Source organism: Chrysochloris asiatica, unplaced genomic scaffold (assembly GCF_000296735.1).
Source record: "Chrysochloris asiatica unplaced genomic scaffold, ChrAsi1.0 scaffold00008, whole genome shotgun sequence".
In the NCBI taxonomy this organism is placed as follows: Eukaryota; Metazoa; Chordata; class Mammalia; order Afrosoricida; family Chrysochloridae; genus Chrysochloris; species Chrysochloris asiatica.
The window spans coordinates 30,522,786-30,586,261 of record NW_006408526.1 but is presented as its reverse complement, the minus strand read 5'-3'; the positions used below and the strand labels follow the sequence as shown (position 1 = coordinate 30,586,261).

General features: G+C 43.6%; 1 protein-coding gene across 1 annotated transcript; it reads right to left on the bottom strand.

Annotated features, from left to right (window-relative positions):
• Positions 1-8,359: 8,359 nt before the first annotated feature.
• Positions 8,360-44,616, bottom strand: TMPRSS4 (transmembrane protease, serine 4). The gene is made up of 13 exons (XM_006833984.1): positions 44,584-44,616; positions 33,962-33,995; positions 25,148-25,261; positions 20,925-21,077; positions 19,240-19,369; positions 16,392-16,493; positions 15,429-15,469; positions 12,961-13,120; positions 11,757-11,923; positions 10,894-10,992; positions 10,535-10,677; positions 8,801-8,950; positions 8,360-8,371 (listed from the first exon to the last, which is right to left on the bottom strand). The coding sequence occupies exons 1-13, from the start codon at positions 44,614-44,616 to the stop codon at positions 8,360-8,362; spliced, it is 1,338 nt and encodes a 445-aa protein (XP_006834047.1).
• Between the last annotated feature and the right edge of the window lie 18,860 nt (positions 44,617-63,476).

Sequence of the window (63,476 nt, the reverse complement as noted above, 5' to 3'; positions counted from 1 at the left end):
CAGGCCTTTTTTTCTAGTTGTAAACAGTTCAGGGCTGGCTGTGGCCGTTTGGTTTTAATTGGAAACTGTCTCTTTAAATTTCGAGGAGATCTGTGCACATGCATGGTAGAACCCTCTGAGGGTGGGGCTGGGGTGTCCACTAGCTCAGGCACCCCTATAGTCACCAGAATGAAGGTGCGCGGACAGCAAGGGACCAATGAACAGCTACCAAAAGAAAAGAATGTCCACACCTTTATCTCTGCAGTTCTGCCAGGTGTCTGTGGCCGCTCAGATCCTTCCCCCACGTGGTCTCACCCAAGATGGTGGCTCCAGGAGCAAATGAGTGTCCCAAACTAGAAAGCAATGGATTTCTTGCTTCTGCCACAAATTCCCCCAGCTGTAAGCCTTCTAAATAATCCTTTATATGTGGTTCAGAGTTTGTTCTCGATCTTCTTTTTTTTTTTTTAAATGCTTTATTTTGAATTATGTGATAGTTTACATGGGAGGACATCAGCTTCCCATTGATCCTGTCGTATATCATTTCCTTGCCATGGTTACAATTCCTTCCATGCATCATCCATCAACCAAAGGGTACACCCTGGCAAGCCTGCCCCCCGGTTGTCCACATACTGCCCCTCTCCCTCTCTGGGTCTAAAGTCTCCAACCATTCCCTCTTCCCATGTCATCGTCTCTGCCTCCATCCCTGGCATCACTGCTTCTCTGGGTAGGATTCTGTTCTCCACTATTCTACTTTGATGGTCTCAGGGACCTCTGCTCCTAGACTGCAAGGTTAATCACTCCCCTCCCTTTGCCCCAAAATGTCTAACTTTACAATTCCAGCCCTTACAGTCAGTCCTGATAACAATTATTCGCTATTGTACCACAAGAGACCTATTCACATCTCCTTTCATCAGCGCTGACTAGGCAGAATGGATGTATATCTTCTTGTCTTTCACGATGTTAGGGAAGTTTTATTCCAACAACTCTTGGACAATATACTTTATGTTTATTTATTTATTTATTTATTTTTGTCTCTCTGTTCTAAAATTCCCATCACACCTAATTATTTCTCTTTATAGTGTCCCACATAAAATCTTAAGCTTTTTTTTTTTTTGGATTTTTTTCCTAATTGTACCTCTAGCAGATAATTTTTGAGATATTTTTCTTCAAGTTCAGTAATTCAGCTTCCATTGATTCAATTCTATTTCTTTGCCCTTTCAGTGTATTATCTATTTCTTAAGTCTGAGTGTTAATCTTTTGGCTTTGCAATTTCTGACTTTGTATGGTCTGTTTTTTCAATGATTTTCTCAATTTGTTTCACAATTTTTTTCTATAGTTGCTCTGCTTTCCTTGATTTGTTCTGTAGTTTCCTTAATCTTTCTCTCAATCCATTGAAGTTGCCTAGTTAGCATTCTTTTAAATTCCTTACAGGTAGTTCTGATACCATTTCTGGTGTTTTATTTTCTGACTTTGTATTTTGGCGACTTGTTTCAGGCACTCTATCTTCCTTCTTTCTGTAAGCTGAAATAGTCTGTTTTCTCTGAGGCATTGAGGTATTGCATTTATAGTTGATGATAGTATATTGGTGTATTCTCAGGTTCTCACTACCTGTCTCCTGGTGGATATGGTAGAGACAGGAAGTTTGAACATAGTTAGTTCTTTGTTCACTGTGTAATGTAGTTCAGGGTGGATTCATATGCTTCCAGAAGCAGGGGTTCTGTGCTAGGCACCCAACTCCACTGAAAGCAGAGATTTCCCAGAAGGGGGTATCATTGGCTGCTGGGTTGGTGAGGGCAGGGACTAGTTGCAGCCTGGTCTACCAGGAGTATATAAAACAAGGGAGAACTGCACATCCTTATTGCTAATGGTTGGCTGTGTCCTATGCCCACAGGCTACTGTATCATCATCCTCTCATGAGAGCTCAAGATAGCCGGCCAAGTTGCTCTACCCAAGCCCACAGTGGGCCTGTTTTTATTCTCTCTCACTGCTCCTGATCAGCTTCTTCTTCCAGTCAACAATCACTCTACATCTCTGTCCTGTCCTCTGATGCTCAGGGTTCCAGGACCACCATCTGTATCTGTTTCACTCAGTCTCCTATGTCTTTGTAGCAGGAGAACAGCTCAGTGTGTCTACTTACTCCACCATCTTGACCTGAACCCCACACAGGGCATTGTCTCTTTCATTTTCTATTCTCTTTTTCTGGGATTCAAACTGGAAATGTAAGACCTTATCATTCTAGTCTCCATGGTTCATAGTTTGTCATATTTTCTTATTTCTTTCTCTGCAATCTGAACAACTTCTTCATTCTATCTTCCAGGTCATTAATTTTCTCTTTACATGTAGCTTAAGTGATGTTTACCCCATCCATTTATTTTTTCATTTTAATAATTATAATTTTTATTTCCAAGAATTCTATTTGGCTTTTTGAAAATATACCTGGAAATTTTTCTTGGATTAAAAAAAAAATCCATTTAAAGTTAATAAAAAGATTCTACATTAAAAGATTTTTCATATATTTGGTATGTATTGGAAGACTTATACTGTGGTAGTTTACAGCATGAACTCTGGAGTCAGAGTTCAATTTGCTAATTTATAACCTCAGGAAAGGTAGGTATTTTATCTCTTTGTGTCTCTTTTTTCTCCCATAAAATGAGGATAATATCAATACCTGTATCATAGTTTTGCTGGAGATTAAGTGAATCAATGATACAGTACTCAGAACAGTGTTTGGCACATAGAAATACTCTATGTTGTTGTTAAGTGCCATTGAGTTGGTTTTGAATCCTAGTGACCCTGTATAGGATTTCAGAGGAGCAACTTGTGGGTTTGAGCCACCAACCTTGTGGTTAGCAGTCAAGTACTTAACCTACAGCACCATGCCAAGACTCCAAAACCACTGACAAGGAGTGGATTCTGACCCTTTAAAGAGTTTCCGAGACTGTAAATCTTTATGGGAGTAGAAAACCTCATTTTTCTCCTTCAGAGTGACTGGTGGGTTTGAACTGCCCACTTTGTAGTTAGCAGTTCAGTGCTTATCCTACAGCACCACCAGATCTAAACAATTAATATGAGAAAAATGAAGAAGAATAAAGTATTAGGATTGGAAAAAGACTCATACATGATCTGTGATATGCTGGTGACACAACCTTGCTTGCTGAAAGTGAAGAAGATGTGAAGTATTTATTAATGAAGATCAAAGATTACAAACAGACTTCACTATGGGTTACACCGCAAATAAAGAAAACAAAAATCCTAACCACTGGACCAAAAAACAACATTATAATAAATGGAGAAAAGATTCAAGTTGTCAAGGATTTCCTTTACTTGAATACACAATCATTATCCATGGAAGCAACAGTTATAAAATCAAACAACATATTGCATTGGTCAAATCTGCTGCAAAGTTCTCCTTAAAATGTTAAAAAGCAAAGATGTCAGTTTGAAGACAAAGGCATGCCTGATATAAGCCATGGTATTTTTAATGACTTCATATGCATGCAAAGACTGGACAATGAATAAGGAAGACTGAAGAAGAATTGATGCCTTTGAATTATATGTTGGTGAAGAAAAACATACTGTGGCCTGCCAGAAGAATGAACAAATCTGTCTTGGAAGAAGAACAGCCAGAATACTTCTTAGAAGAGAGGATGGTGAGACTTCATCTTATGTACTTTAGGCATGTTATCAGGAGGGACTAATCCCTGGAGGACATCTGCTTGGTAAAGTAGAGAATCAACCAAAAGATGAAAATCCTCAAAGAGATGGATTGACACAGTGGCTGCAACCATGGGCTCAAACATAACAATGACTGTGAGGATGGAATAGGATCAGCCAATGTTTAGTTCTGTTACACATGGAGTGTGCTGCTATAAGTCAGAATCAACTCGATAGTACCTAACAGCAACTAGCAATTATAATTATCTGATAATTCCAATGCCTAAAGTTCTTGGAATTCTCAACTTGTTATTTCTGATGATTCCAAATAATAAAAAAAAAATTTTTTTTCAATATCCCTGTTGATCTTATATTTGGAGGATTTTTGTCTGGGAATCCTGAGGAATCAAAATTGAGTACATTTTCTTTCATAGGACATGCCACCTGTGACCACATTTACCCTCTTCATTTGTCAGTGTTTCGTTTGAGAGTCCAAGGTTCATTTCCTCTGCCCCACCTGCACTGGGTTGATTTCAGTCTTCTTAAGCTCTTTGTTCCTAGTTGTTGTTGTTAGTTTTATTCAGTTGGTTCAAACTCATGTTGACCCTATGCAAAATGAAACACTACCTGGTCCTGTGCCGTCCTTATAATCGTTTTCCCTAGGGTGGCATAAATGTAGGAATATTGGAAATTGTCAGAAATGAAATGGAACGCATAAAGATCAATATCCTAGGTATTAGTGAGCTGAAATTGGCCATTTTGAATCTGATGATCGTATGGTTTACATGCCAGGAATGACTGATTAAAGAGGAATAGTGTCATTCATCATCAAAAAGAACATTTCAAGATCTATCTTGAAGTACAATGCTGTCTGTAATAGGATAATATCAATACGCCTACAAGGAAGATCAGTTAATACCACTATTATTCAAATTTACACACCAACCACTACAGCCCATGATGATGAAATTGAAGAATTCTACCAACTTCTTCAGTGTGAAATTGATCATACATGGAGTCAATAATTACTGGTAATTGGAATGTGAAGGTTTGAAACAAGCAGCAAGGGTCAGTAGTTGGAAAATATGGCATTGGTGATAGAAATGTTGCTGGAAATCACATGATAGAATTCACACATGGACTTTACCAGATAGAATGTACAGAAATCAAAATGACTACATCTGCAGGAAGAGATGATGGAAAAGCTCAATATCATCAACTAAAACCAGGCCCGGGCCAACTGTGGAACAGATCATTAATTGCACATATGCAAGTTTAGGTTGAAGTCAAAGAAAATTAAAGCAAATCCATGAGAGCCAAAATATAACTTTAAACATATTCCACCTGAACTTAGAGACCATTTCAAGAACAGATTTCAAACATTAAACACTAATGACAGAAGAGTTGTGGAATGACATCACGAATATCACACAGGAAGAAAGCAAAAGGTCATTAAGAAGCCAAGAAAGAAGGAAAAGACCAAAATGGATATCAGAAGAGACTCTGAAACTTACTCTCTAGCATAGAGATGCTAAAGCAAATGGAAGAAATGAGGAGGTAAAAGAGTTAAGTAGAAAATTTCAAATGGCAGCTAGAGAAGACAAAGTCAAGTGATATAATGAAATGTGTAAAGATCTGGAAGCAGAAAACCACAAGAAGAAAACTCTTAGCATTTTTCTGAAGAAAATGCTCAAGCCTTGACTTGCAGTATTGAAGAATTCTATGGGCAAATATTGAATGATGCAGAAAACATCAAAAAGATGTTTTCAACCATTTCAAGAGGTAGCTTATGATCAAAAGCCAGTGGTACTGAAAGAGAAGTCCAAGGTGCACTGAAGACATTGGCAAAGAACAAGGCTTTGTGAATTGACAGAATACAAATTACAATCTTTCAACATACTGAAGCAGCACTGGAGGCACTCACTTGTCAATGCTGAGAAAATTTGAAGTTCTGGTCAACTTATTGCATATTTGTGCTAATTTCAAAGAGAGGGAACCCAATCATTGAACGATATCATCAATATAATACACAATAAAATTTTGCTGAAGATAATTCTAAAACTGCAAAAGTATATTGACAGGGAATTGCCAGAAGCTCAAGCCAGATTTAGAAGAGGATGTGGAATGAGGGATATCATTTCTGAAGTCAGATGGATCTTGGCTAAAAGCAGAGAATACCAGAAAGATGTTTATCTGTGCTTTATTGACTATGTAAAGGTTTTCCACTGTGTGGGTCATGACAAGCTATGGATAATATTATTATTCTGTAACACTTAATTATACTCATGAGAAATCTCTACCAAGAGGCCATTGTTCAAATAGATCGAGGGAACACTGAATGGTTTAAAATCAGGAAAGATGTATGTCAGGGTTGTATTCTTTTACCACACTTATTCAATTTGTATGCAGAGCACATAATCTAACAAACTAAATTATATGAACAAGAGCATGCCATCAGGATTGGAGGAAGAGTCATCAACAACCTGCAATATGCAGATGACATAATCTTACTTGCTGAATGTGAAGAGGATTTAAAATACTGATGAAGATCAAAGATCACAACCTACAGTATGGGTTGCATTTCAATGTAAAGAAAACAAAATCCTCACAATTGGACTAGTAAGTAACATTTTGATAAATGAAGAAAAAAGATTGAAGTTGTAATAGACTTTATTTTGCTTGGGTCAACTGTCAACACTAATGGAAGCAGCAATCAAGAAATCAAACAACGTACTGCATTAGGCAAAGGTGCTGTACAAAACCTCTTTAAAGTTCTCAAGAGCAAAGATCTCAGTTTGAGGACTAAGGTGTGCCTGGCCCAAGCCATCGTATTTTCAATATCCTCATACTCATGTGAAAGTTGGACAATGAATAAGGAAGACTGTAGAAGAATTGATGCATTGAGTTATGGTGTTGGAGTAGAATATTAAAAGTATCATGGACTGCCAGAAGAGCAAACAGATCTGTTTTGAAAGAAATATAACCAGACTGCTCCTTAGAAGCCAGGATGGCTAGACTTCATACTCATTCTTTGGATATATTATCAGGAGGGATCAGTCCGTGAAGAAGGACATCATGCTTGGTAAAGTGGAGGATCAGCAAAAAAGAGGAAGACCCCAAGCAGATGGATTGGCACAGTGGCACAATGATTGTGAGGTTGGTGCCTGACTGGGCAGTGTTTAGTTTTGTTGTGTATAGCTCTGCTATGAGTTGGAGCTGACTCGATGGCACCTGAAAATAACATGGCAGCCCCCAATTTTAGCTAGCGTATTGGTACTAGATCTCTGCCTTAATTTCAGTCTATGGTTCTGATGGTTTAATTTTAATATATATATAATTTTTTTTTGCCTCTGAAAATTTATATTATTTCCTAAAAACCTAGTAAGGCATTGACAAATATATCTTATCTAGGGTCTAACTCAAATCTGAGAAGGTCCTCAGAATATTAGGCTTCCATATGGCTGCCAGCAGATGTCAACAGGGTTGAACTCTGACCTTTTTGAGTGCAGGAATGTATTCATGCTTATATTCCCAGAACTCTGTTGGGGTTCTGCTAGGTGATAATACATTTTTTTTTGCCTGACAAACCTCATGAAGTGCTCTCTAGGTGGAAGAAGTGATGAGTCAGAGGTGCAATATCTCTTTCCAACCACTGGGGAGATGTAAAATTAATGTCACCCTAGACCCAGTTGCTGTTGAGTTCATTCTAACTCAGAGAGATCTTATAAAACAGAGTAGATTGCCCTATATGGCTTCCAAGCCTGTAAGTTTTTAAGGAAGCTGACTGCTGTATCTTTCTCCTTAAAGCACCTGGTGAACTAGAACCACTTACTTTTTGGCTAGCAGCAGAGAGCTTAAACATGAAGCCACCAGTGTTCCACCCTAGAATGACCAAATAATTTCCCTCCCAAATCACGTTATCTCTGACTCACGGCTGGTATCATAGGCAAGGAAGGAGAGCTGGAGGGAGTCAGGAGAAAGCTCTGTGTGGGAATGAGACTCCTTCACTCGGGCTTCCCCAGTCTACAGCTCACAGTTACCCCCACTCATCAACTCTGCTCTCCATGTTCCTTCTCCCCCCAGCTTCAATGTGAGGAGCAGCTGCCTTCCCAGGACCTTCTTCTACTCAGTCTTGGTTCAGTAGTTCTATTCTGTTCTTATTAAGTAGCCCAACCATTTCATGCCAAAGATGTCATGTTTAATAATAGCCGCCATAAAAGTAACAATAATAACAACAGTAAGTAATAGTAGTCATGCCACCAGCAGAATAGTATCTTTTTTTGTACATTACCATTGGTTTCTTAGGCTGGTGGCCTTGGGCATTGGTGGAGGAGGAGAGGGATGGTGGCTCAAACCTTTTCTCTCTAGCAATCTGGGTGCTCACAAGAGAGTCTACCTCAATTCAGCATAGTAGGCAAGTTCTTTCTCAGTTTAGCCATACCTTCTGAGATCTTGATGGGCTCATTTTGTGGGCTGTGACTTTCCCTGGGCTGCTGGGAGGATCAGGGGTGACTGAGCTGAGGCTGCTGACTTCCTTTCAGTGTCTGTGGGCAAGAGAATGTCTTACAGGAATGAAGACCCTTTGGTGCTCAGAGAAATGCTGGGGGTGTGGTTGGAGAAGAATGCCCAAGGGGGCTCTTGCTCTGTGTCTGACTTCTGTGGGATCCCCAGGTAGGCAGGGCAAGGGCAGGAAGGAGACAGCTCCCAGCACTGCAGAGAAACAGCGTTATAGCTCAGCCTGGAATGAAAAAGACCGACAAAGAGAAAGTCAGATGATCTGAGACTGGAGAGTCTTGGAAATGGGGTGACATGGCTAAATTAGTCTTCTTTTTCGGCATTTGTTTGCTCTTTTCTGTACTCTCTAAGGACTTGGAAGTCTCGCCTTTCTACTGTATACCTTCTCAGGACCTGCTCTCCACAACAAATCTGATACATTGTCAGCTCAATGAGTTCCATACTCTAAGGTATTTGCAGTTAACAGAAATCTCTAACTTAGGGAATTTTAGACTGAAAGGTAAAATCTTGGGCTGTCGCTTGCTGGGAGGGAACATTATATGTGTGCATAAGGTTGTTTCAGAGTCATTTCAATGGAACCATAAGGATGGTTTGGTACCTCAGGGTAGAGGGGTAGAAGGAGGACACAGTGGGTCAAGCAAGTCATGCTCACCTTCCGGACGTTATAGATCCAGTTGAGATAGGACGTGACCTTGGTGTACACTCCTGGAGTGCTTGGGCCCCCACAGCCATGACCCCAGCTCACGATGCCCACCACTTGCCACTGGTCGGACTGGTACATCAGAGGCCCACCACTGTCACCCTGTGAGAGGCCAGAACAAGGACTGCTGGGAGGACAAGTAGAGAACCGGGCTTCTCCTTCCCCATCTCCCTGACCTGGCCCATCTATGCTGTACATGTCCCAGGAGCAGAACTTTTGCTCATGCTGTTCTGGTAGACTGAAGTACCCTTCCCTTTTGGTCCTGTCTCTGGTCAAGTAAGTTGTGGAAATGCTGTTTGCCCTATCTTGGAGATTCACAGTTGTTGTTGTTGTTATGTGCCGTGGAGTTGGTTCCGACTCATAGCGACCCTGTACAGGGTTTCCGAGGCTACAAATCCTTATGGGAGCAGAAAGCCTCATCTTTCTCCCACAGAACAGCTGGTAGTTTCGAACTGCTAACCCTCAGGTTAGCACCTGATTTGTAACTGCTACGCTACCAGAGAGATTCACAGTAGATAACAGCAAATTGAAGACTCTATGAGGTCCTAAGTAGTTCCGGTAACGCCGTGGCTAAGAGCTTGGCTGCTAACTGAAAGATTAGTGGTTCAAATTCACCAGCTACTCCCTGGTAGAAAGCTGTGGCAATCTACTTCTGTACAGGTTTACAGCCTTGGAAAGCCTATGGGCAGCTCTATTTTGCCCATCTTACAGGACAACAATGAGTTAAAATGGACTTGATGGCAATGACTTTTTTCCTTGGGGGCTGAAGGCTAAGGTGTCCTGCAGTAAGGAATCCTGAGTATCTTCAATTTTAGACTTAAAGGTAAGCATTTCCCAAATATATTTAACCACTTGTTGAATGGCTACTTTGTGTTAGGCACTGTTCTAGGCAATTGAGATTCAATCAACATAAAAACCAAAGATCTCTAAACTCAGGGAGCTTAGAATCAAACGAGGAGAGAAAGGCAATAAATAAGCAAATAACTAAACAGGTAAGAACATGTCAGATGTATGTCCTTCTTATTGAATCCCATTGTCCTTGGGTTGGGGTTACCTCACTCAAAACCCAATAATGTTGGGACCAACTGTTTATACTCCATTGCTTCTACCCACACACCCAATGTGAACTCCAAGGCAGACACTATTCCCCAAACCCAGCCCGGTGGCCTATATGAGCTGAGTAACAGAGGCCTCTTGACCGAAGAAATGGGAATGTGGGCAGGAGTAGGGTTAGAGGTTTAAGATGAATGGAAAGTACTTAGAAGAACCTGGAGGAGGGGAGTGAGGATGTACAAAGGGGATGGGCTGAAGGACATTACACCAGAGCTTGGTGAGCATGAGATGGGTTTTCTCTAGTGTTATTCAGCAGCTTATGGACAGTCACAGAGAAAGTAGACATGGAATTCTTTCCCTCAATGGAATCATAGTGATGGGAAGCAGGTGAATAGGGTGAATAATGTCCCTTAAAAATCCCCTCTGCTTTTCCTTATCATCTATTCACCTACCCATCCATCCATCTATTCTTATATCCTTAACTCCCTTGCTTCCTTTTCTTCCATTATTACACATTGAGTGCCCAACTACATGCAAGACTTGATGTGTGATATTCAACCTTAAGGTTTTGTTGTCTCTCTAGGACTTATAACCCTAATTGTAGAGTTCCCCAATGTCCCTGGGAGGACCCACCTGGCAAGTGTCCACGCCGCCTTCCAGGATGCCTGCACACATCATCTTCTCAGTAACGTCCCCCTGGTATGCATCCTCAGCATTGCACCGTGTGCTGTCAATGACCTGAACCGATGCCTGCAGCAGTGCATCAGACATCTTTCCTGGGATATTGAGAACACACTCACATTCCCATTCCTGTTTTCTACCCCAGACCAGGTTATTTCTCTGGTTGCTAAAGTACTTCAATTGGCTCTTGGACCTTCAGGGTGAGGTTTTGTTTTGTTTTTTGAAGGAAGGTTCTCTTTTACAACACCTCCAGAAGTTGCTCTCTCATCCAAGGGCATCTTCTGCTCCGTGGTTCTAAGCCCAAGACTTACCTCCATCTTGCTCTGTAAAGCCCCATCCAATAACCCAGAGTGGGGTGGCTGGACTGAGATCCTCATCAGGGAAGGGTAGGCAGATGGGCCTGACTGTATCTGCCAGGAGTAGAAGGGAAGAGGGAGAGGCAGGGTTTGGAAGAGTCTAGTAACTAAGCCTTCTGGAAAAGATGTACTCCAGGGTCTCTATAACATTCGTCCCATGGAATGTTAATAGAAGTGTCATGAAAAAAAAAAAAAAGAGTTCTGTAGTTAAATAAGTTTTTCAAATGTGGGCTAAATACAATAAAACAGATTATTTTTAAAACACTTTTCACTTTACTATATCAATGTGCCCATGACTCTCCAAGGGGAAAGCTATAGTATGAAAGTGCTTCCCAAATTTATTTGATAATGGAACCCTCTTTCCCCCAAGCATCCAGCGTTCATAATTGGAAATGCTGATCTAAATGCTAATCAAAATAAGTATGAGTCATCTACCAGAATTGTTAAAAGATTCTGTGATCTCCTTCAGAAATAATGAGCTCCTTACCCCTGGAGAGAACAAATAGGAGCACAATGAAATATTATGCAGACTCTTGGGTACTGGTTAAAGGTAGGGGATGGACTAGATGATCTCTTGCAACTCAAGATTGGATGAATCTATATACCTCTCATTCAAGGTGCTCCAAATGGAAAAAAAACAAACCCTCAAAGAAGCTCTCGGAGGCCTATGGCAGTCAGTGAGCTTAAGTTAATATGTTAGCTGGAAACAGATGGGCAAACTGAAGTCTTGAGAAGCAGAAGTGGGCCACGTGGCAAGCTAGTGGCAGAGCGGAATTAAAAACTGACCTCAGGACTCTGTTTCCAGGTACCGTTCTTACCTGAGAATGTAAGAGGGAACTGCAACTTCACGAGGGCAATGTCCTTCTCTTTGGGATATGTGGTGTTGAGCTCAATGACGAAGATTTCAGCTACAGGTAAGGCTGGAAAGGTGCTCAGTTTGTCCGAGCCAACCCTCACCTTCCAACTGGACAAATCAAGGTGCTTCCTGGAACCAGAGAATAGCTGAGTTCAGGTCTGCACCAAGCATGCCAAAGGCTGGGCCCCCAAGCTCCTGCAGATTACAGCGCTGAGTGTCCCTGACTTAGGGGACATTATGAGGTGTGCAGGACGTGATAGGGAAAGTCTGAGGAAAACCCACCACAAGCCAAGTTTGAAAGGGAATTTGATCCTTCTTTCCCAGTGAAACCCACCCCAGGAAACTTTCAGCTACAAAACTGGGACTGTTTCAATGCCCAATTTATAGGTCCTCTGGCACTCTCTCCTCTCTTCCTTTTTATGGTTTGTATTATTCAAGTGGTACTTGTAGTCCGTTACATAACATTCCTGTTTTTCTCTTGACAGTGGATGCACCTTTGTGTGCAAGAGTGATTTTTTTTTTTTTTTTTTCAGGAAAGGGTTCATAGTTTTTGTTGGCTTATCAAACAAAGTTAAGAAACAGTGACCTGCACTGTGAGCTTCTAGAAGATGGTGATTAATCTAATGAACTTGGGCATCAAATATGGTGTTTGTTGCCTGATAACTACTCTGTGTATGTTGAGTGAATGAATGAAAATGAAGAAGGTCTAGGAAGTATAGGGAATTACCCAGAAGTATAGGAAATTCTCTCTTGGCTGGTCTGTAGGGAATTTGTAATTTTTTGTGTAAGTTTCTAGGTATAAGAAGGAAGTGATGGTGACTTGAGATGCTGGAACCACTTCTTAGAAGTCTGACTAAAAGTCTTGGAGACTCCAGGGAGATGGGAATAACTTTTGTGTGTGTTGTGCCAGGGGCAGTGAAAGGGGATAAGACACTGGGTTTCCCAAGAGGCAAAGCTCTGTCAAACTTGGTGACCAGCACTCTGTTCTCAGATCATCAGTTCCTAACAGAGTATATCATGTCTAGTGCTTTATTGGGGTGGCTTAACTTAGCACAAGGCTTCCAGGGGGACAGTGAGAGGGAACGAGGCCATCAGATAACATCTCAGGAGACAAGGACCCAGCTACTCCAACCGTTCCATGGTTTGATTCCCCAAGGTTCTCTTACCTGAAGCAGTGAGCTGCTGTGAGGATCCAGTGAGAGTCCAGGATGCTACCTCCACAGATGTGATGTCTATTGTGCTGGATGCTGACCTGCCAAGGCCAAGAATACACAGAGGCCTTCTCCCCGCCCAGCACCCGAGGAGCCTTCAGGCTTTCCCCACAGGCTGGTCTCCATAGGAAGGAGGAAGAAAGCAGGAAGTTAGACTCTTCAGAGACAGGATTGCTTCCCCTTAGAGCCTGAAGCTTATCCTGAGCAAGACCCTTGTGTGGAATCCAAGAGTGTTGAATTATTCTTGGGGGAAACATGATCTCAGACCATAGTTTCTCCTCAAATCTCCCTCTCCTTTTTCTGACTTTGAATGTGTTTAGTCCAGCTTGTGAATGCCGGTGTGTCTATTGTGCTGGGAATTGATGACCTTCAAACAGAATTATGGGAATCCATCCAGGTGGAGTGTCCCTAGCTGCTCCCGCTGAGTAATAGTCAACAAACGCCCACAAGCTTCTTTGAGACCTGGAAGTGGGGAGAAAGCCTCTGAAACCGGATCTTTTCATCCCTTGGCATTATCTTTTTCAAAGTCCTTTCCCTGTGCTGAATGAGCTTCCCAATCTGACATCTTGTCTTCTCCTTGTCCTGGCTTGCCCATCCCACCCTTGACTATTTGTAAAAACTTACAACCCTATCTCCCCACCCCTGTTTTTTGCCACTTTCTAGTAGTCATCTCTATAGTAGATGCTTAAGGGGGAAAGGCCACCAATTCTGTCCTTGTGAGCCTGGCACTGAACTGCGTAGGGGTTTTTCAAACCATCTAATTTCAAGTACTGCTTTCTACATGTCCCATCACTCTCTCACTAAAGCCTCTAAGTAAGGTTGCTGGTAGGGTTGAGTTTAAACTTCTTCTTCTGGCAGCCTCTTACAGTCCTTATAAAAAACCTCTGTTTATTTAAGTCGAACTACTTGCCGCTTTTTAAAGAGTCGTTCTGTTTTTGCTCAAGAAGAGACTGACATTCCCACCCTGAAATGCTGTCTTTTCTCCTATTTCTCTAAATCACTAATCAATTCATCAGATTTGCATGGAGTACCTACTGGTCTCAGGGACAGTGTGAGGGTCTGGTGAACAAGATAGAAAGACAGACATGGTCCCTTCCCTTCTGAAACTCACAGATCCATTCGTCAATGTTTAGCCGAATTACTTCCAGACCAGCCAACCATTCATTCTTCTCTTGGAATGCCCATAGCCTGCCCTTTTCATTGTTGCCATTCTTAGGTCCTGTCTTAGGAGCCTGTCAGTGAGACTGAAGGATCCTCAACAGAGGGTCTGTGACTTTTATTTCTTGGTGCCTTTGGTGCTGCTCAGTGAAGGTCAGATGATGTGACCACTCATTCACTGACTGGTTATCATGTGTCAGATTCCATCCACTAGGTAATATCAGGACCATGGTGATGGATAAGAATCTTAACATCCAATGAGGAAGCATGCTTACTGCTACACTGCAAAAGCAATGGTGATGGACTTAGACTTGTCCAGTTTTGTCCACCCCTCTTGGTCTGGCTCAGCTCTACTTCTCTCCTAAGACTGATAGGATGAATCTGGGCCATGGTGTTGGTGCTGGTTTCCTCTTTGGATCTCCTCCATTAGAGCTGAAAGGGTTTCCCAAGCTTCTGATTGGTCAGTGAACTAATATGAACCTCTTTGGAAAAGGAACTAAAGAGAGTTTTAGGTGAACTACACTGTGGGTTAATGCACTGGATTGCACAGTTGGTTTGAACCACAGGGTTTTTGGTTCAAGCTCACCAGTTGCTCCTTGGAAACCTTAGACAGGGTCGCAACTGACTCAACGGCACTTAACAACAACAACAACAACTCAAAGTCACACTGGAAGTCAATGGAGCTGATACCTAGGTCTTTGACCCTGCCCAGCACTTTTTACAGCATGACAACTGTGATTATCTCTCAGCTTAGTCGCTGCCTTGTGTTGCCTCCAAGCTTCTTAGAGACAGTGACCAATTCTTTTAACTTGTCTGGTGTTTTTATTTCCAATAGGACCTGGTTGTGTTTGACACATTTTTAACTCTTCAGTGACTTTTTGCTAAATTGGATGTGCATCATCTGACCTTGGATGACTGAACCGATTGTGACAAAAGAGGTCTATATGAGCCCTGATCAGGATTGATGAGGGGGTGGAGGTCAGTCCTGCTTTTTCCAGGAAACCAACTTTCTCTCCAAGAAGACCTGGATACTAGATCTTCTTCCAGGTGTCTGCTTAGGTTGGGTGCTAATGGCAAGAAGGAGTTCTTAGTATTAACTACTTGAAGAATCGTCAACGTACAAGTTTGAGACCCAAAGCAGTGAGAGTGGACCAAAACAGAGTGAGACTTGGATTGTGAGAGACTCAAGAATGAGGGTGGAGCCCTTTCTCCTTGTTCATTGCTGCCTTAGAACCCAAATCCTCAGAGATGGGGGCTGTACTCACCAAGACATTGCAAAGAAACCAGGGAGCCCGAAATACAGGATCTGGAAGAGAATCATAGGGCCCCTATTGTTTCTGCTTCTCCTTTGACTGGGAGGCAAGGACTTGGGCCTTCTGCCACTATTGCAGCCACGTGGGAAATCTGGAACCTGCATAGTAGGGGCTATATAGAAACTGAATTAGCCCTCAGTTCAAAGCAATTCAATTCGATTGAACTTAACAATTCCACTGCTCTGAGTTCAGTCTGTGAAAGAGCCTAACTGAGGCTTCTGGCCACCTGAGATGGAAGAACAAAAAGCCTGAAGTTGAGTCTGCTACACTGAGGGCATTCCAATAGGAAAAATAATGGGATTTCAATCATTCTGCGATCATTCTGCGATCATCCCTGTCCTTTTCAAGATTTACTCTGATGAATAAGCAGCCCTTAGCAACATTCCTGAATACTAAGAAGCCAGCATCTTCCACTCTGCTGCTGCAGTGTGGCAGATTCTGTTTAGATGCTGGGCTCTAGGCTGGGTGGTGAGGCGTCTGAGCAGGCCATTGAGAAGGCCATGGAATCTCTTTCCCTAGAGAGCTGGGAATGTGGAAAGGCCTTATTCTGGCCTGGTAAGTGGCAAGGAAGGACACAATGGCCTTTGGAAAGTTGCCTGTTGGTGTAATTAGGAGAAAACATTTGGTTTTACTATTCAGACTGATGGAAGGTCACCTCATCCATCTTCCTGTCTTCAGGTAGGACAGCACACTTCGTTCAGCCTTATTGGACAGTTGTCTATCAGAAAAACTCTCAGAAATGTGATTCTATAGCTCCTGGTACTTAATGATCTGCCTGACTAGGAGTTCTTCCTATTGTCGGGCTTATTTTCCTCTTCCTGCCAGTGTGCTGAAGGGTGAGTTGGGCTGCAGCCCTAATAGCAGCTCTAAGCATTAGTCTTTTATAGGCCAGAAAGTATAGCCCCTCAAACTTACCCGCTTGAGTTCTGCACATGAAGCTCTTGGCTGTTTTCTATGATTTCAACGACATCCAGATCCTGGTCTGGACCAATCTCCACGGCTCTGAAGGTGGGTTTGCTGCTCAATTTGGGAAGAAGAGACAGTTGTGAATAGCTTCCATTCCTAGGAGAATGTGGGTGGTAAAGAACTTCTGGGGGGGTATGGCAAGGAAGTGGAGGTGGTCTTGGTCAGTGAGGGTGGCCCCTGGTTTGTTTTGTGATAAGGGGCACTGCCGTGGCATCTCAGGACTCAGCTCTAGGCACAAAGCTGGCACAGCCTTGCTTTCTTGGATAAGCAAGCTTGTCCAGAGCTCTGCAGAAATGTTAGGGATCTCTCATCCTAACTCCCAGCTCTGTCCCTATTTCAAATGACACTCAAACTTTCTCAATAGTCTCCCCTTGTTCACGGAGGAGGAGAGGGGTCAAGAAGGCCAAGGGACCCAGGCTATCTCATTCCTCACCTTGGAGGGAACTGAAAGGTTGTAGACATTCAGTTGTACAACAAGGCATTTGGCTTGAATTTGGAAGTGGGGGTACTTTTTTTTTAATAGCCCTCTAGCAAATGTGTTAGGACTGAACCAGTTTTCAGATAAACCCAGACAAACATTTCTCTTACTGGCCCAGCCTCTCAATTTCTCTGTACTAATCCATGTTTGCTTTCTTTCGAACCTTGAGTTTACATCTTTCCTCCTCCAGGAAGCCTTCCTGGATTCATGCCATCTCTCTTATTGTTCCTTTATTGAGTCTGCTTCTTCCAAATCTTTCCCTTCCTTCCCCACCACTTAAGCAATTCAAGCTCTGCACTTGAGACTGCAGACAATTGGTGCCACCAGATCACTGGCATGGTTTCACATTCCTAGCCAAATGCTGGTACTATCTGCAGGGTGGGGGATGGGAGTGCTCAGACAGTGGACCAGGAGGACTGGAGTCAGCAGTGCTGACTCTCAAGACCTATGGTTTTGTCCTGGTTCTGACACAAGTTTGATGTGTGACCTTCGGCCAGTCACATTCCTTCTCTGGGTATCTCTAAAGAGATTATAGGTGGATCTGATGATCTTTAGGGTCTCTTATACCATCAGCCATCTATGGTCTTGTGGTCCTCAGACAAGAAGGTCCTCTAATCCAGATGGAGGAGAGAAATTAGAAAAATCGGGGACAATGGTAGAAATGGACATTCCCAGGAAGGGTAACCACAGTTCATCAATTAAATTCTGGTGAATAATTCTAATGAACTTTGATTTGGTTGCGCCTAAGAATCAGGTGACTTGATACCTTAGTGAGTTTGGGAAGGACAGCAATTCCAGGAGCCTGTCACCTTAAGAACTCCTGGAGAGACCCTGGTAATCAAGACTCAGCCTGCTGTTTTGGGTACAGCTGACACTGCAGTTGGCTGGACTGCAGAGGGAGGAGGGGCTGCTGCAGGGAGGAGAAGGGGAGAAAAGCAGGTGTGGGGCATGCCTTCTCAGCTATCTTAGAAAATAGGTGGCAGGGTGTCCTCTCAAGAGGGTCCTGGGAGTTGCACCCCATGGTGGGTAGGAAGCAGCAGAAGACGAATAACCAAAGAGACGAGAGGGCAAGTAGGGCCGATCAATTAGTAATAACTGCTTGGACCTTTATGGGAAAGGACCTTGAAGCTGCTTTAGAGATCACTGGGATAGAGTGCTGTGATCGATTGGCAATGTCTGCCTAGTATTTATTATTTCTGCCTAGTCTCTGGGTCCAGTTACTTAGAATCCTGAAGAAGTTTAGGGCTTGCCCAGGAAAGGTTATCCAACTGTACAGCTGAACAAGGTATCTTTTTCTCTACTTAGGTTCTCTAAGTAACTGTCTCACCTCCTCTCTCCTTTTATAAATAAAGCCCCATGAAAAAATTACCTAAGTTAGAAACATAGATAATACTAGAACTCAGACTCAGTAATTAAGGGACCTTGGGTACAATTTTCCTTCCTCCACCTCTTAGCTACAAGGAGCTCTGGTAGTGTAATGGTTGCAAGTCTGACTGCTAACCTCAAGGTCAGCAGTTTGAAACTATGAGCTGTTCTGTGGGAGAAAGATGAAGCTTTCCTCTTTTCATAAAGATTTACAGCTTCAGAAATTCTATACAGGGTCACTATGAATCGGAACCGACTCCACGGCACATAACCACCACCTCACCTCTTAGCTACAACCCAAGAAAAGTTACTTATCTTCTCTAAGCCTATCTATAAAATAGACATAAGACTAACTACCTTTTTGGTTTTTTTGCCAAGATAGAATGAACGTTAATATATACGCTAATTACCCTTATTATAATTATATGCCTTTCATCTACTCCAGATTTGAAGCTGTGTTTGCAATTTGCTGAGAGAGCTGGGATTGCTTATGGGGCTCCAATGAAGCCAGATTTGCTTAAACTAAATTTTGACCAATGGAATTTTGAATAAGTAAATAAGGTTTTTGTATTCTGGGCCAGGGATCACTTCTTGCAAAATTAGGAAGGAGTGAGGATTGAGAAACCAAGAAAGGAGAGGGCTGCAAAGGAGTTAGAATTGTATGCGCACATGTGTATGTATGGAGGTGCATGCATTCTTTTATTGACATCTCATCGTCATCCTATGAGGCTGGCATTATTTTCTCCAATTGACTCTTGAGGACATTGAGGCTTAGGAAATTTACTTCATGTTTCTTGGCAAATTCAGGTGTTGGGACCCCAGAGCAGGTCTGTCCGACTCCAGTGCCCATATTTTTAGGAAAGCAAGAGGAAAGGAGGAAAGGGGGACGGAGGAAGAAGAGAGATTGAAGGGTGTGGGGGCATGGTGTTGCTTCCAGAGGCATGGGTTGGGTACCTGCCATAGCCCATCTGTCCACAGGCTGTCTTGGCAAGAGTTTCTGTGAAGTTGTCGAAACAGGCGGAGGCCCAGACACCTGTGGTGGGGTCCAGCACTTGTAGGGTGGATCGATCCTTGGAGAGGCGGACTGGGAGGGGAGGAAGCTGGGTCAGCTGGAGGGTAAGGGTTCAGCTGGCCCATCCCCCTCAAAACTCAGGAGACCAGCCCAAGCTTCCCCATCCCAGAACTGGAGAGTATTGTAAAGCACAAATCCTTTCAACATCAAGGGAAGTTCCTCCACTTAGCACTGCTTGAGCGAACCTAGTTTTGATTAAGTCATTGAATCTATTGGGATGCTTGTTGACCCCATGTGTGTCAGAATAGAACTGCGCTTCACAGCATTTTCAGTGGCTGATTTTTCAAGTAGTAGATGGCCAGACCTTTCTTCTGAGGGTGAAATTGAAGCACCAACCTTTCGGTTAGTGTGTTGTTGTTGTTAAGTGCCGTCAAGTCGATTCCTACTTGTATAGGGTTTCCAAGGAACAGCTGGTGAGCTTGAACCACCGTACTTGCAGTTCAAATGACTTTGCAGTCTGACACATTAGCCCACAGTGCCACACCAGGACTCCTTTGGTTAGTATAGAATGCATTAATCATTTACACCACCAAGGACTCTTGTTGGTAGCCAGGGTGATCCAGTGATGTGGAGACAATCTCTATTTTGGCATGTTGCCCTGGTACAATTATGAATAGTGGCTCCTTTGGCTCTTACAAATGGTGGTAAATTTTATAGTCACTTGTCACAATATCTATCACAATTTCCCCAACTTGCAAAAACTTCCTAACAAGGGGATCTAGGTATTTTTTTTTTTCACCTAAAGTCAGAGAGGGAAGTTTGAATGAGAAGTATCATTGACAGGTATTTGACTTCTGATTCAAAAGGAGCAAATAGACAAGACATGACTCAGCCCTGCCCCTCAAAAGCCCCCATCAACCATAATCTGGACTATTTTTCCTCTTTAGAATCCAAGTACTGGGTGATTTAAATTGGGCTAGCCCAATCTAAGAAATAACATGAGTTTTTATGCTCAAAACATCTCACATTCCTTTGAAGGACCTAACCCATTCCAGATACTTAACAGGCTATAATAAATACTTGTCTAAACACTGGACTACTAACCACAGGATCAGTGGTTCAAACTCACCAGTGACTCCTTGGAAACCCTATATAGGGTTGCAATGAGTCTGAACTAACTCAACAGCACTTAACAACAACAACAATGAATAGAAGGACCAATTGCTGGTTAAATGACTTTACAGTCTCTTTTCTCGTCCCCTTGAAACAATAGATTTCATAGAAAAGAGGAAATTCTCCAGTGTCATCCAATCTAACCTTCAAGATCATCAATGCTACCCAGGTGCAGCAAGAAAGAGGCAGAGTCAATGACAATTCCCTGTCCCCTCAGATTCAATGGCAATGGATTAGTGGAGTGACCCACATTTGTCCACCAAATAGCTACTGAGTGTTTTTGATGTGTTAAGTACTGAAGAATCTAAAGGTAAATAAGACATGATGCTGCTCTCCAATCTCATGGTAGGTATAGAAACTGACATATAAGTGGCAGGTGCCACCAGAGGACCAAGAAGTCCTGAGCTGACTTCTACTGGGCCCACCCACCTTGTCCCCCAGTCCCTGGACTCACCTCCTACTAGGGGCCCATCTGGGTAGCTCTTGACACAGTGCTGCTCGTCCTCCCCCAAGGCACAATCCTGTTGGCCATCACACACTTGCCTCCTGGGGATGAAGTGAAGGGGCTGCCCGCAGAGGAAGTAGTATTTGTCCAGGATCACCTTGACTAAAAGGTAAGTGCATGGAGAGGCAGAGAGGGCTGGGGGCCAAGTAGGTGCTGAGACAGGGAGAAGTTGGGCTTTCCTGAGAATAGTGCTGGGTTGGAGACAGGCAGATCTGGGCTTCAGGACCATTTCTGTCCTTAGTAGCTGTGTGTAATGTAAAGAAAACAAAAATCCTCACGCTGGACCAATAAGTAACATCATGATAAATGGAGAAAAGATTGAAGTTGTCAAAGATATCATTTTGCTTGGATCCACAATCAACACTCATAGAAGCAGCAGTCAAGAAACCAAACAATGTATTGCAAAAAGTAAATCTGCTACACAAGACCTCTTAAAGTGTTCAAGAGCAAAGATAACATTTTGAGGACTAAAGTGCACCCACCCCAAGCCATAGCATTTTCAATAACCTTATCTGCATGTGAAAGTTGGACAATGAATACGGAAGAATATACAAGTGATGAATTTGAGTTATTGTGTTGGAGAAGAATATTGAAAATACCATGGACTGCCAGAAGAACAAACATGTCTGTAAGAAGTACAGTCAAAGGATGGCGAGATTTTGTCTCTTATACTTTGGACATGTTGTTGTGAAGAATCAGTCCATGGAGGAGGACGTTATGCTTGGTAAAGTGAAGGGTCAGCAAAAAAGAGGAAGACCCCCAATGAGATGGATTGACAAGGTGGCAGCAGCAATGGGTTTAGGCTTAACAATGATGTGAGTATGGCACAGGACTAGGCAGTGTTTCATTCTGTTGTACACAGGGTAGCTATAAGTTGGAACTGACTCGATGGCAACAAACAACGGCAACAAACAAGGAGTCTAAGGCTTAGAAATTTAGAGGACATTTCCCAAGAGAACACAGCAACTTAAGTGGTAGAGCCAGGATTTGGATCAGGTCGAACTCAGCTGCTTCTTCATGCCTTCCCTGAAGGTTAAAGATGTGATCTGTTGGCTTTGATGCTCCTGATTTGAGTGAATCAAAGGAGTAAGCGCACTCCAGATATTTCCCAGACTTCCAGAGTTTGGTTCCTGATCAGGAGCCCAGGCAAGGCAAGACCACTCCAGTCTTCTGCAACAAGGTCAGGGCACAGTGTCACAAGATGAGACCACAGAAGCCAAAAGATTGAGGGGTCTAGTTCAGGATAAAGTCATGGACTGCTTCTTCTGATTGCAAAGGGGCCAAGGGCACGGAAGCTCCACAGGGCCTGCCTGCTGAGACAGGGAAAGCTCAACTCTAAATTAAACTATGACATGCTCTCTGCCCTGGCTTCCCCTGGATGAATTTGGTCCTTCTTCTCTCTCCACTGTTGTAGGGTACGTGCTCAGAGAAGACAAATCAATTTAATATTTGTCTGAATAAAACAGGCTTAGGATGGCAAATCTGCAGTTGCTGCTGCAAACCCAGTACCACCCAATGGTAAGAAGAAGTGACTTGGGGTTATCTGTGTCTACACCCTTCCGGGGCTCTCAAGGACTCAGGTAGTGCTTATGTTGTGGATCTGCACACCCACTGCTACTAGATGGAAATGAACATGGACTCCTCAGGAGAGAGACCTGGTTTCTGCTCACCTCTATGTCCAGCTGCCACACGTGCTCTTCTCGGGACCTCCATTCTCAAGTGTTGGACCAAGTGACCTCTGAGTGCTCTCTGATGAAGCAGTGACTATTGCTGGTGGCAATGCCACCTGGGCTACAAGTGTAGGCTTCTGAAAGGCTAGTAATTTCTGGTCCCGCCCTGGTCAGTAAGTGCAGGTCCTTGGCCACTTCACTGTGTGCTGCATGATAGCGCCCACGTTTACACTGGCTGCTTTTCTCCAGGCTCTTTACACACACTACCTCAATGTCCTCATGCTATTGCTCTGAGGGAAGCAGGGTATTTTACAGAAGAGGAGACTGAGGTTAAGAGAGACTGAGGCTAATTACTCAAGGTCACATAGTGTCAGAGTGTCTTGATTGCTACTCCAGTCTCCCATGCTCTGCTCCTTGCTGTGACGAAGTGGGAGATGAAGGTTAGAACTCAGTCACTGGGTGTGGGAACTGAGAGGGATTGTGGAAATCACTGTTCATTCATCTTTATCTTCTTTATCACAGATAAAGAAACAGTAGGAGGCCTAGGGTGGCACCACCCTTTCCCCATGTGGGCGACAACACTGGCCATGATGAAGGTAGGACGGCAGAGTTAAAGGTGAGGAGGGGTGCCATTTGTCTGGAGTCTGGTAGTGTAGTGGTTAAGAGTCGGTGCAAAAGACCTCTTTAAAATGTTAGAGCAAAGATGTTGCTTTGAGGACTAAGGCACGCCTGACTCAAGGCATGTTATTTTCAATCACCTCATATGCATGTGAAAGCTGGAGAATGAATAAAGAAGAATCGATGCATTTGAATTATGGAATTGGAAAAGAATATTGAGTGTGGCAGGAACTGGGGACTCTTGGGCCCAGAGTCGGTGACATAGCCACAGAGGACTGGAGTGGAGAGTGAAGCGTCCAGCTGATAGGAAGAGAGGGCATATGCATAAGAACACCCACACTTGCAGATAATACCCACTTATCCTGGCTTCAGTGACTGGATGATCAGAACTCAACCAGAGGTGAAAAGAAGAGGAAAAAAAACCCAAAAAGTATTCTCAGACAATTTGATGAACTTGACCTACACTTATGGAAGCAGTAGCTCAAAAGAGGGAACAAGTCCTTACAGCAAGAATCATGCCCACCCTCTCCACACACAGAGTAGACAGGGATGGGCAACTTGGACATTGGCTACCCAAAATGGGGGGTGGGGGGCTACAAAGGCAGGAAGTGACTGGCTTGCAGGCTTTCAAGAGGGAACCTAGATCCAGAGGGCCTGGAGGAGGGTAGAGTCTCCAGTGAGTAGTATTCAATCTGTCTAGGCGGGGTTGATGCAATTAAATGCAGATGGGTCTCTTGTGATACAATAGTGAATAATTGTTATCAGGACTGATTGTGAGGGTCGGAAATGTAAAGGTAGACGTTTTATAGCAAGGAGGGGAGTGATTAACTTTTCAGTCTAGGAGCGGAGGTCCCTAGGACCATCAAGGGAGAAGAGCAGAGAGCGGGACCCTACCCAGAGAAGTGGTGATGCCTGGGATGGGGCCAGAGATGATGGCGTGGAGCGATGGAGCAGCTGGGGACTTTGGATCCAGGGAGGGAGAGCGACTGTGTACTGAAGACCTGGGGGGTACGGGGGAAGGATTGCGTGGAGGGTATTGTAACCATGGCAATGAGACGATGTACGGTGGGATGGGTGTGGAACTAGTGTTCTCCCATGTGGACTGTCAACATGATTCACAATAGCACATTTTAAAAAAAAGAATATTGAAAGTACCATGAACTGCTACAGAAAGAACAAACAAAACCATCTTGGAAGAAGTACAGCCAGAGTGTTCCTTGGAAGTGAGAATGGCGAGATTTTGTCTTACATACTTTGAACATGGTGTCTGGAAAAAGACTTCATGTTTGGTAAAGCAGAATGTCATCGAAGAAGAGGAAGATCTCCAACAAGATAGACGGACACAGTGGCTGTCATAATGCGCTCAAACATAACAACTGTGAGGATGGTGTAGGACGGGGCAGTGTTTTTTTCCTGTTACGCATAAGGGTGCTGTGAGTCAGAGCACACTTGATGGCACCTAACAACAACAACAACAACACAACAAGCAGAACTGCCCTCTGCTCTTCCAACCAGCAACAATCTACTCAGTTCTTAGTCTGTGGGAGGAGACAAGGGTACAGCCAACCATGCAAATTGCCTGTGTGGGTTTGTAATGTGTGCAGCCTTGTAAGGAAGAGCATCTGGGACAGGTAGGGGCTGGGCTCCCCTCCTCCTTCACTCTTAGAAGACTCTCTTTAAAGTAGGGTATGGAAACATGTGGGTACGTGGGTTTTTTTTCCCCTGCAAAGTTTTCTGCAGATAACCTGCCTATGACTCTGTGGAGGTGGAAGGGTGGAGGGTGAGGTGGGTGCTGAGGTAGGAGTGGGGTGAGGGCTGCCATTTACTGAGGGTGGAGTTGGGGGCTGACACTTATCAAGGGGTGCCGTGGGGTCTGCCACTTACTGAGGACAGCCACGACAATGATGGTCGCCAGACTCAGCGCTGCTGCAATGATGGGAATCCCCACCTTTTTGAAGGTCTCCAGGGAGCTGCGGGGTTTGCGCAGTGGGGTGACATCTGCAAAAAGATGTAAGGCAAAACAATCAGTGTGCTCAGACCCACTGGCTGGCATTTGAAGGCTGGGCCTATGAAAGCCCACACCCACCCCACTCTCTGCCTTATGTGTTGAACCCCTGGAATGCTTTTGGGGACCATTTTGGTTAGTGCTAGGGTGTTATTCCAGCAGACTGGGTTTAGTTTCATCAGTACAAAGCTTCACAGCCTCCCTTATCGAGGCTTATGACTCTTCTGAGTCTGACTGAAGCACCCCTCAAATGAATCTCCAATCCAAACTGCCTTCCCCTTCTCATGGCTCAGCCTGTTTTAGAATGCTTCTCCCCTGTTCAGCCTGCCCTGTGCTTGTCCTGGGGAGAGCCCCGAGTCTCTCAGACGTGAACTCTGGCACATACCCAGTCACTGCAATAACATTTACCCTCCTGCTTGACTTATCTTTTGGTTAAACTCTGGTAGTGTAGAGGTTACAAATCGGGCTGCTAACCTCACGGTCAGCAGTTCGAAACTACCAGCTGTTCCACGGGAGAAAGATGAGGCTTTCTGCTCCCATAAAGATTTACAGCCTCAGAAACCCTGTACAGGGTCGCTATTAGTCGGAACCGACTCCACAGCACATAACAACAGCATAAGCTTGAAGAGGTTACATTAGCATGTGGTTACATTGAAAACTAAATTATTTGCTGTTGGATCACTTCTAACTCTTCGTGAGTCCATGTGCCATAGGGCTCTCAGTAGATCACCAGGCCTTTCTTCTGCTGTCCCTCTTGGGGTACTTGAACCTCCAAACTCTTTGTCAGCAGCCCATTGTGTCAACCATTTGCATCACTCAGAGTTTTAATAATTACAATGTGGAGGAAGAGTCAACCAGGAACCCACATACTAGTCTCATGAGACTAAAGACGATCCATGTACTAACAGAGACATCGTCAAAGGGAGGCTGGTGAAAGTCTCCTGAGGAGCTGTGTTTAATGGGGACTCTATGAGTGAGACTCAACGGGGTGGCCATGGGTCTGTGGGTAGAGGTGGGGGAGGGAGGAGGCTGGACCAGCTCAGGCAATGGCATGGAGGCAGAGAATTGTGAGTTATCTGGTAGACTTGGAAGATAAGGTAGATAAAACATGTGTTTAGGGAAGGACTGGGCAAAGTCAGTTGTGGAGAGTCTGCAATGCCATACTAACAAGTTGGGATTTTATCTTGAAGGCAGTGAGGAACCATTGAAACATTGTTAGCAGTGGAAATACATACTCAAATGAATATTTAGGAAGATGATATATCTTCCCTTTCATCGGGGAGGGTATGTATTAGAGCAAAATAGACTGGTGTTAGGGAGACCAGAAAGGAGTCTATTACTACCTAAAACACAGGTAATAATAGGGACATTGTCTACTTCGCATGGTTAGCCAAGAGAATAGTAAGCGAGAAGGGTTTTGAAATAGTAAATTCTCAGGAAGTGTCAGAGATGAGTTCTTTCCTGGCAGACACCAGCTGGGAAAGTGCCATGGGAACTCCTTCTCCAGAGAAAGCTGGGTAGGTATGATGGCAGCCCTGAGAATCCCCAAAGAATAAGAATGGTTTGCAGCAGCTGCTTTCTGTTAGATAGAAAACAAAAACAAATCTTTTATAGTAGATTTCTAAGCCTACTTTTTGGAGGTGCCTCTGGGTGGATTTGAACTGCTAATATGTAGGTTAGGAATTTAACACTTAACTATTTGTACCACACAGGGAATCCTTTCTGTTAGGCAATGACTCTGAATTACAGTATCTAGTAATTCCACTAAACTAAACGGCACATAGAAACCTACTTTGGCTGTTTTTGTTGTTAAGTGCCATTGAGTCAGTTCCGACCCACAGCAACCCTGTACAGGGATTCTGAGAAGCAACTGGTGAGCTTGAACCGCCCACCTTTCGGTCCAGCGTATTAACCCACAGCACCACACCAGGAGGCAGGTAAAACTTGATATAGCTTTATTTTCTCTCTTCTTCCTTTCTTCCCCTTGCTTGAGCTTGATAGAAGCAGGACAGTCCACTGCCCACAACCTAGATTTGAAGTGGGTGAGGAAGAAGAGGGGGGAAAACCTAGTTTGGGGTGTCTGTAATGAGCTGGAACCATCGCAGATTTTTCCACATCTTTTTCCAACTCTCCATTTACATTTGGAACTTTAATTTTGGCAGGATCTAAGTGTTCACACCATGCAAATCAGCAAATACTATATATTAGGACACCCCCTGTCTCCTTTCCCCAGAAAGCATTGTTAAAAAGTTACCAACACACCCTTTATTGTGCACTTTGTCTTCTCAATATCCTTGGATGCTCTATGGGTCAACAGGATTATACAGAGTATGACTACTTCTCACCACCTGTTTCAAGCCACCTCTCTGGTCTCCCTGCTATCTAGGGTCTTACAAAAGCTGTCATAGTGAGCTAATTAGACTGTGGTTCAGAACCCTCAGAGGCTGCCATCCCACTCAGAGCCAAAGTCCTTACAGTAGTCTTTAAGGACCCAATGATTTGCCTGCTGGTTAAGGATCAGACTTGACCTCCTACTCCCCTCCTGCTCATTGGTTCTAGGCAGCCCCCAGAAACCCTAGAAAGCAGTAGGCTGCTCTCTGCTCTCTCCCCTGCCTCCTTCCTCCACATGACTTACTTCCTTACCTCCTTCAAGTACTTCTTCAAATGTCACTCTGTGAGTAAGGACTTTCGTGATCTATTTATAATGCAATCTTCCAACATTTCTATTCTCCTTGCCTGCTTTATTTTTTCCAAAGCATTTATCACCTTTAGCATATTCTTTATTTTTCATATCTTGTGTATTTTCTGTCCCCTCGTAACTCCTTCCTAAATTGAAGACTTCATGCAGATGTTGTTGTTGTTGTTAAGTGCCATCGAGTCGGTACTGACCCATAGCAAACCTCCATAGGGTTTCCGAGGAGCGGCTAGTGAGTTTGAACTGCCGACCTTACAGTTCAAATCAACTTTGTAGTCCAGCACATTAACCCACAGCACCACACCACGAATCCTTCATGAAGATGTTGTTGTTGTTAAGTACTGTGGAGTTGGTTCCGACTCATAGTGACCTTGCACAGGGTTTCTGAGGCTGTAAATCTTTACAGAAGCAGAAAGCCTCATCTTTCTCCCGCGGAATTGCTGGTAGTTTCGAACTGTTGACCTTGAGGTTGGCGGCCTGACTCGTAACCACTATGCTATCAGAGCTCCTTAAAGAGTCTTTATTCTCAGTGCCTAGAACAGTGCTTGGTCTATAGTGTTGTTGTTGTTGTTGTTGTTGTTGTTAAATGTCGTCGAGTCGGTTCCGACCCATAGCGACCCTGTACAGAGTTTCTGAGGGTGTAAATCTTTACGGGAGTAGAAAGCCTCATCTTTCTCCCGTGGAGCGTCTGGTAGTTTCGAACTGCTGACCTTAAGGTTCACAGCCCAATTCGTAACCACTACGCTACCAGAAATTTATTCATTTCTATAGTAGGAATGAATAAATAAATTGTGCTTTGCTCTGTTCTCTTAAGCATACACCTTTGTCTTTCTTACAGATCTCATTTTATTCCTTCTCAAATGATGGCTGGTTATGCGTTTCTCTATTGCTTTTCTCAGCTCTTTAAAAGCAGAGATTGGGCCCTTGCCAGAGATTACTGTTAGATGCTGTCCAGTTGCTTCTGACTCATAGCGATAGTATGAACAACAGAATGAAATACTGCCCGTTCTTGTGCCATCCTCACAAGCGTTGTTGTTTTAGCTCATTGTTGCTGCCACTGTGTCAGTCCATCATCTCATTGGCGGTCTTACTCTTTTTCATCAACACTCTACTGAGAATAATGTTCTTCTCCAGGGACTGGTCCTTCCTTACAACATGTTCAAAGTATGAGAGACAAAGCCTCATTAGTCTTGCTTCTAAGGAATACTCTGGCGATATTTCTTCCAATAGAGATTTGTTTGTTCTTCTGACAGTCCATGGTACTTTCAATATTCTTCAGCAACACCATAATTCAAATACATCGATTCTTCCACGGTCTTCCTTACTCACTGTCCAACTTTCACATGCATATGAAGTAATTGAAAATAACACAGCTTGGGTTAGGTGCTCATCTTAGTTCTCAAATTGACATCTTTGTCAGTAGATTTGTTTAATGCTTCCATGAATGTTGATTGTGGACACAAGCAAAATTAAGTCTCTGACAACTTCAACTTTTCCCCATTTATTATGATGTTATTTATTGGTCCAGTTGTGAGGATTTTAGTTTTCTTTATATTGAGGTACAATCCATATTGAAAGTTGTAGTCTTTGGTTTGCATCAGTAAGCACTTCAAGTTCTCTTCACTTCCAGCAAACAAAGTTGTATCATCGACCTATCACAGGTTGTTAATGAGTCTTGCTCCAATTCTGATGCCACGTTCTTCTTCATATAATCCAGTTTCTGGGATTATTTGCTCAGCATACAGATTGAATAAGTATGGTGAAAGGATACAACCTTGGTGCACACCTCTCCTGACTTTAAACCATTCAGTAGCCTCTTGTTCTGTTCAAACGACGACCTCTTGGTCTATGTACAGGTTCCTCATGAACACAATTAAGTCTTCTGAAGTTCCCATTCTTCACAATGATATCTATAATTTGTTGTGACTCACACAGCCGAGTGCTTTTGCATAGTCAATAAAACTCAAGTAGCCATCTTCTAGTACTCTCTTCTTTAAGTCAGGATCCATCTGATGTCAGCAATGATATCCCTTGTTCCACAACCTCTTCTGAATCTGGCTTGAGTTTCCAGCAACTCCCTGTCAATGTACTACTGGAAGTTTTTGAATTATCCTCAGCAAAATTTTACTTGCATGTGATATTAATGATATTGTTCAACAATTTCCACATTCTGTTGGGTCTTCTTTCTTTGGATACATTCATTATAATACTTTACTTTGTTTTCTGCAGTTGCCTTTTGACATACGTTCAGCTCTTTTATTTAATCATTTCTTCCATTCACTTAACTATTCATTAACTGCATTTTAACTAAATAAGAGCAAGTTTCAGAGTTTCTTCTGGCATCCATTTTGGTCTTTTCTTTCTTTTTAATGACCTTTTTCTTTCTTCATGTATGATGTTCTTAATGTCATCCCGTGACTCCTTTAGTCTTCAGTCGTGAGTGTCCAATGCATCAAATCTGGTCTTGAGATGGTCTCTAAATTCAGGTGGGGGTGAACTCAAGGTCAGAATCCTGGTGTGGTGCCATAGGATAAGCACTTGACCTCCAAGGTTAGTTTGAACTGCAAGGTCGGCGGTTCACACTCACAAGCTGCTCCTTGGAAACCCTTTACAGGGTCGCTATGAGTTGAAACTGACTCAATGGCACTTAACAACAATAACAAACTCAAGGTCATATTTTGACTCTTATGGAAATGTTTAAAAATTCTTCAGCTTCAGCCTGATCTTGCACATGAGTAATTGATGGTCTAGCCTTGTTTTGGCTGATGATATTGAATTTCTCCATCATTTCTTCCCACAGATGATTCCTGTGTATTCCATCTGATGAGGTCCATGTGTATAGTCATCATTTATGTTGTTGATAAAAAGCATTTGCAATGAATAAGTCATTGGTCTTGCAAAATTCTATCATGTGATCTCTGGTAGCATTCTATCACCAAGGCTATATTGTCCAACTACTTATTCTTTCTCTTTGTTTCCAGCTTTCACATTCCAATCACCAGTAATTATCAGTGCATTTTGATTGCATGTTTGATCAATTTCATCATCTTTGGCTATAGTGATTGGTGCATAAATTTGTATAATAGTCAGTATTGATTGGTCTTCCTTTTAGGTGTATGGATATTATCCTATCACAGATAACATTGTACTTCAGGATAGATGCTCTTTTTGACAGTGCATGCAACACCATTACTCTTGAATTGTTGTTCCCAGCATAGTGAAACATAGGATTGTCTGATTCTAAATAGCCAATATCAGTCCATTTCAGGAATCCTTAAGATATTGATGTGTTCCATTTCATTTTTGACAACTTTCAATTTTCCTATATTCATGCTTCATAATTCCCATGCTTGGATTATTAATGGATATTTGCAGCTATTTCTTCTCATTTGGAGTTGTGCCCCATCAGCAAACTAAGGTCTGTAAAGCATTGCTCTATTTAAATCATTAAGATTTGAGGAGTCAGCTCTTCCCCAGTCATATTTTGAGTGCCTTCCAGCCTGAGGAGCTCATAGGCCAGCACAAAACCAGATAGTGTTTTGTTGCTATTCATAAGGTGTTCAATGACTAACCTTTCAGAAATGGTCCACCTATTCTTGTTTTTAGTCTGTCTTAGCCTGAAAGCTCCACTGAAACCTGTCTAGCCTGGGTGACTCTGCTGCTATTTAAAATACTGGTGGCATAGCTTCCAGAATCCCAGCAACACATAGTTACTGTGAGACAAACACATAAGTTACCACAGTAAGACAAACTGATAGATGAGTGGTGACTCCCTGCGGACACCATTGAATCTGCTGTAGAGAAAGTTTAGGAAACTGTGTTAGCTCAAAGGGAGATTCCAACCTTAGATACCAAGCGCAGGCATGAGAATACGTATAGAGAGGGATCATTTCTGTACATTTTCAGTACTTGTCACACAGTAAGTTATCAACAGTGTTAGCCCACATTGTTTTTAAGTCCTAGCAGCCAGTCTTCGGAACTATTCTCTTTCCTGGGGTCATGAACAGAGTGGCATTTTTTTCATTCATTCATATTTGTTTATAGAGTACCTAAACCCTATGCAGGGTCACTATGAGTCAGAACCGACTCCACGACATGTAACAACAACAATATTACATATGCTAGACCACCCAGTATTCCCCTAGGGACATGAGTTTGGCTTGTTCTCTTTTCATTCTTTCTTTTAACAGTATTGGCTTGTTTTCTTAAAGGCTGAGTGACCTATTGGGAGTTTTTGGATGAATTCGTATGTCCAGTGCTCAATACCTCCAACCCCAGATGTTCTCAGAGAGTATCTGCTTTCCTTCATCATGAAGGAAAAGGTTTTCTTGGTTTCTTTTCCACACCCAATTAGAGTTAACAATTCCACTGAGCAATGTATGAATGACCTCCCTGAGTACAATGGTTCCTTTCTTCTGTCTGTCCTGCACACTGTGGCTAGACAAAAATCCAACACCTATTGCTGTTAAGTCAATTCCAATGCATGGTGATGTCATGCATTACAAAGTAGACCTGTTCTATAGGATTTCTTGGCTGCACTTTCTGTGGAAGCAGATCACCAGGTCTTTCTTTTGTGGTGCTGCTTGGTGAGTTCAAACTGTCAATCTTTCTGTTAGAAGTTGAACTCTTTGCACCACACAGGGACCTGTGGATAGGCAAGACTTCCTAAAGTAACACAGCTTCCTAACTACTGCTTCCATCTCTTTCCTACTTGAGTACCTACAAGAGCTCCCCATGACTTCTTTATCTGGTTCCACTCTCCTATGCAAATGATCTTCCCACCAATCCTCAGGCTTACTCCCTGGTTCTCTCACAATCTGTATGAATTCTTTGCTTGTGATGTTCCTTTCACCATGCCTTCATCACTCCATTCTGGTTTTGATAGTGTACTCGTTCTTTAGGGTCTTTGCTAAGGTTCACATGGCCTTGGTGCTATCTTAGACCAACCACTTGAGTGGCCACTGGCCTCTCATTCTCACGATCCCTTTACCTGGAGCATCTGTGACAAATTTCACTTGTGTTCTGGTTCAGTAGCCTTCAATCTTACGCTGGTGCGGGTGCCCTCAGGTGCACTTGGGGAACACCACAGGCTGTTGATATATAAATTCAAAAGTATCAGATGGTGGTGTTGGTGTGCTGTGGAGTCGGTTCTGACTCATAGTGATCCTGTATCGAGTTTTCGAGGCTGTAAATCTTTGCTGGAACAGAAAGCCTCATCTTTCTCCCACAGAATGTCCGGTAGTTCAAACCACTGACCTTGAGGTTAGCAGACCAATTCTTAACTACTACATTACCAGAGCTCCTAAAGTATCAACTAAGCACTGTCTTACTTGCTGAAGATTATATCATCCGTGGTCATTAGAAACTCATGACTCAGTGTCATGAAATAAGTAAGCTGTTGAAGTGAGTGGGATTGGACATTTAAAAAATTGGTTCATATTCTTTGCCCATTCATTTTGTTGATCTAGCAGGCTAAACAGGTTTAAGAAAATCTAATGAAGAACACTCCTTAAATTTTACATATATATTTTTCTCCTGTAAACCAGGCAAACACTGGCATTTACTTTCCTATAGGTGAAAACAACATTGTCCAATCTGTACCTTGATAGCATGACTCACCTATACACTGTGAGAATTTGGCCTGCCTTACGGACTGTTATAGCCCAGTTCAGGGCCTGGCATATGGCAGACACTCACATTTTTGTTGAATGAATAAGCAAATCAGTAACTGAATGAATGAGACAGAGAACCACTACTCTTGGGATGTTAGGTTTGTTGTTCTTGTTTCTCCAGATGCCATGCCTCCTACTTTTAGAATGGATGGTGGGACTTTATAGGTGCTCAATAACTGTTTGCTGAATGATGGATGGATGGATACTCCCCAAAGCATTTGACACTTGGTTGTAGTTATGAAGGGTTCACAAAAGGAGTTTAGGAACTATTTGATCATTGATAATCAGAGGCTGAGGTAGACAAAGAAAGTCAGACCTGAACTTACCGAAACTATTCAGGGGTTGATCACTGTCAGGATCCTGCAAGTGAAAGAAAAGCAGTCAGTAAGTTGGATAAGGGAAACTCTCAGGCGGGGGCTGGCTGTTGTTCATAGTTTGCATCCTCTTATCCCTGCTGAAACTAAGTCGAGGGCCTTGGTGATATCCAGGTAATTTGTTCAGAATGATTAGTTTGCTATTTGCAGTGACTAGTTTGCAATTGTAGAAATGATGAGTTGCTGAGCTGGGGTGTAATGCTCTCTCTCAAGATGGCTCTGTTCTGCTCTCTGTTTTTGTTAGTCATTTGTCTATTTTTATAGACATTGTGTTCTGTAAAAAGTTGAACAGACAAACCACAAAAGGACAGATAAGTACACCAAAAGGTGCTCAAATTTTTATTAATCATTGTTGTTTTTGTTAAGTGCCATCAAGTTAGTTCCAACTCATAGGGTTTCTGAGGAGTGACTGGTTGGTTTGAACAGAAAACCTTGCAGTTAGCAGCCCTGTGCTTATCCTACAACGCCACACTATTTTTCATTGGTGGTGGTGGTTATGTGCTATGGAGTCAGTTCTGACTCATAGTAACCCTGTAAAGGGTTTCTGAGGCTGTAAATCTTTACGGGAGCAGAAAGCCTCATTTTTTTTCCTATGGAATGGCTGGTAGTTTCGAACTGCTGACCTTGAGGTTAGCAGCCTAACTCGAAACCACTATGCTACCAGAGCTCCTTCCTATTACTTATGAGGCAAATGCAAATTAAAACCACAATAAGTTATCTCTTCATAGACACCAGATAGTCTAAAACTAATAAAACCTGACAATACTGAGAGTTGGTGAAGATATGGAGCAACTCTCATATATTGTTGGTGGGATACAAATTGGTGCAAATATTTTGGGAAATTGTCTGAATCTAGTAAAGATAAGCTTATGACAATTTTATGATTTGATGGCTGAGCAATTATGGGATATACCTGAGATAAATGATATATCTAGCAAACACCCTGTACATGAATATTTGCAAAAGCTTCATTCATTGTTGTCATTTGTTGTTAAGTGCTGTTGAGTCAGTTCTGACCCATAGTGACCCTGTAGGGTTTCTGAGGAGCAGCTGGTGAGCTTGAACCACTGACTTTGTGGTTCAAATCAACTTTGTAATCCAGTGCATTGACCCACAGCACCAAACCATTCATAGAAGATAAAAATTGGGAAAACCCAAATGTCAATTACTGCTGCTGTTGTTGTTGTTAGGTGCTATTGAGTTGGTACCAACCCATAGTGACCTTATGCACAGCAGAATGAAATGCTGCCTGATCCTGGGCCAACCTCACTACTGTTGTCACTCTTGAGTCCATCGATGCTGCCACTTGGCCAATCCATCTCATTGGGGGTCTTCCTCTTTTTCTCTGACACTGCACCTTACTAAACATGATATCCTTCTCCAGTGACTGGTCCCTCCTGACAATATGTGTGAAGTACGAGATATGAAGTTTGGTCATCTTGGCCTCCAAGGAGCACTCTGACTGCACTTCTTCGAAAACAGATCTATTATTTCTTTTGGCAGCCCATGGCACTTTCAATATTCTTCTCCAACACCATAACTCAAAAGCATTAATTCTTCTACGGTCTTCTTTATTCACTGTCTAGCTTTCAGATGCACATGAGGCTATTGAAAATACCATGGCTTGGGTCAGGCCACCTTAGTCCTCAAGCTGACATCTTTGCTCTTCAATACTTTAAAGAGGTCTTGTGTAGCAGATTTGCCTAATGCAATATTGCTAGAGTAGATTAATAATTTGTTATATAGAATATTTGTATAATGTAACAATAGAAAAGAATAAGCTAGTGATCAAAGCAAGATCTGGATAAATTTCATAGATTCATTAGAAAGGACAGAAACCAAACACAAGAATATACTCTATATAATTCCATTTACATGAAGTGTGGCACTGTAGAATAAGCACTGGTCTGCTAACCGAAAGGTCAGCAGTTCAAACTCACCAGCTGTCCCTTGGAAGTCCTGTATAAGGTTGTTATGAGTTGTAACAGACTTGACAACACTTAACAACAACATATGAAGTTTAAGGTAAAATTCAATAGCACTTAACATATGAAGTTTAAGGGTACCACTGTGGAGTTTTAGGGGAAATTATTAACTAAGAATGAGTACAGTGGAGGCTTTATCTTGATCTGAGTGTAGGTTACATGAGTGTATATATGTGTAAAAAGTCACTGAGTTGTGTACTTTAAATTTGAGTACTTTACTGAATATATGTTATACAAAGACAAGCAAACAAGAACAAAAATCCTCCCAAACACTGCTATTTGTGAGAGTAAGGTCATAGGTCACACACATATACAAATACATATATAGGCACTGTTTTTCCCACTTATACTACTCCATGTGTGAACTCAATGCACATATGCCACAGGGAATCTACCACACAGGAGTTGCACACAAGGCTAAACCACAGAGCTCATGCACCCTCTTTCCTGCATGACCCTGGTTAAAGGGAGGGTGCTGCCAGTGGGCACTCTCACGCACCTCCAAGAAACCTTCCTTCTCTTTCCTAGTCTGGCACAGAATCCTGGGTAAACAGCAGGAATGTTCAAAGCCTGGGCCTGCCTGTGTTCTGGGTCTCCACCCAGGGACTTGCCTGACCCATCTGCTGAGGTCAAGACCATCTCCTATAGTGGCTGGAGGAGCCACAGAGCCCTGCACATCTCTAGTTGGGGAGCAAGAGAGCATCTTGTATCCCCCGAGTGAGTTTCCTGTATTAGATATAGTGTCTCTGGGTGTTAACTACCCCGCAGGGCTGAGTACAACAGATTAATCATTGGAAGGATGAGGTCCTTCCTTTCTTTCCAAACTTGAGTCTGTACTCTGCTAGAAGGATGTGGTGTAGCTGAGACGGCCGGGCTCAGGAGTCTACAGGTCTGCCTCTGGTTTACTGTGTGTCCTTGGGTAAGACTGGGTAGTGCTAATTGAAAACTTGAAGGTTGGCATCCACCGAAAGGAGGAAGTCTCAGAAGAAAGGTCCCGTGAAAATCAGCCATTTGGAAACCCCTTAGTGAATAGTTCTACTTTGATACACATGAGGTCTCCACAAGTTAGAAATGACTCAAGAATAACTGGTCAGTTGGTTTAGGCAAGACACTTAACCTCTCTGAGCTCCAGGTTTGTTTATATTCTGTAAAATGGACACACTAACACCTGCTTCAAAGTGCTACTGTGAAGATTAAGTGTGAAGACATCTGGTGTCCCTAATCTCCCTTATCCTCTGTGTTCCATAGCATTTGGGCAGGTCTCCAATATAGCATTTCTCCCATTACATGGTCACTGTGACCTGGTGTTTAACACCAGGCTTATGCCTGGTTAAGGCTCAATAAATGACTGCTAAACAATTAAACTCGGGGGTCTGTTCCATAGTTCAGTCCCAGCTGTCTCTCTTCCACTATCACAAGGGCCTGGATGGAAGGACTATTCCCAGGAAGGAGATGAGAATGGATTGAGTTGACTGTGTTGTTGTGGCCATGGTTGTTGTTGTTAGTTGCCATGGAGTCGGTTCTGACTCATAGTGACCCTGTACAGAGTTTCCAAGGCTGTAAATCTTTATGGGAGCAGAAAGCCTCATCTTTCTCCCACGGAACAGCTGGTAGTTTCGAACTGCTGACCTTAGGTTTGCAGCCCAATTTGTAACCACTATGCTACGAGAGCTCCTGTGGCTATGGTTGTTGTTGTTAAGTGCCGTCAAGTCGGTTCCGACCCATAGCGACCCTGTATAGGGTTTCTAAGTCTGTAAATTTTATGGGAGTAGAAAGCCTCATCTTTCTCCCGTGGAGCGGCTGGTAGTTTCGAACCGCTGGCCTTAAGGTTCGCAGCCCGATTCGTAACCACTATGCTACCAGAGCTCCTGTGGCTATGGTTAGCTAATAATAATACCAACAGTAACTCCCACAAGATCAGCACATTACAGCTTTCAAAGTCATTTCTTCTAACTCAGTCAAGTCAAGGGTGAAAAGGATTGATACCAATTATGAGGATAATATTAGACAATTAATTATTCAATGAAAGAATTACTTGTTGGTTATCTACCTTGAACCAGTCACTGCTCTAGGAGTTGTGGATTCAAAGGCAAATGAGAAATACAGAAGAATGGAGTAAGGGTCTAGACAAGACAGGCAAGGCTCTCCCTTTTACCCAGAAAAGATCAGAGTGGTGAGAGCTATACAAAGACAATGGCTGGAGACATCTTGTGGGAAGCCTAGGGAAGGGGCCAGGGTAGTTAGGGAGGGTCGCTCTGATCCAAGGAGGTGATACCTGAGCTTGGTGTGTCTGAGGAACAGACTGTAGATCTGGGTGTCAGGGGAAGTAAGCAAGAGGAAGATAACAGAATATGGGGGAGAGGGCAAGATTGACAAAAGAATGACTCAAGGTCTGTTTTGAAGACAAAGGCAATATGCTTATCCAATGAATTGGATTCTCTTGAATTTTTAGTTAAGCAGGTAAGAGGGTATTTGCTGAGATGTGGAATACTAGGGGAGGAGTAGACTGGAGGGGTACCAAGAGCACCCATTTAGTGGACCAGTCTCCCATCAATTGATTCTTTTTCACTGTCTACCTGTGCATATAGGTCTGTGTTTGTTGAAGTAAGTAGGACAAATCTCTTTTGCTTATTATTAATTAAACAAATATTGACTGTACATTTTTAATGGTCCAGAACTGTGCTGGAAGCTGAGGCACAGAACGTACAAAACAGAGCTCATTATTGGCATTGTCTGTGGTCTTGTTTTCTTCATCTCGGAAGTGACATAGCCTAAGTACTCCTTTGGCTAATATATTTTCAATTACTACCTACTGAATAGTAGTGGTGATGGTGTGCTGTGGGGTTGGTTCTGACTTACAGTGACCCTGTTTAGGGTTTCTGAGCCTGTAATTCTTTTCTCCCATGGAGCGACTGTTAGATTCAAACTGCTGACCTTGAGGTGAGCAGCCCAGTTTATAATCCACTACACTACCAGGAATCCTTCACTGAATAATGGTTGTTCCAAAAGAAATCCCACACATGCTTGAAAACAAAAAAGAGAGAAAATAAACTAAATAAATACTGTAAGCTAGACTTACAGGGTCTATGCCGATCTTGTGAATTAGTATATCTGTGGGGCTTCCTAGAATGATTACACATGCTGTTTTTCAATGCTAGTTAGTTGGCTTTTGACTCATAGTAACCCCATGTGAAGAGTCGAGCTACCCCATAGGGCTTTCTGGATTATCTTGTTTAGAGGAACAGATTATCAGGTCTTTCTACTACAGAACGACTGGGTGACTTCGAACCACTAACCTTTCAATTAGCAGCTGAATTGACTGCTTAACTCTTGTGCCAACAGGGCTCCTTGCATGGCACATGATGCGTATTTAATAAATATTTGTTAAATGAAAGATTTATCGTTTTAGTACGTACTCGCAAGATAGCTTCTAAGAAACTTATTGTGGGGTATTCATACAATGGACTATTATACTGCAGTCAAAACCAGCTATAGTGACACAACAGAATACGGATGGTTTTAGCAACTTCATGTTGAGGGAAAATTGTAAGCTCCAGAAGTTGATGCACAGAGTAGAATGCTTTTCATAAGGAAGTAAGGACATGATACACATGGGATTCAGGATGATGCTGGTCTCTTCTGGCCTATCAAAGATGAACTGTCAATATTTGTCAAGTTAATAAACAAAATGACTTGCCTACTCACCTCATCAGGAGGGTGTGTGTGTATGAAAGAAGAGTCTAATGGCTCGATGTGGGTTATGGTTAAGTCCTATCTTTTTGAGGTGGTGTGGGGCTCATGGAATTGTGACGAAATTGTGAAAATCAGTGAACTGGCTGGACTCCTGGTGTAGCTCTGTAGGCATCAGCACTGGACTGTGAACCATAAGGTCGGCAGTTCCAATCCACCAGCTGCTCAGAAACCCTATACAGGGTCTCTGAGTTGGAACCGACTTGACAGCACTTAACAACAACAAGTTAGTTAAAAGTGGGCCCTGCATGAACCAATCATGAAAATATGCCATGCACTACAGGATTATGAACAATACTGTGTCCCTGAGGTTCATAAAGAAAATTCAAAAGGGGTCGAATGTGTGGTTTGAGGGGTCAGTGGTCCTGCTCTGGTGACCATGCCGCCTGGATTCTTCCATTTAGTGCCACTTTCTTTCGTTTAACTGAATGGCTTTTTGGCAAATATCTCTGATACAGAGATATCAGAGATTCTGGGTTGCTAAACTTTTGGGAAGGGGAGCTACTGAAAGTCACAGATAGAGAGTATGAAGGGTAAGGCAGGGGGGGTGTTTACTGCTTTGAGTGATGATTGGTAATATCAATATCAATTTTTTTTCTTAGCAGGATAGAGACTGGGACCCACAACCAGCTGCATCTTCTCTTAGCCCGAAAGCAATCCTGAGATGAGGGAAAGAGGGGATGGGCTTAAGAGATGTGTGTACCAGGTAAAAGTCAAATATCCAGACGGCCCCATTTACTCTGTTGGGTGTCTGCCATGAGCATAGGTTACAAAGCTGGAAGAGTCCCTAGAGACAGTCCCAGGTCACCCCTTACTTTCAGGTGAGAAAACTTAGGCCCAGACAGAGGAAGTGTCTTGCCCTGGAGTTGATATAGAGAAGAGGGCTGAGAGACTATCAAAAAACCAGGTTTGTTTTGAAGAAAGGGTCTCTTTATTGCCAACTTGAACTCAACTGTTAGACACAAGTTGGTCCCCAGTCCAGCTCCAGCCAAGCCCAGGCATTAACCTCTCCCTTTTTACTCAGGCTGCTGGTTGGTCGACCTGTCTACTTTGTTGATTGAGTCTGAAGCATAACCCGACTCATCCATTCAGCTATTGTCCCAAGGGTTCATCTGGGAATGCAGTTGCCTGGAGTAAACTGGAAGGGTAGGCAGGTCCCAGCTGGAGGAGAGGGAGGGGATGGGAATTGTTAAAAGCAACAATAACAAAAACAAAACCCCCAGGCCACTGTTATCAAGTTAATTCTGATTCTACTGTACAAGACAGTGTAGAACTACTCCCTAGAGTTTCCAAAACTGTATGGGAGGAGACCAGGTAATATAGTGGTTTATAAACTGGGCTGTTAACTGCAAGGTCAGCAGTCTAAATCTACCAGTCATCCACAGGAGAAAGAGGAGGCATTCATACCCTGTAAAGATTTGCTGTTGTTGTTGTTGTTAAGTGCCGTCGAGTCGGTTCCGACCCATAGCGACCCTGTACAGGGTTTCCGAGGGTGTAAATCTTTACAGGAGTAGAAAGCCTCATCTTTTTCCTGCGGAGCGGCTGGTAGTTTCGAACCGCTGACCTTAAGGTTCGCAGCCCGAGTACAGCCTCAGAAATACTGTTGTGGCTGTTATATGCTATCAAGTTGGTTCTGACTTATAGAGACCTTGTATCGCTTTCCAAGGAGAGGCTGGTAGGTTTCAATGGCCAACTTTATGGTTAGCAGTCCAATGCGTATGCAGCATCACACTAGGATTCGTTATGAGTTGGAGCTGACTCGCTGGCAAACCACCACCACCAATCTTTATGGAAGCAGACTGCTTCATCTTTCTCCTGTGGAACGAACAGCTGGTAGGTTTGAATCACTGAACTTTAATTTAGTAGCCCAATGCTTAACCCAACTGCTTCATCAGGGTTGTGTTAGATGGCTGAGAAATACCTGCCAATTGCCTTACTAAGTCAGAAAATCTTCTTCCCTTGCTTGTTTCTTGGTTGCTGACATTCTTGATTGGTGGACATTAATGAAGTATGAAAGACATTCATCCAAGACTCAAATGTGGAGGCAGAACAATCATGACTGCAATTTTGTATCATTTTACACAACATTCTTTCATAACTGCTATCTCATTTAATGTTCAGAATAATACCCATTTCACAGAGAAGAAAACCAAGGCTCACAAAAATAATGTGGTGGGCTCATAGCAAGTTAAGTAGCACACCAGCCCTTGTGGGTAGACTTTTGAACTCAGTTGTTCATTTCCCCACTATTTTAGGAACTCATTGGAGCAGTGTCATTAACTGGGTACCGGTCCTTTTGATTCTCTACTCTTCTTCAACGTAATCTCTTGGTATATAATTAAAATGAAATTTTAAGAGATTACCTCCAGCAACTCCCAGGCCACTCTCCTTTCCCCTGCCCTCCCTTGGAAGGGAGACAGACCTCTGTTCAGTCAAGTCGCCCATGAACTGGGGTATAGAACAAACTACCTACTGTATTGCTTGACCCCTTGTTGTTGGTAAGTGCCATCAACTTGGTTCCAACTCACAGTGACCTGGTATAGAGTTTCTAAGACTTTAAATCTTTGTGGGAGCAGAAAGCCTCATTGCGTCTCCTGTGGAGCAGCTGGTGGGCTCAAACCGTTGGTGTTGTGATTCATGGTCCAGCGTTTATCATACGGCACTACCGCATTCCCTGCTTGGCCCCTAGTATGGGTTTTACTGATATTATCTCCCTTTCTTACCTCCTCCATTAGATTTACACCTTTGTCCTCTGCCTTCCGTTTCCTCTCGCAGCTACCCCCAGCCCCTGCTATGTTTTAGTTCCTGGGGAAACTCTTGGTTGGTTTCAACTCAGCTCCAACCAAACATCTCAGGGTCCTGGTTTCCCTTCCAGCTCAGAGATGACGAACTAAGAACATAAGGCGGCATTTGTTCTTCAATGGGGTAAGGATTAATTAAGTGTGCTGCAGAGAAAGCACCAAAGAACCAGTTGGTGGAGTATAATTTCTCATTCTGCCTGACCTTCTGACTTGCTCTGTGGTGTGGGCAAACCCCTCAACTTCTCTGAACCTGTGTCCTTGTGGGTAATTAGGAATTCTTCTTAGGAGATGGGGACACAGATTAAAGGGTTAACAACTAATAATGAAATGGGTAAGTGCTCTACCAGGCTAACAATGAGGCAAGAGGAGGCCCTGAGCAGCCTGGCCAGCTCATTTGTCTGCTTTTCTAGCCAAGCAGCCTGCCCCTGGGACCTTATTCCACTCTTTTTCTCTGCAGTGCTGAGCATGCTCTTCTTTGCTTTGGACAAAAGTCAGCAGGGACAGAACTGGGGTTTCTGGGGTGTGGAATAAGGAAAAAAAAAAAAAAAGCAGGATCATGTAAAAAGGGGCTTTCTGGTTCTGCCCTGATGGATGGGAGCTTTTGGCTTCCCATGGTCTCAGAGGGAAACCCTAGAGCCAGAGATGCTGCTGTTGCTAGGTGATGGGATAAACAGGTCCTTGGTGGCTCCAGCAGGTGAGGGAAAGCACAGGGGAAGGGGTGTGGAAAGTTCTCTACGTGAACCAGGAGACCCAAGGCTGCTGAATCAACTTGCAGAGTGGGGTTCTACAACAGACAGACTGGCTCAGGTGCTCAGGGGGCTGTGAGGGGGCCTCACACTGCTTTCTGACCCCTGACCCTGCAGCCCAGTCCGCTGCAAGCTTCTGCAGTGGTTTCACCTGCAACTGTAGGCAACTTGATGCCTTTGCTAGGCTGGAACCAGGAGCCTCTCTCTTGGGTGCCTCAGTCATGACAGGTAAGGCAAGGAGAGGGGGCTAGGGGGCACGAAGACCATGGGGCAGGGCAGGAGGGAACTGATGTGAGACCAGGTGTGGAACAGCAGTCCCAAGTGCATGGAAAGTTCTCAGGAGATGACCAAGTGTCCCTCCACTAGGCAATCTCCTTCAGCCTGGACCACACAGTGTGGGTATCCAAGCGCTCCTATTAAGAAGGCTCAGAAACATTCTCCCTAGCTACTGCCTTATATTCTTGCGTCCTTACAATGTTTTCCCTCAGGTCTAACCTCAGCCTGGGCTGCTACATTAGAAACCATTTGCCTTGTTCTAAACCACATAGGTGCTGACCTGTTGGCAATTTGAGCCGAGTGCCTCAGCCCCCAGCCAAGCACAAAATGACTCCAGGGCAGAGCACAGGGCAAACGGGAGGTATCAGGTGGCCTGCTAGTATTCTGCTGCCAGCCTTCTACTCACCTGCTGTTATTTAAGACTCAGCCTTTGTGTTTGATACAACTCTTAAGTCCAGGGAGGGCCTGGGAAGAAGATGATGCAACTATTCTTGTCTCACAAGTGGGGAAACAAAGGCACAGAGCAGTTATACTCTCTCTACCTAGGTTGTATGGCAAGATAGCGTGAAAGACCAAAAAACTAAACTCTCTGCTGTGGGGTCGATTCTGACGCACAGTGATCCTGTATAAGGTTCTTGGGATTGTAGATCTTTAAGGAAGCAGACAACCTCATCTTTCTTCCTTGGTATCACTGGTGCGTTTGAATCGCTGGCTTTGTGGTTAGCAGACCAACAGGAAGGAGGTTTTAATGTGTGCCAGTGCGTTGAGTTGAACTGAAGGAAGACCTTTTCCCCACTGGAGGATCCTTGCCTTCAGGTGATGCTGCTGTTAACTGGTACCCTTATAAATTCCTCTAAGAGTATTCTCTTGGTCTTACGGGAAGCAGTCTTCCCCAATTCTCAACAATTCTACTTTGTTCAGCTTCCTTTCTGCCACACAGTGGTGGGTCCATTTATGCCACAGCAGGGCCTGATGGGAAAGAACATGCTCCCAACTTTGTACACCTAACAGCATACCTGGGCAATGGCTGAAGGGAGTGGAATAGCCATCAGGGGTTAAGCCACCAGAGGTCAGACTGTTGTCTTTATTTTCTCCATTGATATTGAATTTATTCTGACTCATAGTGATGCTATAGAACAGAGTAGAACTGACCCATAGGTTTCCAAGGTTGGAATCTTTACAAAAGCATATTGCCACATCTTTCTCCTGTGGAGTAATTGATGGATTCGAACAGTCAACCTTTCAGTTAACAGCTAAGCATTTTAACTACTGTGCCACCAGGGCTTCTTTTAGATCTGCTAATCCTGGTGTGGCTCTGTGGGTTAATGCATCAGACTGCAAAGTCACTTGAACTGCAAAATCAGTGGTTCAAACTCACCAGCTGTTCCTTGGAAACCCTATACAGGGTCACTATGGGTCAGAATTGACTTGATGGCACTTAACAACAACAACAACAACAATCTTGACCAAAAGGGGAGAGGGGAAACATAAGACAGATTCTAAAATTCTCCTAGACTCCAGACTTTCTGAATCCATGGAAGCTGGATGAACTCCTAAAACTTGCCCTGAGATCATCTTTCAACCTTAAACCAAGAATATTTCTTAAAGTCTTCTTGACACCAAAAAACAGTTTAGCTTAACTAGTAAAAGAAAATGTCTGCCTTGAGCATTATGCTCTTTTAAGAACTACCTATATGAGGTCAAATTGACAATATCAACTCAAAATATTAGATAGGAACCTTAGGAGGCAGTGAATTTATGCTAATGGAGAGGAACAACTCAGAAAAGGAGGTTAAGAATGTTGCATAATTAAAGACTGTCATCAATATCACTGAATTGTACATGTATAAATGGTTGAATTGGTGTATGCTTTGCTGTGTGTATTCTTACCAATACCTAAAAAACACTCCAAAAACCGAAATCCATTGCCACGTTGATTCTGCTCATGTTGATCCCCTGTGTTACAGAGCAGGTCACAGCTCCTCAGGCTTTCTTGACTTTTCTCTTATGAAAACAGATTGCCAGCCCTGTCTTCCACGTTGCCACTGGGTGGGTTTGAACAACCAACCTTTTGATTAGCAGTCAGTCTCAAACCATCTATACCACACAGGAACCTTGTCCAGGAACCTTGTTGCTGTTGTTGTCAAGTGTTGTGAAGTCGGTTCCAACTCATAGCAACCCTATATATGGTTTCTGAGGAGCAGCTGGTGTGTTTGAACCACTAACCTCATGGTTAGCAGTCCAGTGCTTATCTTATAACACCACACCAGGACTCCTTTAGGGGTTAGCTACTGGAAGTCCTGGTGTGGTACTATCTGATGTCTATAGAACATCAGACAGTCTGATGCCTACAGAAGCATCCCATGAAGCTTATCCTATCTTTGAAATGTCATACTCATTTTGCTTGTCCTGAACCATCCTTTAAACATTAAGGAGGAGGTGGGGTAGAAGAGGACTTTGTTGTAATAGGGTCTGACTCCACTATTTGTCTGCTTAGGTAAATCACTTAACTTTTCCCAGACTAGGTTTCCTCTTTTGGAATGTGGATTTGATCAAACTGACTTCACAAGATGGTGTTGTTGTTGTTGTTATTAAGTGCCATCGAGTCGGTTCTGACCCATAGCAACCCTGTATAGGGTTTACAAGGAGCAGCTCATGAGCTTGAACCACTGACCTTGCAATTCAGTGACTTTGCAGTCCAGCTCATTAACCCACAGCGCCACATCTGGATGGCAAGGTGTTAATGTGAAGTGCTTTGCCTTCTAGTTTTGATGAGTCTTGTCAAACCCTCAGGAGGCCCTTCTGGCCCTCTCAGGATCTTACAGGCTTGCCCTGGTCCCCTCAATTAATCTTTGTAGTTCAAGGGGCCTTAGCTGCTTTGCTTTTCCTATGCTCTCTGTCTCTGCTTTCCCAAGCTCTGAGTTAGGCACACTGGCCGGAATCCACTGCTGCCTTTACCAGTGTGTGGTCCTGGACAAGTTACTTAGTTTTACTGAATCTTTGTTTCCTCACCTATAACTTGGGAAGAACATGATCTACTCCATAGGGTTATTGGGAAGACTAAGAGAAGATACGCCAGGCTTGGTGCTTGTAACATAGAGGAGTTTAGAAAGTTATAGTCCCTTTAGAGGTTTGGGGAGCAGAACTCAACACAGAATTCAAGGAGGGTCCCCGTGATGATTCTGTGCAAGGACAGGACTGAGCATTCTCCTTGGTTTGGGTGCTCCTATGACAACCAGCCTGGGGGTGGGGTGGGGTAGGGGCAGGCGGGGACACCTGGTAGCTGCAATAGCAAAGGACTGCCATCTCCTGGCCACGGTCTGTAGTGACTCCTTGCTGTCTTTCCTACAAACTCTGAACTCATTGTCCTATAAATACCTAGAACTTCAAGGGAACTTTAGTGACTTCTGTACAGCTATTACTTTGCGGTTGCATAACCTGAAGCTCTTTTATCCTTCTTCCCACTCACGTAATTTTATGAGTGTTTCGTGAGGCTCTTCCCTTGGAATCCTGCAACCTGGGTCTGAACTCCTGAATCCTACCTCTGTTACTTATGGGTCTGGGGCCCGGGGTGGGGGTGGGGAGGGCCTGTTTGTTTAGCCATTCAGTGTCTCAATTTCCTTCATATGTATAGTGTATGTGTGAAAGAATAGATGTTATCATTCTCCTAAGGAGAACAAAATATGCATAGACTATAGCAGCAGTTCTGACACATAGTAACAGCACATTAAATGTTATTTAGCATAATAAGAATAATTATAAATGTAGTAATAATAATAATTTGTCCATTCAGTCAGCCACTGTTCTGGGGGGCTGGAAATCCAGACGTGAACAAAATAGGTTAAGTCTTTGTGCCCATAGTCTATTATTTTTGTCAGTAACTAATAACAGTATTAATAAGGCAAATACTTGATATAGTAGCTTCTCGAATTACTAAACATTAATGGGAAACAGCCTAGTAGAGGGTCTGGCATATATGCAATAGGAACTGAACAAATGGAAACTAATTTTATTCTTTTATTAGACCGGGGAGCCTCATTTCAAGAGGGCATGTGATGGGCTAGAACGTGCCTAGGGGAGAGTGACTGAGGCAGTTGTTGTTGTTGTTGCTGTTAGCAGTCACTGAGTCAGTCCTGGTCTCAGTGGAACAAAATACTGCCCAGTCCTGCACCATCCCCATGAATGATTTTGGATCAGACCAAAATAATCTACAGGGCTTTTATTGGCTGTTTTTCAGAAGTAGATCTCCAGGTATTTCTTCCTAGTCTGTCTTGATCTGGAAGTTCTATAGAAACATGTTCAGCACTGTATTCACATACAAGCCTCCACTGACAGATGGGTGGTAGCTTTGCTTGAAGTGTATGGGCCAGCAATCAAAGTTGCATCTCCCTCATGGAAGGGGAGAACGTTCCACTGAATCACCCAAATCTTGTTAAGTGCTATCAAGTTAGTTCTGACCCATAGCGACCCTGCATAGGGTTTCCAAGGAGCAGCTGGTGAGCTTGAACCGCCGACCTTATGATTCAAACCAACTTTGAACCCGCAGCAGCACATCAGGACTCCAACCAAGGCAGATGGGGGGGCCTGAAAAGAGTCATGTGACCTATGAGACCACTCTATGATGAGAGGATACAGGTCAGAGAAGAAATGATCTATAGAATAGGGTGTTTTAAACATATGGAGCTATCATGAGGAAGAGACAAGAGACTAATCCTGAGGAAATTGCAGAAACACTGCATCCTTTCAGCAAAGAGAAGATTATTTTAAGCAACCAAAGCTTCCTGGAATGGAACGGATGGCTCCAAGGGTCTGGGATTCACGGAAAATGTGGATTGTGAACATGCCCAAAGCAGACAAAGGCAAAGCCAGATAAGGGCTAGGGGAACCCAGAGGATTCTGTGGAACACTTCAGAGGTGCTGCCAAGGGAGGAGGGAAGAGGAGGGTCAGCTGGGGTCCACAGCCCTTTCAACCACTGCACTACTCCAATTTTTTTCTTCTGTTTTCTAAATGTGGATTCTGCACCAGATTTCAATGGGGCAAAGGGCTTTGAGGTGGAGACAAATTTGAGAAAGCAACTTCTCTTTTCTGTAGGATCTGTGACTCTGAAGAGCTTGCTGTTGACCTAGAACTTCTATTGGCTCTTTCCACAAATAAGACTAACCTAGGCCTGAGTTGGGGTCTGTCTGGTGGCTGAGTGGTAGAACTCTTGCCTTTCCTGGAGAAGACCCAGGTTCAATTCCCAGTCAATGCACCCATCCAACCGTGGAAGCTTGCAGCTGCTGCGATGCTGACAGTTTCCAGGATTGGGAAGAAAGGCCTAGTGATTGACTTCTGAAAATTAGTGAAAACCCAAACACGGATGACAATGGTCTGATCCAATTGATCCCGGGAATGGTATGGACTAGGCAGGGCTTGGTTCCTTTGTGCAAGTGGTCCCCAGGAATCACGGGCTGATTGGGCAGTACTGAAGAAGAACAAGGCCTGATTTATTCATAGCATTTTTCTCCTCCTTAAATCAGTTTTCTTTCCTGAATGAATCTCATGGTAACTTGTGTGTTTGTTTGTTTGTTTTTCCTAAGCAACATTCATTGGGTATGAAATTTTATCTTTGTCATATTGAAAGTCTAAGTTAATTATGCCCACTGATTTCTCTTTGTTCCTGTGTTTATTTCCTCCTTAGTGACCTTTAGTAGATTAGTGAGGGAGGAGTCTCCTTGCAGAAACTACATTGTCTTTACTTGGTGCAGTTAAGCCAGCTGATGCAGTCTCCATTGAAGGCATGCTTTATTATACAAGGGGGCTTCAAAAAGGTTCATGGAAAAACAGAATTAAAAGATAAAAATATATAAATTTTACTTCTCAACATAAACTCCATCAAGGTCAAGACACTTTTGTAAATGATGATACCAGCCACGTAGTCCATCCCTAAAGAACTGAAGGTCCTGGGAACTTAACTATGCCCATGTAGTCTTTAATACATTATGGACTGAAGCAAAATGGGTGCCCTTTAAAGATTTTCTTAAGATTAGAAAATGAAAAGAAATCAGAAGGAATCAAATCAGGGTTATCAGCTGGATATCGAAAATTTCTCAGGGAAACACAAAATTGCCCTTGTTTGATGAGAGGAATGAGCAGGACCCATTGTGCTAGAGAAAGACTCTCAGGTGAAGTGTTCCCTGGGTGTTTTCCTGTGACAGTTTTGGCTAACTTTCTCAAAACACTCTCAAAATAAGCAGATGTTATCATTCTCTGGCCTTCCAGAAAATCAACAAGCAAAATTTCTTGAGCATTCCAAAAAACTGTTCCCAAAAACCTTTGTTCTTGAGTGGTCTGTTTTTACTTTTACTGAGCCACTTCCACCTCTTGTTAGCCATTGCTTTGACTGAGATTTGTCTCCAGTATCATACTGGTAAAACCATGTTTCATCTCTTGTTATAATTTATTAAAGAAATGCTTCAGGATGTTGGTCTTACTTGTTTACATTTTTTATTGAAAGCTCTTATCCTGTTTGCAGCTTTCTTGGGTGCAACAGTTCTAGCACCCATCAAACAGAAAGCTTGCTCAATTTTAATTTTTCAGTCAGAATTGTGTAAGCTGAACCAATTGAGGTGTTTGTGGGTTGGCTATTTTTTGTGTTGTTAATCATCAATGTTTTTCGATTAGGGAAAGAACACGATCCATTTTTTTCTTCGCAAATAGATGGAAGGTCTGCTGCTGCAGGCTTCATCATCAATATAATTTTGCCCCTTCTTAAAAGTAGTAATCCATCTGTAAACTGCTGATTTCCTTGGAGGTATTGTTTCCATAAACTTTTTGTACAGTATCAATGATTATATCACTCTTCTATCCAAGTTTCACCATAAATTTGATGTTTGTTCTTAATTCAATTTTAGTAGAATTCCTCTTGCTCTGATAGCAGCTGTTTTCAAACTGAATGCCTTATCTTTCTTAGTGCCTCACACTAGATCTTGTTCAGGCATGTTACAGCAACTTAGAATGAGTTTATTTTAGTGCATAATATAAATTGAAATCCACGCCTAGTTTTTTCATTATATGCACTTTCCATGAATATTTTAAAGACCTTCATAAAAACTATCAATGTCTGACTCAAATCATGCCTCAATTTACCCCCCATGCATGCAAAAGTTGGGCAATGAATAAGGAAGACTGTAAAAGAATGGATGCATTTTAATTATGGTGTTAGTGAAAAATATTGAGTGTACAATGCACTGCAAGAAGAATGAACAAATCTGTCTTGGAAGAACTACAGCCAGAGTGTGCCTTAGAAGTGAGGATGGTAAGATTTTGTCTAACATATTTGGATATGCTATCAAGAGGGACCAGTCCCTGGAGAAAGAACATTGTGCTTAGCAAAGTAGATGGTCAGTGACAAGGAGGAAGACCCGAAATGAGATAGCTTGGTCCAGTGGCTATAATAATGGGTTGAAACAGGAATGATTGGTGAGGACCGGGCTGAGTTTTGCTCTGTTGCACATAGGGCCTCTATGAGTTAGAAATGACTAGGTAATACCTAATAATAACAAGAATCAGTGTCTAGGTAGGGGTTGTACTCTGTGGTCCAGCAGTTTCCAGAACAAGTCCAAGTTAGAAATGAAAAAAAGCAGTGGGCTGGATATTGAAGTCCCAGTGTTTGGAGCCCAACTCTGATTCTTCTTGGATGAGTGTCCCATTCCAACTCACTTAACCTCTTTGAGCCTCCATTTCCTCATCTGCAGAATAAGGACTGCTGTGTCTCAGAGGGTTGGTGAGAGACTCAGAGGGAGCTTCGGAATGTGATTTTGTTGTTCATACCTCAAAATGCTGCCCTCAATACATCAGGTTGGAAGTAAAATATTGCTGCTGTTGCTATTAGTCCCTTTCAGATGATCAGTCACTCCTACTTGTTAGTATAGTTTTTCCCAAAGCCTGGCTGGACTTTTTTCTTGAGATTGGAGATGTTTCATTGATATAAGGTCAGTTAACCTCTGCTTTAGTTGTTCCTTTATGATGACACAAATGGGTGAACAGATGTCCTGCTCTGCTTGGGGTGGGTGTAGTGTACCCTGCTTTTACCCCATCTGAACTCTTTGCTGCTATTGCTGTAAAGTTGACTCTGACTCAGAGATGTACATAAAATGAAATGTTGACTGATTCCACAATTGTTGGGATGCTTGAGTTCATCGCTGGGGTCACTGTGCATTTTGAGTATCTTCCAATGTAGGGGGCTCATCTTCCAGCACAAAACTCAACTAGTTTGTTGTGATACATAGAGTTTCATTTGTAAGTAGATCTTACTTCTTAGTCCATCTGAGTCTAGAAGTTCCATTGAAACCTGTCTACCATGCGTAACCATGCTAAGAATTTACAATCATGGCCATAGCTTCCCTCATCACAGTAACATGTAAGCCAACACAGTATGACAACCTGAGATAGGTGGTGGGCTGAACTCTTTGAGTGTCTAGATATTGCAGTCTTCACTAGGCCTTTTATGAGTCTTGCCTCTTCTTAGTACATAGTAGATACTCAGGGAGCACATGTCGAATGAATCAATGAATATTATAAAGATAATTCCCAGAACACTTAATTGTGTTCATGAAGCACCTGTATATAGACCAAGAGGCAGTAGGTTGAACAGAACATGGGATACGGAATGGTTTAAAATCAGGAAACGTGTGCGGTACATTGCATCCTTTCCCATACTTATTCAATCTGTATGCTGAGCAAATAATCTAGAAAGCTGGATTATATGAAGAAGAATGTGGCATAGGATTGAAGGAAGACTCATTAACACCCTATGATATACAGATAACAAAACCTTGCTGGTAGCGAAGAGGACTTGAAGTACTTACTAATGAAGATAAAAAAAACTACAGCCTTCAGTATGGATTGTAGCTCAATGTAAAGAAAACAAACATCCTCACAATTGGACTCATAAGTACCATTATAATAAACAGAGAAAAGGCTAAATTTGTTAAAGACTTCATTTGGCTTGGATCCACAACCAATGTTCAAGGAAGCAGCAGTCAAGAAATCAGATGAAGTATTTCATTAAGAGAATCTGCTACAAAAGACCTCTTTAAAGTGTTAAAGAGGACTAAGGTGTTTCAAACCATGGTATTTCAAATCGCCTCATATACATGCAAAAGCTGGGCAATGAATAAGGAAAGGCCAAAGAAGAATGAATACACTTGAATTATGCTGTTAGGGAAGAATATTGAAAATACCATGAACTCCCATAATAACAAACAAATCTGTCTTGGAAGAACTGCAGACAGAATGATCCTGGGAAGAAAGAATAGCAAGATTTCATCTCTCTTACTTTGGACATGTTGTCAGGAAGGACCAGTTCCTGGAGAAGGACATCATGCTTAGTAAAGTGGAGGATCAGAAAAAAAAGAGAAAGACCCTGAACAAGATGAATCAACACAGTAACTACAACAATGGCCTCAAACCTAACAATTGTGAGAGGGGTGCAGGATCGGTCAGTGTTTCATTCTGTTGTGCTTAGAGTTGCTATGAGTTGAAACTGACTCGACAGCACTTAACAACAACAATGCCTATAACATTGGTCAACTTCGCCACACCAGCAGGCAAAGTCCATCCAATCTAATGTGCAGAGCATTTTGTGACAGAAAACACTGCCACCACCTTGGACAGGGACCCATCTCAAGCTCTTCCTCAAGTATTCCTTTCACCTGCTAGCCTGAGAGTTTTCAATTGCATGTGGGTTATACTAGGAAGCTGAAAGGTGCTCTGGGGATAAGGAGTTATAGGAAAGGTGCTGCGGTTTTGAGTCTTGTCTACAGTTTCCTGGTGCAATCATGATGGTTAGTCAGAGTGGGAAGTTGGGAGGTGGAGTTAAGCACATCTGTAGCAGGGGGACTACTAAATTGGCTCTGCTCAGACTCTCTCCCTTCCCATCACGGGTTCCCAAGCAGGCCCAGGCCTGTCCTCCTTGGCTCACACCCCCACCCCAGCCCAGTCCCATCTGAGATACAAACATCTTGGTAACACCTCTGATAGAATCTGGCGTGCGTTCCTATTAGACTTCAACAACCTTGTTTTCAGTGTCTAAAATGAATCAGTGTGAGAGAAAGATGAGGCTTTCTACTCCTACAAAGTCTTGGAAACCCTGTACAGGGTCACTATGAGTTAGAACCAACTCAGTAGCACTTGTGAATAACAATGACAAAATGAATCAAAGAGTTGGCTATAGGAATTCAATCTGTGACCATTTAGCATTCATAAATTAATTCACAATATTTATCAAGTACCTCCTTGGTGCCAGGCCCTGGGCTAGGTTTGGAGCAAAATGATGAAAAAGACACACACCTGGCCCACACAGGCACACAGTTTGGTGGAGTGCAGTTTAGGTTTGGTGGCATTCTTGGGTGATCACTGCTTGGGCGCTTAAAGTATTTATTTGTAGCTAACAGTATCATCCAGTAAGAAGGAAGGTGAGGGCTGAAGTGATGCCTAAGAATTTAGAGGCCCAGGGAGGTTTTCAGGCCTGAGAGCGTCTGTCTCCCACTGTCATGGGTTGGTTCTGGGGCTTTGGGAAGACTGTGCAGAGTTCCAGAGTCCTGATTCTGCTCTGTTTTTCTCATTTGTTTCCTTTTCCACATTCATTTCCTCAGAATCTCTTGGATGTTGTAGTGGGGACAGGTGTGTGAGTTAAGGTGACTTGCTGCAGGTGGCTGATGGCATTTAGCTGAATAGAAGGAGGCCACTCTCTGTATCGCAGCAGCACAGTGCTTGACCTGCACAGCCAGGAAGGAAGAGCCCTGGGAGATGGAAGAGAGTCTGGGGGCTGCTGCTCCCTCTTTGCCTGGGCTGCACCCTTCTCCCAGCTTTTCATCAGCCCTCAGGCTTGTCAGACCCTCCAGCAAGGCCACGTGACCTGGGAGTGCTCCAGCGCTCCTTGTGTGTTTCATCACAGCTCACCTCTCAATTGCTAATTGGTGTGCAGCCCCTGCCTTCCATCCCTCTGGACTCAAGCATCCTCATCTGCTTTCTCTGACCAACAGGTCTCTATGCCTCTTTTGGAAATGAATGACATCTGCTATATGACCTGGTTGGTAAAGAGACCACGATGGGTGGCTCACTCCAAAACACATGCAGCTCCTGATTGGGGCAGGGACCTTGAATCCCAGCTCCATGCAAGGAGACCACATGACCACCTTAGAGGGTCCAAATCTTAGACTTGAGCCCTGGGCACTTTGTCCTAGCCACAGCATATTCTTCCCTTTCTCCCACACTGCCACACTTTGTTGGTTTTCACATGCAGACCCTTCCCACCGTCTCTGTCTGGAGAGGCCAGCTCATCCTTCAAACCCCTTGCTATTCAGTAGATATTGACTCATAGTGACCCCACAGAACAGAGCAGACTAGTCCTATAGGGTTTCTAAAACTATAAGTTTTATGGAAACCAACTACCTCATCTATATCCCACAGACCATCTGGTGGGTTTAAACTGCCAACATTTTGGTTAACAGTTAAGTGTAATCCACTATGCCACCAGGTCTCCTTTTATCCTTGACTGTCCAGTGCAAATGATTTCTCTTCTATAACGTCTTTCCAACCACCCTAGCCAGACTTTACCTCCTCTTGCTCCAAGGGTTCACGTACTTCATTCTGAGTTGTACCTGCCTCCTTCTGTTAGGATCATTTGCTGAGGAGCTGTCTTCCCTCTGGATGTTTAGTGCCTTTGGAATTGGCTTAGAATTGTCACCTCATTTGCCCTCATGTAAAGACTTGCCCAAAATCCTGGTGTGGCACTGTGAATTAATATGCTGGACTACAAAGTCGCTTTGAACCTCAGGGTCGGTGGTTCAACGTCACCAGCTGCTCCTCAGACACAGTAACAACAATAGAGACTTACCCAAACCCACCCCATTAAATGGTGTGGATGGATAGAGCTTCTGTCTTTGGGGGTCACAGCAATACCAGGTACCCTCAATCAAGTAGTGAATGGTCTGTCGGGGGTAGGCTGAGGCCTAGCTCTTCGTTGCCTAGCTTGTCCTTTAAGGTCTCTCTGATGCCCACTATGCAGCACCCTGGAGGCCTGGGTGGTACCCCCAGGACTGAGTGGGCTCCTGAACATTGTGCCTCCATCTGAGATGGATGCTATACTAGCTCCTGGACCCTGGCTGCCTAGTGGCTGGCTTGCTGACTTGCCACATTTCTGAGCTCTCGCCCAGCCCAGACAAACCCCTTGAGTCTATGACTAGCCTGGCAAGGAAAGGAGGAGAGGTGGAGAGGACCAGCCTCCTTGATAGCAACCGGAAGGGTTTGGGTTGACTTCTGGCCTTAATGCCCTTGTGTGTGGCTCATGGTATCGGCAGTGATGAGTCAAGGCCAGGATGACCTCGTCACAGGGACCCTGGCTTCTCCAGGACTTAGCTGCAGGCTAGAGATCAAGGAACTATATTCTCCCCAGAGACAGAGATTGGGCCCTCTGCCTAGGGCCTGTCTCAGCTCCTGTTGTCAGTGGGAACGCCGATTGACTAGGCTCAAATGTAAACATTGTTAGGAAGCTGCAACCATGCAGGACTAGATTGTCCCTGGGAGGGAGGGGCCCGTGGGTGTGGGAGAGGCAGGGATTAGGGGAAAGGGAGGGCTGACCGGGCATGGATTGTCCATCCTCTTCCCAGGGCTGGGAGCTATGGTTGTCCTGGCCTCATGAGAGGAAATGACAGGGTTATTAGGCACAGGGGGTTTAATGGCTTGCCCAAGGCCCAGAAGCTCCCTGGATCCTGGCTATGTTGCTGCCTTTCCATTTGGGGACCCAGATTGGGCCCTTCCCCACAGCGTGCCCTCCTGTCTCTCTCACTCCTACACAAGCCCAGCTGCTTCCCGGGGTGGACAATGGGTCATCACGGGCTGTGCTGTCACCTGTCATTTACTGGAATGGATTCCTCTTTATTCAGGAGCTCATCTCAATCTTTCCACTAACCTGTTGATGGTATAGAGGTTACCAGGTGCTGTGGAGTCAATTCCAACTCATGGCAATTTGCCTATCAGAGTAGAGTTATGCATTAAGTTTTCAATGGCTATAACTTCAGAACTAGATCACCAGGTTTTTCTTAAGAGGTACCTCTGGGTGGATTCTAACCCCCAGTCTTTCTGTTGGTGGTTGTTGTTGTTAAGTGCTGTCGAGTTGATTCCGACCCATAGTGAACCTGTATAGGGTTTCCAAGGAGCAACTGATGAGTTTGAACCACCAACCTTGAGGTTCAAACCGACTTTGCAGTCCAGCACATCAACCCACAGCGTCACACCAGGACTTTCTTTCTGTTGGTAGTCAAGCACTTGTCAATTGCACCACCCAAGAACTCAGTGCATAGTGGGTGAAGGTAAATCATATTTTTTTCCATTTGAGAGAGGTAGAAAATGAGTCATCTGCTCAAGAAAGCACAGCAAATAAGGGAGCTGTGCATTTCACCTTTTGATTCTAGTTAGCACTTTAGTATTCTGCCCTGGAGATGACTCCCTTAGAGGCATCTCAGGTTTCCTCACACTGCCCCCCTCTATTGAGTGCTCCAGCTGGCTGGAGCATCTTTTAATTAAGGCTTAGATCCTACAGGTACATCCTTGGATGGGGAAGTAGGGAGAGGGTTCTTTAACATCGGTTCAACTCCAACATAGACTAAGTAAGCCTCTTTTCCCATTTCCCACCATCAGCTACACTAGTGCTGGGACTAGAGTTTTGCCAGATGGCTTTCAGAAGAGTTTCAGGGGAAGCAGTCGTATCTGGACACAGGATGATCACTTGAAGGATTCTAGGCTGGGCTCATCTTTTCCCTTGGATACCATGCTTCCTCTTCTTTCCCTTTCCTCCCCTTTCATTTTGGTTGTTGTACAACTGCACCATCTTGGCCAAGGATTGGCGAATGAAGACTCCTGAGTTTCACCTCAGACCCAGCTAGTACCCCCTCTCCTGTCTGGCCCTCAGTCATTCTCCCTGAAATATGGGGGTGATTCTCTTTGCCCCAAGATGGGGAAGAGGCCCCAGGTGTTTAAAGGAGGAGGAAGAGAAGGTGAGCCTCAAACAGAGATCGAGTAGAAGAACTGGAAAGACACCCCAGATGGTTTTGAAGCATCTCTCCACTGTTTTTATTTTGTGAAAGAAAAGCCAGTGTCTCTAAGGAGAGCACAGAGGGTCATCTTGACATTAACACTGTTCCTTAGCCTTGGAAAAAAGAATGCCACCCTCTAGCCAATAGGCTGAAAGACGCTGGGTCAGGCAGCACCTAAAACTTATGAAGGACCAGACAGAAAGGACCAGCCCCCTGTTATCTGACCCTCAACTTCTTTGATGAGTTAATAGAAAGACTGTAGGCAGTCAAGGGAGAGAAGAGGCCAGGTGTGTACCATACCATGGTGTGCAAGGGACTGGAGTGTGGGGATGATGTGACCTATTTTTCAACCTGGCAGGTGTTAGAAAATTCTTAGTTAATGACTTTTCAGGCTGTTTGAAAGGAGACCCACCCTCCCCCACATTCGGAGCCGAGGATCCCCACACTCACCATGCTGGCTCTGCAATGCAATCTTCCTAACTTCCTTACAGCCTGGAGCTGAGATCAGCAACCTGACAGGAGGAGGTTCCCAGGGATGGGCCCTGGCCGGACAGCAGGTCTAAATCCCCAGGTAGCACTGGCTGGAGGAGGTTTAAGTGCAAGACAGGCCTTGGTCCCTTGTGTCCAGCATCCCTGCGTGAGCTGGCCGCCTCCCACCACTGTATCCAGAAGTGATTTGGGGACTGTGGGACGGGTAGATTAAAACAGCCCTACAGGTGAAGTTGCCAAACTGGAATGATTATGTGTCTTGTAACCTGACACCCTTCTTAGGGGCTGGAACAACACCTGGAGTCATTCAAGAGCCCTTCAGCCTCAGAGCAGGTGACACACCTAAGATGTCGCAAAAGTCTTCCCTCCTGAATGACTTCTATCCAACCTGCTGCTGATGATGTCAGAGGCCCGTACTCTCTCCCTCTTCTAGTTGCATGACCTCTCACTGTGTGGGTGCTTTCATTTGGGGTTGTGGAAAGTTGGAGGAGTTTGGGGGTTAAGATGACAGTTTACTGTTCCATGTGTGGAGAAGTGCAAGGTTTCTTTTCTTAAGAAAGTGAGATATACCCCATCTCCCTGGCCCCAGAAGCCAAGCTGTCTACACAGGCTAACACACAGCATAACCTCCAGCATCTATTTGGAGACTTAGTGCCCACACACCAGTACTGTTAAACGTTGTATTATCACCCTTGGTCCTATAGCTGGGAACAGGTCTCCTTACCTCATACGTCGCCTTTTGACTCATATCCTGCCACATCTCTAAGGCTACCTGGCTCTTAGGCCAGGGAGTATGCAAGGTGAAACAGAATCGTGGAGCTGGAAGGAACTTGGGTAATTGTCTACTCCCATTCCTCCATCTTATGGGCAAGAAAACCGAGTTTCAGATAGGCAAAGTCGATTACCCAAGGTCACAGATAAGTTACCGCAGGTAGTAATCAGTTACCCAAGGTTATAGTCAATGACCCAAGGTTACAGTTAATTGTCATAGTCAGTTACCCAAGGTTGTACTGTAAATTAGTGTCAGATACTGAACAAATCCAGATTTTCCCTTTCTCAGCCCTGACCCTCCCAAAATGCCTAAATTAGACACTGATAGAATTTTCCATTGATAAAGTGTTTCCATGTGTCATCTTTTAATTCTTGCAACAACCCCATGAGGAATATGTTGCTCTCACTTAACAGCTCATGGCAATGAAGTGACTGGCTCCCAAAGCACACCAAGTTTTTGGCAGAGTTGGAACTTGAACTTGATTCTTCTATCCCTACCCAGTTACAGGAACAGACTACAACAGAATATAACATGCCTATCTGAAATATCAATTACATGGTTTGGGGATGATATGTATGGTCTATGGAAGACCCCAATGACATCTGAGCAGGAAGAAGAGAACTGGGAAGATATAGCTGGTCGTTGCTTAAATGAATCTAGACTGATTAGTGTGGTGTAGCTTTTTTGGACTTGTTTCTGAATAGGAGAGATCTAAGACTGGCCTTGAGGGCTTCTTAAGAGTCAACATGGCCCTGCCCTGCCCCACTCTAGAGTGACAACCTTTAGAATGAGTTGTTTTAGGCAGAGTCAAATGCCTTTGATCTCAGAACAGATGAGTTCAGGTAACAGTGCTACAAAAAAAGAAGCAGGTGACTTCTTTTAAGAAGGAGTCCAGTAGCATTGAGGCCACCCTGGGTCAGGCTTTCCCTTGCTTTGGTTCCTTTATAAAGCACCAGGCTAAACATCTGGCCCACAAGTGTGCATTTCATTGCTTGGTGCTCAGGTGGTGAACCAGGAAGTAGTTGGCTGCCTGGGCAAGACCGATTCTGGGTGCGGCTGGTTGGAGGGGTGATTACTCAGTTCTCTTGGCTCCAACTTGGGTGCTCCAGTTGGTCCTGAGAGCCTATGGTGAAGCCTGGAAGGACAGACATGGAAGGATTGGGGCAAGGCTGCTATGATACAGGTGGGAGGAGGATGCAGACTCCACAGGAGATGTACAGTGGCCTGGGGAAAGCAGTGGCCCATTCAGCCCAGGTGCCTGGGCTAAAAGACCAGGCATCCAGAGAACCCCCCAGCTTCTCCCTTAGGCCCTTCCTGTCTTCCCGTTGACAGTTCTTTCTCTTTCCACCATCTCTTATAGTCTTCTATTTCTTTTCTGTTTCCAGCATATAGGGTCAAGATCAGACACAATGTCCCCATAAAGCTAATGAAGCTTTAACTTCAGGTTCCTCACTTGCACAGCTCTTCGTGAGGGCCTGGGAAAGCTTCCAGCAATATGGTTACATGGTCATAGGGTTTTGACAATTTTATAGAAGTAATTTTTTTTGTGTGTGTATATTTTTTCTTAACCAGTTTTCACCAAGTTGCCTCTGACTCAGTGCGACTCCACATATGTCAGAGTAGAGCTGTGCTCCACAGGGTTTTCAATGGGTGATTTTTTTTTCTTTAAGTTTTTATTGTGGAATGAGTGAAAGTTTACAGGGCAGATCATCAGTTTTACATTCAACAAATCATGCAACTTGTTTCATCACAATGATTATAATGCCCCTCCATGTACCATCAGTAACTGTATTTATCTCTATTCACTTTAGCTCTTTAAAAAAAAACACAAACAAAAAAACACACACAGGCATATATAATAATTTTACCACCAGAGGGCACATTCTGCAAATCGGCCTCAAGGCCACCATCTCTTAGTCCCTCTCTTCCCATGAATCTAGAGTCCTCAGCTGCTTCTCCTCTCCATGTCCCCATCTTTGCCTCCATCTCTGGTGTCGCTGCTTCTCTGGATAAGGACCCTCATTCCACTTCTGCTCTTCTCCCTTGATGGTCCTAGGATCCTTTGTTTCTGGACTAAAAGATTAGCTGCTCCCCCATTTTTGTTATAAAACTTCTACCCTTACAATTGTGACAGTCGCAATTAGTCATGATAACAGTTACTCACTATTGAATCATAAGAATCATCCCCATCTCTTTTAACCAGACCTATCTAGACAAGATGTCAACTATTCAGCGGGGATTCTTTCTTCCCCCCCACACTCTTAAATTAAACTTCCTCTTAAAACCTTGTAAGCCAGTCAATTCATGCCTTTATTTCCCCCTCATTTTAGGTAGCCAATGTGTAAGTTGCCTGTCCCTATCTACCCTGTGTACAGAGGGGATAGCATTGATACTTGATGTGAAGACTCCTTCTCTCTCTGTTGGTATTTAGAGTTACTACCTCCATGAATATAGGTCAAGTTCATCAATTTGTAGCAATTTACCCTTGTTTCCTTTATAAAAAAAAAAAATATATATATATATTTTTATCTTCCTCTAGTAGAGTTCTGATTTTCAAGCCATGGAGGCTAGGTCAAATGGGTACTATCTGCAAATTTGGGTGTTCTTGTGCCTCTCCTCTCACTTCATATCAGCTGGATGCGTCGCTCTTAGCTCTAGCTCTCTGTAGCTATAGCCTTGTCCATGGGCTCAGATGTCCCCAGTTCTCACCACATATTGGACCAGCAGCCCTTCCTCGTCTCTCTCTTATCTCCAGGTCAATGGGAGTCAATGGGTCATGGTTGAACTCAGCCCATTTCTTCATTGCTACCTTTCCCCCTCTTCCACTCACCAGTAGACCAACGTGTTCGCCAGCAAGCTTACATGCCTGTTCATTGTTCCCTTTGAGTTTCAGTCTTAAAGGGGGGTTTGTCCTGAAGGAACTTAATTGCTTTCCTTGATGGCTTCCTGGCGAACAGCTTGCTTATTCTTGTAGTAGTCAGTCATGCTGACATTTTGCTTTGTTTTTTTTTTTCCTGATGATCTTTCTTTGAAGATGCATCTTCTGTCTCTCTAGCTGTTCCATGCTAGTCTGCTTGTCCTTTCTAGGGGGAATGTCCTACCTCAGAAGGTTCTAGATGGGACTCAGGATTCCACCTAATGTCCTATACCCTGCAAAGGCTCCGCAAGAGGCCTGTTTCACTGGACAAGTTGTAGAACCCCTTTTAGGTATTCCAATCAGTTATAGGCTTCAGATGGGCTTACAAATTTTCTGTAATCATGTTTCCCGACATTCCTTTCTATCCCACTCAAGTGTCTATTTTACAACAGTTGTTGTTGTTAAGTGCTATCGAGTCGGTTCCGACCCATAGCGACCCTGTACAGGGTTTCCGAGGGTGTAAATCTTTACGGGAGTAGAAAGCCTCATCTTTCTCCCGTGGAGCGGCTGGTAGTTTCGAACCGCTGACCTTAAGGTTCGCAGCCCGATTTGTAACCACTACGCTACCAGAGCTCCTTATTTTACAACAGTAGGGAAGGGAAAACAATATTCGTAAGACAGTCAAGCATCTTAGTACTATTTCCCTTCTTCAAAATGCCTAGATCCCTATATTACAGAGCCCTGTTGTTCCAAGGTTAAGCATGTATCACTATTTACCTCTGTTCCACTTAACCCTGCAAACCTGTCTCAGTGTTTCCCTATCTACCTTGTTCTTCCACCTCCTTGCCCTTCTTATATTGCCCTCCCCTGAACTATGATGTGTCTGCCTTTACCCTCTGCTCTACCGTTGCCTCCCTCCACCTCCCCCAAAACCCCCACCCCAATCCGACTGTTGTGGTAACCTTATATTTCTTTAAATTTAAGACCGTCTATTTTATACTGTGACTCCTGGTATGGCGCTGTGTGTTAATGTGTCAGACTGCAAAGCCACTTGAGCTGTAAGGTTGGTGGTTCAAGCTCACCAGCTGCTCCTCAGAAACCCTATACAGGGTCGTTATGGGTCAGAATCAACTTGATGGCACTTAACAACAACAACATCATTTTATCATGTAATTTACCTGATCTTCCCACCACCTAGATCTCTGTTCTTCTGTGTTTACCTTCTTTCATATTGTAATTGTTTTGATCACAGACTGACCTCCCAGATCCTCTGAATTTGTTCTTAGAGTTTTATTCTGTTCTCGACTGTTCCATTTGTCGATTGACTTCCAGGTGATACTGACACATACGTCAGTCTCTGGTTGTTGTCTGTTCTTATTGATTCTCTGTCCACAGCACTCCTTTAGCATGTTTTTCATGGCAGAGTTGGCTTTGGAAAAAATCCCTTAGCTCCTGTTTATCCTGGAATGTTTTGATGACACCATGGTATTTGATTGACAGCTTTGCTGGGTAGAGGATTCTTGGTTGGCAGTATTTTTCCTTTCAGGGTTTTACATATGTCTCCCCATTGCCTACTTGCCTGCATGTTTTCTGTTGAGAAATCCGAGCTTAGTCTGATTTGCTTACCTTTGTATGTTACATTTCTCTTTTCCTTAGCTGCCTTCAGGATTCTGTCCTTATCTTTGATTTTAGAGAGCTTGATTATTATATGT

Bases quoted from the DNA above. Each gene is read 5' to 3' on its own strand.
- TMPRSS4 (XM_006833984.1), bottom strand. From the start codon at position 44,616: ATGGCTATTCCACTCCCTTCAGCCATTGCCCAG. The intron at 33,996-44,583 runs GTATGCTGTTAG...TTTCACTTGCAG, and splicing joins TCCCTTCAGCCATTGCCCAG to GATCCTGACAGTGATCAACC. The intron at 11,924-12,960 runs GTAAGAGAACCT...CTCTGGTTCCAG, and splicing joins ACAGCAGCTCACTGCTTCAG to GAAGCACCTTGATTTGTCCA.